The 72,089-nt window shown below is 37.7% G+C and overlaps 1 protein-coding gene across 7 annotated transcripts; it reads left to right on the top strand.

The window, feature by feature from the left end:
* Positions 1-11,435: 11,435 nt before the first annotated feature.
* Positions 11,436-69,787, top strand: NSMCE1 (NSE1 homolog, SMC5-SMC6 complex component). 7 transcript variants are annotated; one of them, XM_012543331.3, is made up of 9 exons: positions 11,439-11,545; positions 12,116-12,229; positions 21,191-21,321; positions 54,760-54,881; positions 60,215-60,292; positions 62,792-62,938; positions 67,157-67,270; positions 68,086-68,206; positions 69,516-69,787. In XM_012543331.3, exons 3-9 carry the CDS (start codon positions 21,204-21,206, stop codon positions 69,593-69,595), a joined length of 780 nt encoding a protein of 259 aa, XP_012398785.1. In that variant the 5' UTR covers positions 11,439-11,545; positions 12,116-12,229; positions 21,191-21,203; the 3' UTR covers positions 69,596-69,787. The 7 variants fall into 7 exon arrangements, with proteins under 7 accessions (XP_023353661.1, XP_012398783.1, XP_012398785.1 ...); XM_023497893.2 differs by lacking the exon at positions 12,116-12,229 and having other exon boundaries at positions 11,436-11,545; positions 21,188-21,321; XM_012543329.3 differs by lacking the exon at positions 12,116-12,229 and having other exon boundaries at positions 11,437-11,545.
* Positions 69,788-72,089: the final 2,302 nt, after the last annotated feature.

Here is a 72,089-nt window from a genome sequence, read left to right as displayed (position 1 = left end):
TCTAGGACCTGGTCTGCCAGGTGTTCCATCTAGTTCCTTTTTGATTTCCCCTCTGAGTTCCAGCCTTTACTTCCCTGGTTTCCCTGAGAAACCCCAAAGGCTGTATTTTCCCTATAAAAGATACACTCATGTTGATCCTTGCTAAGTTTTTCCAGACTAAGCCCACTGTGAGGTATTCTCTCTCCCCCTCCTACTCCTTTATTTTAATAGTTTCTTTACTATAGCTAACTCTCATTAGTCTGCTAAACTCCTCTATGGATCCAACACAGTAAATGGCATTATAGATTCTTCCAAATTCCTTCCTCCTGGTTAATATTAAGTTCCCTAAGGGAACTTGTCTTTTCCTTGTTAACTATATGCTCTTCCAACTCTACTTCATATTGGTCACTCCTGAGGTCTATTTTACCTTTTATTCTGTCTGGACTCTCTTCTAAATAAACTGACATTTTGGTGAAAAGAATGGTCATTGTGAATTTGTCACCTTTATTTTGAACTAGAAATTGTTAACGGCCTCAGCAAGGTGACTTTGAGACTTAAGTTGAAGGAAGCCAGGGTGATCAGGAAGTAGATATTGAGACAAAATATTCCAGGATTTATTTACTCTGTGTTCAAAGAACTGTCACAAGCTCTGGGGCAGAAAATAATTTAGAAAAGATAATGTCCCTGTGTTCACAAAACTTAAATTTGATAGAAAAATGTGACATATATATATAACCACAGTACAAAAGGTAAACCTTGTTCAAAAGAAAATTAGTTACAATTTTCTGTCCTTTACTTGTCTAAAATGCATTGTTTAGCACTTTTGGGAAATATTTATTCCATTTTCATATCAGGATTTTACATTGTAAGAACTTATAGAATAATAAAAACTAAAGGTGGAAGGACCGTTGGAGGTCTGATCTAATCTCCATCCAATGCAGAAATCCTTTATTATCACCAATTGTAATGGGCTGAGGTTTGAGTTGATGCACTGAGGTCCGTACGTGAGGCTAAATAGTAATTGTTACTCTTTCGCAAGTTTTTTCCCCAGAAGTCATTAAACTGTGACCTAATCAAAGACACAAATAGGCTGTGATTGAACAATAGATTCCAAAGGTTAATAAGAAAAGATACTGCTGGAAGAAGTCTGTCAAAAAAATTTCTAAACAGAATGTATCATTAGGGGAACTAGATACAGTTCAGTTCAGCTACTAGCTTGAAAAAGGTAGGCATGATTAAGTTACAGAATGAAATTGCTTAAATAAAGCAATGCCATTGAACTAACTTTCAGTATAATGATGTAAAGGAGGGTCCCATGAACAGCATTAAAATCAAAAGATCCATAAGTCAGATGAGAGTTCACAATTTTGAAAAACTCCACAGGATTCAATAGAATTTTGGATTCTGCAATGACCTGCTGGTGAGCAGCCAATCTATTGTGGCGCTGGCAGCTGATCTTGTCCATGATTTCTGACAACACTGAGGTATGTAATTAGTCTGATGATTCCTTAGTCACCCCAAGGACAGTTTGAAAAGAATTCAAGAAAACCATCAAGGGATGATCACTGGTCCTAAAACACTAATGGACTTGGCAACTGATAAAATCACTTTTCTTCTCAAAGCTTGGTTAATCAAAGCTCTGGGTCCGGAGAGAGTTTCAAGGTCAGGCTGTGATCAATGGTTCCTAAGCTTAAGTCACAACTGCGTCTTCAGCCTTTTAAGTCACAACTGCATCTTCAACCTTTTTCGTAAGTTGGCCCCTAGGTTGTGTGCTCTGGCCAAGAGGAACAATACCATAAAAGAGGTTCTCAGAGATCCATCTTTCGAACCCCTAATGCAAAGCACACAGCAGGAATCCAGCCAGGAGAGGAAACAGGTTAGCCAGCAGCAGCCAGAGCATGACAACCAGGCTGGAGATCTGCTCCTGCAGAGATCCAGTGGTAAAGCTCTTGTGAAGTTGGAAATTGGAGGATCTGTTTCTGGAGGGCAATGCTCACAGAAATCCCAACACGCTGGGCAGAGAAGGTCCCCACCATGTATCCAGCCGTTTATCTGAATGCTTACAGGGAGAACCTGACCTGCTCGGCTGCACAAGTATGTGGTGTTCTGTACCCAAACTTTCAAGCCTTGGGGAGAACAAGAAACCTGATAACATCCACTCCCCCAGTCAGGATAACTGAGTTTCTTTTCACATTTTTCCATGACAAATGCAGATTTCTGGATTAGACATACTGAATGAGGTCCATATTTTTCAGCACCAAAGTTTTTGAAAGGTTCTGGTTGATTTTCCAGTATTCTACAATCTGAACTGCGTTGAAATTCACCACTTATATGCCAATTGAATTCTTGATTAAATGGGCAGTAGTCAGCAATTTCCACAGAGCCACCATAATAAGGCAAATCTTCTACAGGTATTCCATTGAGGTCATCAAAGTACTGATATTCCTGGGGTAAGGGCTTGGGGAACTTCTGCAGGTTACACACAGCCAAATGTGAAGATCGTGTATTTTTAAATCAGCAGGAGTCAGGAATTCAGGTTAGGGGAAAATCATCAGTCTTTATTCTCAGTGAAGAAGGATCGGAGGTGGAAGAGAATCGGCAATAGCAACGTGTGCAGCTGAGTCAAGAAGCTAGCTCGACCAGCAGCCACACAACCAGTGGCTCGGAGTCTCGAACCCAGGCCCAATCTCTCCCAGCTTCTCTTCCTGTCTCTCTCTCTGCCTCCACCCACCAAAATCGTCATTTCCTATACTACACATCAGGACTTGCACGGAGAGTGGGCAGGGACCATTCTTTATCCAATCATGTATATTAATAACGTATAGCCCAATTACTATTTAGCCTCATGTACTTGGGACCTCAGTGCATCAACTCAAACCTCAGCCCATTACAACCAATTAGAGTGTTGAGGCAGATGTTGTGTCACAGTTCCCTTTTAATGTCCTGACCCAGTTTCTCCAATTGTCCTATTTAGTTACTCTGCCTCAGATTATAACCTTTCCTTCTTAATGTTTGATGAGATAAAGGTTTTATATCTTTAGGCTATAATCATTCCTTCTTAAAGCTTGACAGGATAAAGGTCTATCCATTTTAGACATCATTAAAATATCAGTAACCTCTCCAGTACCTCCCTCCATTGTGTCATTCTAGGTGCCTCCCCCCTTAGGTTATCCCCATCCAGATACCTCCCCCATTATGTCATTATTCTTGTTATCTTATAAAAAATCTTGCTGTCCTGATACTTAGGGCTGGATTCTTTGAGATGATAGTCTCATTTGGTCCCAGAAAATCTCTCCATTTAATAAACTATTAAATTGTTCTCTAATCTCTGTCTCTGGCATTACAAAGATAACAATGTTAGTGATGAGGTCTAGATTTGGGGTACCCAAATGAAAATGAGATCTAGTGGTTGCGCAAGCAGTTCTCTGTAAAGGAATTTACAGACCCGAAAACCTAGATTGATAAAAGAAGTTTATTATGGGGATTGGAAGTAAGGTTAAGAAAATAGGTGAGGATAAAGAGAGGAGCACACTGGAAACACTCCAGTGGGCAGAGAGTCCTTGGGGTGCCAGGCATGGTGCTGGCATGTTTAGCCCTTCTGCAAAGAGAGGGTTTTAGTTTGGCTCTTTTATAATAGGGGGTAGCTTTGGCTACAAGCTGAAGGGGGTTCATATGTGGAGTCCCAGGTTGGCTCCTGGTTGGGTTGCAGCCAGGGTTAGAATTTGAATTGAATTCAATGGGTTTTGGGACTGAGTCATCCCGACCCAGATAACAAAGATGAAACTGTTTGTGTTTGGGGTGGAGTCTCTTCACTGAGGCAGAGCTGAAGCATTTTTCAGAGTTTTGGGGTTCTCTCTTCATTCCCCCCCTCAAGCAGTCAAAACTTAAATTCATTTAAAGGAAAAAGGCTTGGGGCAGTGTCCCTTATTGAGGCAGAGTTGAAGGAGATTTTCTCCTTCAAGGATTTTCAGAGTTTCAGGGTCCCCTCTTCATTAAGGTCCCCAAGTCAGTATCATGGGTATGGTAAAAAAAAAAAAAATCTGCAAATTTAGTTTGTCTCCAAGTTAAGGGGCAAAGATTTATTATGCTGCTGACAAGGCTAAGTTCTGAGGGAATTTTAGCAAAGAATCAGGAGCAAGAATATAATTTTAGTTATGGTATGTGGATGTTATAAAATATTCTTCTGTAAGAAATGGTCAGCAGAATTTCAGAAAGACTTGGAAAGCCTTGCATGAACTGATGCAAAAAGAGAACATTATATACAGCGATAAGATTATATGTTGTGTCACAATTCTTTTAATGTCCGGACCCAGTTTCCCTAATTGTCCTATTTAGTTACTCTGCCTCAGGTTATAACCATTCCCTCTTAATGTTTGATGGGATAAAGGCCTTTATCCATTTTAAACATCATTAGAATATCAGGAGCCTCTCCAGTACCTCCCATTATTTCATCCTAGGTGCCTCCCCGCATTAGGTCATCCCCATCCAGGTACCTCTCCCATTATGTCATTGTTCTTGTTATCCTATAAAAGAATCTTGTATCTGACATTCGCTGCTGGATTCTTTGAGATAATAGTTACATTCAGCCCTTGGACCAAACCATGGATGCATTTGGTCCCAGTCAATTTCTCCTTTTAAATTATTAAATACTCTCTAATCTCTATCTTGCTCAGTTTCTCTAGCATTACAACATATGATCAATTTTGATGGACATAGCTTTTCAAAAATGAGGTGATTCAGGCCAAGTCCAATAGATTTGTGGAGAAAGCCATTTGCATCCAGGAAGAGGACAGAATGTGGATCACAACAGTTTTTTCACCTTTTTATTGGTTGCTTACTTTTTATATTTTTCATTTTTTTCCTTTTTGATCTGATTTTTCTTGTGCATCATGATAAATGTGGAAATATGTATAGAAAAATTGTATATGTTTAACATATTAAATTACTTGCCGTTTAGGTGAGGGAATGGGAGGGAAGGGAGAAAAAATTTAGAGCACAAGGTTTTGCAAGGGTGAATGCTGAAAACTATCTTTGCATGTATTTTGATCTTTGCATGATTTTATGATCTTATGATATGCTAATTTTATGACATAGAGATAAAATTGAGGAGTGGTAGAGGTGGAGTTGCACCCATTATTGAATTCTATGGATTTAGAGGTAGAATTGCAGAGCAGTCTTTGAGGAGTATTGAATTCTAGGGCTTCACTCACTATTGAATTCTCAGAAACTTTATTATTGATCAATACATTGTTATCTGACAGCCATGTTTGTTGCACTTCCAAGGTCAGGTAGCCTTAGGGTTATTGCTACATTCTCCTAGGAAATACACCACATCCTTGAGATATCCATCTACTAGAGTCCCTGACCCCAGCGGCAAAGGCAAAACTATTAATAACTTTTTTTCTAAGATCATTCCAACATAATTAACTCACTTCCATGCATTTGTCTATGTGGGATCCTTATAACTCAGAATAATGAAATTCTTGGGAATTACAGATTTCATTATCTCATAATGAGTCCCTTATGATTTCTCTTTCATGTTTACCTTTCTATGCTTCCCTTAAATCTTATGTTTGAAAGTCAAATTTTGTATTTTTTCTTTGGTTTTTCCACCAAGAATGCTTAAAATTCCTTTTTCAGTAAATCTATTTTTTTCTAGCTTTATTAGAAAAGTTCTTCTTGGTAATAATCTTAGTTCCTTTGCCTTCTAAAATAACATGTTTGATCAGGCCCTCTGTTCCTTCAATATGGTAGATGCTTGACCATAGCTTTATGGTATTTGAATTTTTTTTTCTGGCTACTTGTAATATTTTTTTCTTTGTGAAAAATGGCCTTCAGTGAAGTTTCCTCATTGCTTTACTCTTAATTCTACAAACTCAGCTTTACAATCCATAATGAAATAATGTTAGAGGAATCGTACTAGCCCTTTTTGATTGGATACTTCCAAATTTGATAAAAGGAAATACATAATGAGGTCTTGTAAAATGCAGTATTCTGATAGGTTATAGATTAGCTATGAATAATTAGGGTAATGAAAGATTGATATTGCTTTGCCTTTATTAGTTAACACTAGTAAGAAGATTGTGAGCTTGATTTACCAGCAAATAATGAGGTGAGATAGAGGGTTAGGGATAGGGTTAGGATTAGGACAAAGCAGTGGCTGTGCTCTTTCTCGTGAGAAAGAATAAAGATGTTTTCTGCTCTCTCACTCAGACTCTGAACTTTTGATTCTAGTGGCCATTGCCCCACACATCTTTGACCTTGAAGCTCTAGAATTTGGCTATAATATTCTTGGATGTTTTCATTTGGGGATCTCTTTCAGGAGGTGATTAGTGGGTTATCTAAATTTCTATTTTACCCTTTAGTTCTAGTATATTGGGACAATTTTATAATTTTTGAACTATGATGTTGAGGCTCTTTCTTTGATCATGGCTTTCAGGTAGTACAATAATTCTTTAAAATTTTTTTTTATTCATTTTAAGCTTAAATACAAAATGAGAAAAGAAAAAAAATATACACAGTAAAATATGAGAATACAATACTAAACAGTTTTGGGGAACTCCTTTCTGGCGATGCAGAGATTCTCTGTGAAGGAATTTACAGACCCAAAAACCTAGATTGATAAAAGAGGTTTATTATGGGGATAGGAAGTAAGGTTAGAAATCCTGACAGAGAGGCATAAAGTCTGGTTAGGGAAATAGGTGAGGATAAAGAGAGGATGGCACTGAAAGAGAATATTATTCCAGTGGGCAGATCTATGGAAAATGGAGTTTTGCACTGAGAATACAGTTCTCAGTGGACAGAAAGTCCTGGCAGCAAAGGGAGCTGCCAAGGTCCATCTGCAAAGGATTTTAGTTGATGGAAGCTATTATATTGAGTATCTTAGTGGGGACTGGGACAGCCCCAGCAGAGCAGGTCAGACCCAGTGGGAGTTGGGACAGCTCAAGTTGGCTCAGCTCAACCTGGCTTTCAGCTTGAGCTGAATTTGAATTCAATAGGACTGGAATTCCTTTTGCTAGGTAACAGAAAGAAACTGTCTTGTTTGCTTTCCTTTAGGCAGGGTCCCTCACTGAGGTAGAGTTGAAGGAGATTTTCTCCTTCAAGGATTTTTAGAGTTTTGGGATCCCCTCTTCGATACATATATACATACATGCATACATACATGGTCTTATATATATATGTAAATGTACCTATAAGTAAGACCATACTATGCATATTTCTATTTGACAGTTCTTTCTCTGGAGGTGAACAGCATGATCCTTTATAGGTCTGCCTTCACATGATTTTCCAAATAACCAGCTCATCATTTTTAATATTACAATAGTATTCCATCACAATCATATACCAGCTTGTTCAGCCATTCTCCAATTGAAAAGTACCAATCATTTTAGTCAATCTGATAGATGTAAGATGATTATCTCAAAGTCATTTTAATGTGCATCTCTCTAATCAATGATTTAAAGCATTTTATGTGGTTATTTATAGTTTTGATTTCTTCATCAAAAAATTTCATGTTTATATCCCTTGAAAATTTATCAACTGGAATTACTTGTATTCTTATAAATTTGACAAAATTCTTTACATGTTTGAGAAATGAGATCTTCATCTGAGACTATAAAAGTTTTTAAACTACTCCACTATCTTCTATGAACCTAGATCTCTATCAGCATACTAGTTATCTATGGTTGGTTCTTTCTCATTTTTTTTTACTCATTTTTATTTTTATTTATATCATTTCCAGCAGCTTATTATTATAACCACCTTGCAGTTCCTAAGGTATGGACAACGATGCCTTAAGCCTCAGATCCTTCTTGCTGTTATTTTCTGACCTCTGTCCTAAGGCCCAACCTTGGACACTCCTTACTACCCCTGAGCCATGGTTAGCCTCCACCCTCAGCCATGCTATTCTGCAAACAGTCTTACTTCCTGCAGTCCTGATGGCCACATACTTCAGCTGTCCCCTTTGCCCTGGAATTGAAAACAGAGACTCTGTTGGCCTGCAAGTGCCCACAGCCAGGAGGGTCCTCTCCGGGGTTACTGCACTTATCAGGTGTGTGCTACCATCTTATTCCCCCCGACTTCCCCTCTCCACTCTCCTCCTCCCCGACACCTCCCAAACAAGTCATGTCAGCACAGCAGTGCTTGGCATCCCTTGAGAGTGGAAGATCCTTCAATCTTCTCTTACTCAACTGACTCCCACACTGTCCTGAGGTTAAGGCTGCCTCCCAACACAGCTGATCCGAGGGTTTGTTGTTTATTGATTTGGTGGAATTGGCTTGGAAGTGTTTGTGCTTTACTCAGGCCAAACCTCAGACTCAACCTCAGGTCCTGGAGTCTTCTCTAGTTGTCTTACGGATAACTGCTTTACCTCAACTTATGTTTCTGTTGTTCTATTTTTGATTTGAGATATTCTTGTCTTTTTTGAGGAGGAAATTTGGAGAGTCTGAAGTTTTTTGACCTATTACACCAACTTCCCAGAATTTTCTCCTTGTCTAATAATTCTTAAATTATCCCTCTTTTATCTATTTTCCAGATCAGTCATTTTTCCAATGAGATATTTTGTATTTTTTCATTTTTTTGATTTTGTTTTATTGTTTCTTTATGTCTCATGAAATCATTAGTTTCCACTTGCCCAATTCTAATTTTAAAAGGAATTATTTTATTCATTGAATTTTTTTTCCTTTTTCCATATGGTCTGTTCTGCTTTTTAAGGAGTTAATTTCATCAGTCAAGTTTTGTATCCTTTTTCCATTTGGTAAATTACGTTTTTTAAAATGTTATTTCTTTAGTCATTTCGCTCATTTCTCTATTGAAAAAGGGATACCACACCAGAATTATATCTTTTTGTTCACAAAAATATTCTTGGTCTAGGGACAAAAGTTTTAAGGTCAAGATACTTCTCTGGCCATTATTTCTAAACGGGGGAAGATATCCAAAGATGGACTTGACTCTTCCACCTAATGTCAGTTACATAGAAAACCATCAAAAATAGTGAATAGCAAGTAAATACATTTATCCAGGCAAATAGTGAACAGAAATAGAAGAAATTCTACAGACTGGGGCACACCAGAAAATATACAAGGGTGAATGAGCTTTTTATACATGTGAGCTGATATATTGCTTAGCCAAAAGAGAAATATCAGTTTCACTAAAAGTACTTTTCTGATATCTCTAAGGAAGCCGGATGGAAATCAAAAGCATGCTGAAGCTTCATATTCCCTTACATGTTTGCTATATCCAACATCTTTTTCTCTTTCCTTCATGGAATTGATGTCAAAGAGACTCCTGACCTACTCATGTTCTTTTCTAAAGGAATGAACAATATTGCTCTTCTCCAAACCCCTCAGCCAACTCTGTTCCTCATACAGAGGATTTAATAATAGCTAACATTTATATGGTGCCTGCTATGTGCCAGGCATAGGAATGTGCTAAGTACATTTACAATCACCTTATTTGATGCTCACAATATCTTTGAGAGGTAGATGCCATTATGATTCCCATTTTACAGATGAGGAAAATGAGGCAAGCAACTGATTAAATAAATGACTTGCCCAGGGTCACGCATCTAGTGTCTGAGACCACTTAATTCTAAACTCAGTGCTCCCTCTGCTATGCCTCTTAGCTGCTCTAATTACATTTTCTACTGTCATGGCATTGTTGATTCACATTGAGCTTGTTGTCCACTACTATCCCCAAGTCTTTTCTGACATGATTTTTTTGTTTGTTTGTTTAGTCATGCTACTTGTGCTTTTGATTTTTTTTTGTCCTAAGTATATTATATTTTTTCCTATATTTCACTTTGCTAGAATTTGGCCCATATTTTAGCCAAATGAAATTTTTTTGGATATTGATTTTACTCTCTAACGTATCAGTTTTGCTCAATATGATACTGTAAATGACAGAGCTTTAGTTAGAATATAGACATTTTTATTTCAAGTCTTTTTACTCCATCTTTTTTTTTTTAAACTCCATCTTGAATATGGTGGAGCAGTGTGAGATAAAGGTAGAAATGCAGATCAGAATATGATTGTGAGGGTCCTTGAATGTCAGTTTATTGAATAGGTAGTAGGGAGAAATTAAACTCCTTCATTATTGGGGATTTATGTCCCTTCCTTTCCCTTTTTGAACTCTCCAATACAGCAATGAGTCTTCCATTACTACAGTGGCCAATCAACCAATGTTGTTGAATGACTGACCCATGATAGATAGAGGTAACAGTAAATGCTGGAATTAGGATATGGGACCTTAATTTGTTATAAATAATTATAAATAATTTTTCCTCTCTGGGTTTCAGTTTTCTCATTTGTAAGATTTAGGAATTGAATTACATTATCTCTAAGACCGAAGTGCTTAACCTTTTTTTTTGTATTACAAACCCTTCTGAAAGTCTGGTGAAGCCTATGGATCCTTTCTCTGAATTTTCTAACATATATCTGGGGGAGGGGGTGGGGGGTAAGAGGTGAAAAATTGGAACAAGAGGTTTGGCAATTGTTAATGCTGTAAAGTTACCCATACATATATCCTGTAAATAAAAGGCTATTAAAAAAAAAATAAAATAAAAAAATAAAACTAGCATCTTCCCTCTAAGATCTCCAATTTGTCATCCACGCATCCATTTATATATGCGTACATATATACGTGCGTGTATGCATCTCTCTATCTTGTTTGTACACAGTTGTTTATTCGTTAGGTTGTGCAATGTTGGAGAGAAGGAATGACTTTTCTAGGGGGAGGGGCTTCCCTTGAAATCCCCAGCGCTTTTCTGTCAATAAAGTTATTATAATTAAAAAAACAAACAAACAAACAAACAAAAAAAAGAGATGAGCAAACAACTTCACTAAAAAAAAAAACGCGGCCTTGGCTTTCCGGGCGCGGTCTCTAAACCAAAGCAAAAAAAAAAAAAAACCAACAACAACAACAAAAGAAACCCCCAGTGCCCCGTCCAGCGCCTGGCACACAGTAACCAATGCTTGCTGACGTAACTAGATGTTTGCGCCCTTTCCCCCGCACTCCCGGACTTCCCACGTTCCAGGGCACCTGGCGAGCAGACTCCTTTTCTCCGAGCCCTCCCTAGCTCCGACACCGTCCTACGCTCCTTCCCCACTCCGACATCCTTTGTTTCAGGGTCCGTCTCGGCTCTGAGAATGCGTTCTAACCCCCCCCCCCTCGGCTCAGTCAGACCGTGCTCTAGGTTTCCGGCACTGACGCCACGTGTCCCGCGCGGGGAAGCGAAAGTTTGTTCCTTGGCCTTCCCACACACCCCAGCATCCGGAGGAGAGCAGGGAGGCAGGTGGCTGCCACCGGAAGCGTGGGTGTCATAGAGACCGCGCCCGGAAAGCCAAGGCCGCGTCGCCACAGCAACAGCCGCAGCCACAGCAACAGCCACGCCCTCCCTCCCCTTCCTCTCTAAATTTTCCTTCAGGCGTCCCGGAAGCCGGAAACGGAAACGCGTAACTGCGTGGTCCCTTGGAAGGGGGGGCGTCTCTGGAACGCTTTCTGGGCATTCACCAATGGGGATGCCGCGTGCCTTCCGGTCCCGCCCCCTCCCCTTGCAGGAGCCCGCCAGGTACGGAGTCGTGTGTTGGGGCGCTGGGGGAGCGCCGCTAGGCTCCGTGCTCCTCGCTGTGGCTGGCGGGGGGAGGGGAGTTGGGATTACGGATGGGAGAGGCCGGAGAGCGGGGCGGGGAGCGCCAGGAGGCTGGGAATCGGGAGTAAGTTTTCCGGAGTTCCGCACTCTGGCGTGCCCGAGTCAGACCTTGCAGCCGAGGCCGGCGGTGGCGAGTCGCGAAGTCTCACCTTTGCCGCCCGGGAAGGGAGGGGGGCACGTAGTAGGCGCTTGGGTCTAGAAGCCCGCGCGGCCATAACTTGAGCGTGATTCTCAGAAGCGGAAGGTACCTGAGCTACCGCTCGCGTTATCCCGCTTCCCATTTCTCAGAGGCCCAGAGATAGCATCTACTTGGATTCAGGGCAGGTTTGGGACTAGAACCTGGTACTTGCCCTTAGGGCAGACTCCTCCTTCTCCCCCTCCCCCCACTTCTCCCCCTCCCCCCACTTCCCCCCCCCCCCCCCCCCCCGTATGGGCTTTTTTATTTTAATGGGATGTCTTTTAACTTGGCATTCCTCCCTTACGTTTCAGGGGACAACTCATCGTAGTAGTTCCCGCCAAGTGTTTGCATTTCCCTTCTTGGATCCATCCTGCACAGCTTCAGAGGCTGGAGGATGTCCATGGAAAGTGATGGAGAGACCCACGGTCCAGTACAAGCCTGTGGTGAAAGGGGACAAAAAGGGACATTGTCCCGGTAGAAGGGAAATAGGGATCAAACTGGTTGTAGGGGGCAGGACAGGCCCCCCTCCAACCCCATTTATTTATGAGTTATTCAGCAAGTATTTATTAAAAACCTGTTGTGTTCAAGGTGTGGCTCTGACCTGTGGGAACTATAAAGATAACATTCCATCTAGATTCTGCCATTGAAAAGCCTACTGTCTAATAAGAGAAAGATGCACGTGTTTGTGAAACAGTAGGAAATACTGGTTAAATGAGGATCCTGATTAGAGTCTTAACCTACATTTTCTTTCTTTTTTTTTTTTAAGTTTTTTATTTTCAAAACATAATTTTCCAACATTACCTCTTTTGTTTGTTTGTTTGTTTTTTCCAACATTAACTCTTGCAAAACCTTATGTTCCAAAATTTATCTCCCCTTTCCTCCACCCCTTCCCCTAAATGGTAATTTCTGTCTCACTTTTTGTCTGGTGTGGAACCCTACAAGTAAATAATAGAGTGGTAAATGTTGATCCAACTGAGTAAACATGAAGGATCATTTCTAAATCTGAGCTCAGGGAAGGTGTCCTGGATGAAATGGCCCTTAGAGTAATGTCTGTAGACAGATATGTGAAATGGAGGCAGAGAGCCGGCATGATGAAAAATGTGATGGACCACTTATTTAACTAAGCCCAACAGTTTTGGAGGTGCTTGTATTTTATTACATGTGAGCCGTTGAAAGTTTTTGATTGTGGAAATGGTAATGTTTTCATATATGGATCAGGAAGATTGTTGCGGTAGCCTTAAGGTATAGTATTCTTAGGGAAGAAGAGAAACCAGTCCAGAAGACAAAGAAAGTTCTGTTCAGAGGTAGGAAGGAAATGATCTTGTGAAAGAAGAAAAACAAAGAAATTATAAAGAAAGAGTGAGTGAATAACAGTGTCCTATGCTGCCAAGATAGCTAGGAGGGCCCAGAAATAAATGATGGATTGGAAAAGGGAAGCACTTTTGAGGTATGTTAGAAACAAGACCCCAGACTCAATTTCAAAGTTTGATATTTTATTGGAAGAGTAAGAGAGATTGATTTTATTTTTTTAATTTTTTTTTGTTTTTTTTTTAATTTTTATTTTTTTTCACCTCTTTTTAAAATTTTATTTTATTTAATTAATTTTTTAATTATAGTAACTTTTTATTGACAGAACCCATGCTAGGGTAATTTTTTTACAACATTATCCTTTGCACTTACTTTTGTTCCAATTTTTCCCTCCCACCCTCCACCCCCTCCCCTAGATGGCAAGCAGTCCTATATATGTTGAATATGTCCTAGTGTATCCTAGATATAATGTATGTGTGCAGATCCAAACAGTTTTCTTGTTGCACAGGGAGAATTGGATTCAGAAGGTAAAAATAACCCGGGAAGAAAAACAAAAATGCAAACAGTTTTACATTCATTTCCCAGTGTTTTTTCCTTTGGGTGTAGCTGCTTCTGTCCATCATTGATCAATTGAAACTGAATTAGGTCTCTTTGTCAAAGAAATCCACTTCCATCAGATTACCTCTTCATACAGTATCGTTGTTGACATATATAATGATCTCTTGGTTCTGCTCATTTCACTCAGCATCAGTTCATGTAAGTCTCTCCAAGCCTCTCTGTATTCATCTTGCTGGTCATTTCTTACAGAACAATAATATTCCATAACATTCATATACCACAATTTACCCAACCATTCTCCAATTGATGGGCATCCATTCATTTTCCGGTTTCTAGCCACTACAAACAGGGTTGCCACAAACAAACATTTTGGCACATAGAGGTCCCTTTCCCTTCTTTAGTATCTCCTTGGGGTATAAGCCCAGTAGTAACACTGCTGGATCAAAGGGTATACACAGTTTGATAACTTTTTGGGCATAATTCCAGATTGCTCTCCAGAATGGTTGGATGTATTCACAATTCCACCAACAATGTATCAGTGTCCCAGTTTTCCCGCATCCCCTCCAACAATCATCATTATCTTTTCTTGTCATCTTAGCCAATCTGACAGGTGTGTAGTGGTATCTCAGAGTTGTCTTAATTTGCATTCATCTGATTAATAATGATTTGGAACACTTTCATATGAGTGGTAATAATTTCAATTTCATCATCTGAAAATTGTCTGTTCATATCCTTTGACCATTTGTCAATTGGAGAATGGCTTGGTTTCTTATAAATTAGAATCAGTTCTCTATATATTTTGGAAATGAGGCCTTTATCAGATGCTGTGAAGATGCTTTCCCAGTTTGTTGCTTCCCTTCTAATCTTGTTTGCATTAGTTTTGTTCAGAAGCCTTTTAATTTGATGTAATCAAAATTTTCTATTTTGTGATCAATAATGGCCTCTAGTTCGTCTTTAGTCACAAATTTCTTCCTTCTCCACAAGTCTGAGAGATAAACTATCCTATGTTCTTCCAATTTGTTTATAATCTCGTTCTTTATGTCTAAATCATGGACCTATTTTGATTTTATTTTGGTATACGGTGTTAAGTGTGGGTCCATGCCTAATTTCTGCCATACTAATTTCCAGTTATCCCAGAAGTTTTTGTCAAATAATAAATTCTTATCCCAAAAGTTAGGATCTTTGGGTTTGTCAAACACTAGATTGCTATAGTTGACTATTCTGTCTTGTGAACCTAACCTGTTCCACTGATCAGCTAATCTATTTCTTAGCCAATACCAAATGATTTTGGTGACTGCTGCTTTATAATATAGTTTTAGATCAGGTACAGCTAGGCCACCTTCATTTGATTTTTTTTTTCATTAATTCTTTTGAGATTCTTGACCTTTTATTATTCCATATGAATTTTGTTATTTTTTTCTAGATCATTAAAATATTTTCTTGGAAGTCTGATTGGTATAGCACTAAATAAATAGATTAGTCTAAATAAATAGAGTATTGTCATCTTTTTTATATTCACTCGACCTATCCAGGAGCACTTAATATTTTTCCAATTGTTTTAGTCTGACTTTATTTGTGTGGAAAGTTTTTTGTAATTTTGCTCATATAATTCCTGACTTTCCTTTGGTAGATAGATTCCCAAATATTTTGTGCTGTCGACAGTTATTCTGAATGGAATTTCTCTTTGTATCTCTTGCTGTTGGATTTTGTTGGTGATGTATAAAAATGCTGAGGATTTATGGATTTTATTTTATAACCTGCAACTTTGCTAAAGTTATGGATTATTTCTAATAGCTTTTTAGTAGAATCTCTGGGGTTCTCTAAGTATACCATCATGTCATCTACAAAGAGTGATAGTTTGGTTTCCTCACTGCCTATTCTGATTCCTTTAATCTCTTTCTCGACTCTTATTGCTGAGGCTAGTGTTTCTAATACAATATTGAATAATAATGGTGACAGTGGGCAACCTTGCTTCACTCCAGATCTTACTGGGAAAGGTTCCAGTTTTTTCCCATTGCATATGATGCTAACTGATGGTTTTAAATATATGCTCCTGACTATTTTAAGAAAAAGTCCATTTATTCCTATACTCTCAAGTGTTTTTATTAGGAATGGATGTTGGATTTTATCAAATGCTTTTTCTGCAAGTAAGAGAGATTGAAGGAGATAGCCTTTACTTATGAGAATCAGGCACACCCTCCTGAGAGGAAGTTTTTATTCTTGTTTCTAACAGGTGTGATGAGAGGTAATCAGGTCATAAGTAGCCTTTAAATTTCTGAGGGTAGGAAAAGTCCCGATCACACCATCTTCATTTCAGCTCTGGAGAATTTGTCCTTTGATATAGTGGTTTCTCAAGATTTGTTAAGCTTTTACTCAGTACTTTATAATGGGAGAGCGTACATATTACACAAAAAGAGAGGATAGAATTTTAGGGCATGCCATTTTTGGGAGGAAGAAAAATCAGCCAAGGAAATTGAGAAGAATCAATCAAAGATAGGAAGAGAAGGGGGAGGGAGGAAGCAGTCTTGTGAAAGAGAAGGGAAGAAAGTAAGAAAGAGGGGTAGTGGTTAACCATATCCAATGCTACAGAAATGTCTAGGAAGAGCTTAAGAAAAGGTAGCTAGTAGTAATTTAGAATTATTATAGAATAGATAAAAGACTGGATTGGAGAGCTAATGGATGAGTAAGAAGTGCTGGGGTGCTGAGGTTGAACCCCTAAAATATATTGGGGTTTTGGGCCCATGTCATGAGATGTCTCAAAAAGAATTTATAGGCTTAGACCAGTGGTTCTCAAAGTATGGTCTAGGCAGGGGTCCTCAAAATTTTTAAATAGGGGGCCAGTTCACTGTCCCTTGGAGGGTTGGATTATAGTAAAAACAAAAACTTTGTTTGGTGGGCCTTTAAATAAAGAAACTTCATAGCCTTGGGTGAGGGGGATAATCGTCCTCAGCTGCCACATCTGGCCCGTGGGCCGTAGTTTGAGGACCCCTGGTCTAGAGAATCCTGGGGATCTCTGAAACCCTTTTAGAGGGTCTACAAATTCAAAAGTAGTTTTTATTTCCAATATGGTAAATGTCTATAAATATAATCCAGATAAACAAAAAATCTTTGGAGAGATCCTCAATAATTTTTAATAGGATAAAGATACTGAAAACAAAAGTTTGGCTTAGACCATCACCAAATCAAGAGGTAAAGATTTTATTATGTCATTAATTCAAAGGCTAAGTTCCAAAAGGTGGAAGATTCAGCCTAAGATCCCTAGTGAAACTTGAAATTAAGAACGGGAGGCAGGCATAAACATAAGGCAGCTAAAGTTCCTAATGAACCCCCCATTGTGATGTGGGCAAAGCTAAAGAACTGGCCACTAACTAGGGGAAAGATGGGAATGATGATTTATTGCCAAAAGGCAAGTTAAGTTCCAAATGAACCAACTTAAAATTAAGGAGGGGGAAAGGGTAGGGCCCTATGTAGTAGAGAAATAACCTTGGAGTAATTCCCCCATACATAAGTAGCTTGGCCTTCTGATTGGGGGTCAAGCTAATTCTGTCAATGAAAAAAATTCAATCTGGATCCACAGCCACAGAGGCCCATTTAAAGACAAGATAATCCTGTCAATGCCCTTCTTTGTCTCTTGAGTGTACCTTGGCATCCTAATTTTTTACAATAACTGAGAATTCAACTAGGGCCAGGCTCTCTCGGTTACTAAGGACAAGGATCCTATCAAAAGCAGTGAGGGTAGACTAGACCCTAGTTTCTTAAACTATGGGTCATAAGTCTCATAATTAAATATGGGGATCATGAAATTATGATTTATCAATAAGTGTTTGATTTGTATACCTATTTTGTATACATATAGACTCCATGAAAAAATTTCACAGATGAAAAGGGGTTGTTAAGTGGGAAAAGTTTAAGAAGCCTTAGACTAGACTGCTCTCTACAAATTTAGCAATGATAGGAAGGGAAGAAATTGGATGATCACTTGAAAGATTAGCAGGATCAAGGGAAAGATTTTTTTTTTTTCTTTTTCTTTTTAACGATAAGGGAAAGCTGAACTTGGTAGATATAGGGGGAAAAAAGGAAGGGAGAGATTGAAGGTGAACTGGAGCAAGGCTCTTGAAATTCTTGATGTGAACCTATTAAAATTTTTTTTCCCCAATAATTCTATTTCAATATAGTTGATTTTCATTTGTAATCTTATCTTTTAAAAAAATGCATTTAAACACATTATAAGTAATTAATAAGTTTCAACAGCCTGCTAAAGGAGACCATGTTGCAAAAAAAAGGTTATATAAGAACCTCAGTTCTAGAAAAAATGGGAGGACATGGTTCTGAAGGAAATAATAGTCATAGAACGTAAGAGCCAGGGAGGATCTTAAAGGGCATCTGGTCTGTTTCTTTCATTTGACAAAACAAGGTCAAAAAAATAAAATGACTTGCCCATTATCACACAGTATCTTGATAGCGTTAGAATTAGAATGAGAATGAGGAAGCATGGTTTAATGATGAGTCCTCCCAACTCAACAATTCAGGACTCATCATTAAACCATGCTTCCTGGTACTAGTAGATATACCAGATATTCAGATTTACTCCTTGGGCTTCCCTAGTTTCCATAATGCAATATGCAAATGGTCAGGAGTTATGCCATTATATCTCTTTACATTAAGCAGTTTGTTCACTTAATGTCAGGATAATATCCTGTGTAATACTTGTATTAAAATTATTTGCCTTTCTTTTCCCTATACCCAATATATATAGCTTAGGATCATGAATAAACAATGAAAAAAAGGGGACCTTTTGTATCGGCTAATACAGAGAAGTGAAAAAAATGAATCTCTTATAGGGTGTCCTAAGTAGAAAATATGTTACCTATTCAAAAATAATTCAATTAAATAGAAAACTATTCCCTTATAACAAAAGACTCCTCTTCTGAGAGAATGAAACACTGTTTATTCCTCATTTGGAATCAAGCCAGTCATTTTATGATAGGAGCCAAAGAACAAAGGTTTTGTGGAAGGTGAATGGAGAATGATCATGATGATGATGAGGTCCTACATTGTGGGTGTGGTGGGCAGAGAGAATCTGAAGCCTTGATAAAAGTTACCAAGAAGGCTCTGATAGAATCAAGATCAGTTTGATTCCCTCCATGGAGGTAATCCAGTCAGAGATTCAAATTATATCAAGACTTTATAAAGTTAAATTTTCCCTATAAAACAGCTTAAAGCCCATGGCTTCACTACTGCCTTCCTTTGGCTCAGTCAGCCACAGCACTTTGCCTCATGTCTTTCCTCTTCTCCTTCCCCAATGCCATATGGTATCTCTCCAGACCCCATTTCTCCTCCTTACAGCTAATTCTTTTAGGGTGCTAAGTCCCCATTTCTCCTCCTTACAGCTAATTCTTTTAGGGTGCTAAGTCCCTTTGAGCATTTAGACTGCCAGCTAAAGACATGCCCTAACCTCCTGAGGTATTTCCTTTCTTCTGGTAAATGATGAATTCCACTAGGGAATTTGCCCTTTCCATAAAACCCCTTTGTGTGCTCTCCAAATTTTTTCCATATTTACCATTCCTGGTGTGTATTGTATCTTTTATTTTGTCTCTAACCTTTTCTCCTAAATAAACTTACTTTTTGCCAAAGAGGATGGACATTATGAATTCTATACATGACTGGACCCCAACATTTGATGCCTACCATCATCTGGTGCCTAAATAACATTTGATATTGCATTAGCCACAAGATTTATTCCCGTTGTTTTATTCCTATGTATCTGCTATTGAATAGTAAATAGCACTTTTTTTTGATGAGTTATTTCACATTCTCTGATATATTTTTTGTTCTTTTGATTTTCTTCTCTTCTTCCCTCCCTCTCTCCTTTCCTCCCTCCCTTCCTTCCTTTGAGGCAGTTGGGGTTAAATGATTTGCCCAGGGTCACACATCTAGGAAGTAGTAAGTGTCAGGCTAGATTTGAACTCGGGTCATCCTGATTTCAGGACCAGCATTCTAGCCACTGTGCCATTTAGTTGCCTCTTGTTTTATTATTTCTTTGGGTCTTAGAACATCTTTCATTTCCCTGTGCCCAGTTCTAGTTTTGGGGAAATTATTTTCATCCTCAAGGTTTCCAGTTGACTGACTTTAGTTTCCAGTTATTTCCAGTTAACTGACTTTATTTTCATAACTTTCTTGGATTGCTCTTATTCTTTCTCTAACCTCCATTTTTTCCTCAATCTCACTTATTTGATTTTAAAGTCCTTTTTAAATTCTAAGAAATTTTTTTTTTGTGCTTGGGACCCTTTGATGTTGAAAAAGGAGTTTTTTTTTTAAACTCCGTTATCTTCCTCTGAATATGAACCCTCATCTTTAAGAACTATCTATAGTTGGATTTTTCTTTGTGCTCATTATTATCATTATCATTTATTATTATTTTATCTTATTTTATTTTTAGCAGCTATTAGTGTGATCAGGTTCTAGTCCTGAGGTATGGGGAATTATGTCCCAAGCCCCAGGTCCTTCTTACTGTTATTTTCTGAGGTCTATCCTGGACTTAACTTTGATCTCTCCTTGCCATTCCTGAGCCTGAACTAGAGCCCTCAGTCATGCTGCCCCACAAATGATCTTAATCTCTTCTATCGCCCTGATGGCTACAGTGGTCTTCTCTTCTCAGATCCTAGAACCAGGGACCCTACTTCCTTGCAAACAGGATCTCTGCACTCTACACTTGGCCTTCCCTGCCCCCCCTCAGCGCAACCATTGCCCTCATTATACTACTTCCTTCTTTCTGGTGGCAGCAGTCCAGCCCAGGATGTGTCTGGTCACTACAGCTGTTCTTGCTGTTTCTCAACACTGGAAAGTCCTTAAAACTTCAAACCTTTCAGTCCCCACACTTTCCATGAAATGAAAGTTTCTAAGGTTAAGGCTGCTTTCTAACCCCGACTGCCTCCAGGGCTTGTTGTTTCTTGATTCCCAAGGTCAAGGAGGCCTCTGACTTTCACTGCCCCCAGAGGTTAGGTCTTTCTTAAGGTCTTAAGTTGCCTTAGAAGAGCAGCTACTTTACCTTGACTTTTGTTTATTATTGCTGCTCTACATTCCCTCTGAGGCAATATTTTGTCTTTTTCTATGGAGGAAATTTGGAGACCTGAAAGTTTTCTGACCTACTCTGCCATCTTCTCAGACTCCTGGGGGGAGTATGGAAGATTTTTATGTAGGAGTTGGTAATTGAGCTGACAATTCTGGGGAGTTAAAAGGGTTGAGTTAGGGCTTATTGGGAGTGAAACAAATTTCAAGTAACTGATAATTTACCCTCCCTTTCTTCAGTGTTAGAACTATGCCATCCTGAAAGATAATTGTAGAAATATCTGGGGAGATAAGTATAAAATAGGAAAATGCTGAAGTCCTTTAACATGAAAAAATTAATTAAAACATCATATTTTGTCTTCTAAACTTTTAGAACAACCTTGTAACAGTGTTTTGTATTTGCCCAAGATAGCTAATTCTCACCCATCTCTTTTGCATTCATTCCCAAGCAGAGGCAGTATCACCATGGCCAGCAGCATGACTGACAGTCATCGTCGATTCCTTCAGGTACTGATGTCTAATGGAATAATAGATGCAGCTGAGGCAAGGAGGCTACACAGATTTTTCTGTGAGCAGCATAAAGGTGAGTATGATTTATTGGAAATCTCAGAAGTAGCACCAGGGTGGTAATTAGTGATTAGTTAAATTTTGGGCAATGGGAAGCCAATAACATTTGTTGAGCAAGGAAAGGGTATGATAAATATACACTGTAAGAAGGATTGGACAGGTAGAGATATAACAGGCCATTGAAGAAATTAGCCATGTTTTATCACAAGGATACTGGAAGCTGGAAAGGAAAGGAGGGAATAAGTGAAAGAAATATTTTATGGAGGGAGGACTTATAGGATTTATGAGATGAAGAAGAAGGAAAAGATGAAGTTGATTCCAAGGTTCTGAGCTTGAGATCCTTGGGAGATTGGTTATGCCATAGATAGAGATAAGGAAGTCTGGATGAAGAACAGATTTAAGGATAAAAGATTGACAAAGAACTATTGGCTTAACTTTTCAAGTAAATATGTATTGATCAATAGTATGCGTAGACCCTGTGGCTGGACAGAAGGTAATGTAAAGAAAACATACCCTTGGCCTTCAAGATTTCATTTTTTTCTTAATTCTTAGTCTGACTTCTGACTTCAACATTCCACCATAACTACTCCCTCTAAAGTTACCTGTGATCATCATATTGTCTAATCTAATGGCCTTTTCTTTGTCCTTATTCTTCTTGACCTCTCTGCAGCCTCTGATACTGATGTTCACCCTCCTCTTTTTAATATTCTTTCCTTTCTGGGTTTACAATTTCCTGGTGGTTCTCCCATTTACTTCTCAGTATTCTTTGCTGGATTTTCATACAAATTATACCTACTAATCATGAGTGTTCCACAGGGTTCTTTCCTGGACTCTATTCTCTTTTTCCCTCTATACTATTTCACTTGAATATTTCATGAACTCCTTTGGATTCAAGGATCTCTATAAAAATGGTTCTCAGATCTGCTTTTCTAACCCCAACATCTCAGGTGACTTGCAGTCTTATGTCTCCAACTGTCCATTGAGCATCTTAAACTGAACATGTTCAAGAACAAACTCAGTCTCTTTCCCCTCACCCCCCACCCAATCCATTTCTCTTTGTAATCATGTCTACCATTCTTCTATTCACCCAGACTCACATCATGGACTCCTACTCTTTCACTGCCATCCCTCTCTCCTCACCATTCCAGTCTGTTGCCGAGGCCTATCAACCAATCTTTGTGATGTCTTCCACACACTTCCTTTTCCCCACTCTCGCCATCCTAGTACAGATCCTCATCATCTCATTCCTGGAAGATTACAATAGCCTGTTGGTTGATCTTCCTGTCACAAGTCTTTTCTTCTTCTAGCAGATGGTTCCATTCAGCTGTCAAAGTGATCTTTCTGAAGTGCAGGTCTGATCATGGTTATGTTACTGACTTTGTAGTATTCTGTTCAAAAAACTCCAATGATTCCCTGTCTTCTCTAGGATCAAATATAAAATCATCTGTTTGGCATTCAAAACCCTTCATAACTTCCCTTCTCTTCCCCTCCCCCCCCCCCCTTACTTGCCTTGAACCTTGTACTCCCACCTCCTTCCCCCAGTCCATATTCTGTGATCTAGTGACAGTTTTCCTTCATGTTCCTTGAATAAGTCACTTCATTTCCTGACTCTGGGCATTTTCACTAACTGACCTTCTCCCTCCCCCCACCTCTCCATACCCAGAATGGTCCTTTTCCTTATTTCTACCTTCTAGCTTTCCTAACTTCTTTTAAGTCCTAATTATAATATTATCTTCCACTGGAATCCTCCTTAATTCTAGTGCCTTCCCTCAGTTGATTATTTTCAATTTTTTCAAATTTATCTTGGATATATCTTATTTATACATAGTTGTTTACATGTTGGTCTACCTCATTAGACTGCTTCTCAAGAGCAGGGATGGTACTTTGCCTTTCTTTATATCCTATACACTTAGCACAATGCCTGATACATAATAGATAGTTAATACATATTTAGTGACTGACTGATAGACTCTGGGAATCTAAAGTGTAATAGATTTTTTTTCTTTAAAGAACATTTTAATTCTGATCTTCTATTCCAATCCTAGGCCCTTTTGGTAATGTTTCCTGTTGAGCTCCAAAATAAAAGTCCAGGATGTAAGCATTAGTGTTGGGGGGGGGGGGGGGGGGGGGGGCAGTTTAACAGCAGCCAAGAGGAAACCATTCGATGATATTGCTAAGTCTAAAAGTACTTTTGCTTGCGTTTGGCCTTTGAAGTTATGATCTACTTTAGGAAAGTGCTTTAGAACTTTTCCTTAGATTAATTTATTAATATTTTTTCTTAGCTTTCTGGAGCACTAGAAAGACGTTAGAATGGTTAGAGAGCAGACTTTTGCAAATATGTTTTTTCTTCCTTATTTGAACAAAAAGCTTGTGTGCTGTGCTCAGCTCTAAGTGCAAAGGATTTAAGAAACTGGAGAAATTCTATTTAAAGTGAAGCTAACACTGAGCAAAGCTAATTTTGTCAATTTTTCTTCTGTTTGAACATATGCCCAGGAAAATCCCTTCTTTTAATCTGGAAACACTATTCAGTTTCTGAGAGAAATTGGAAATAAAGGAGAAATTGAAACTGTAAATTATTTTTACAGAAATGACAGCCTATCCTAGAGTATTTGGACAGCTTTATAAAATGCCACCTGCTATGTGATGTTAATTTTGGATCTCCTTTCTCTTTTGTCTTGTCTTTCACTTTGGAAATATACCCCCAGTCTTTCTGACAAGTCCGAATTATTTTTGGTTTGGCCATTACAATAGCCCACCGAATGGTATTTCTATTTCTCTGCTTATTCTCCATTTTTCATAGTGATATAGAAATTATTAAATTTTTTTTGTGTTCCAAGAACCATAATAAACACTAAGGATATAATTCATGGAATTGAGGAAGCTAGATCGCACAGTGAATAAAGCACTGGCTCTGATTAGGAAGACCTAGGTTCAAATCCATATTCACTTAATACTAATACTTCCACCTGAATTACCTCACACATATGCAAAAAAGCTAACAATAAATAAATACACACAATTAAACTTTTCCTGCTTTTGAATAGCTTATATTCTCATGAAGGAAGTCAGCCCATGAAGACACCTGAAAGATGGTATTGGAGAGAAATATATACACGGTTACATAGTATAGAGATGGCAGAAAAGAGGCATTTAGAACACTACATGAAGACAAGATGAGTCTAAAAGTGACTTCTCAGAGCCAGACTTTCCAAAGTCAGAGTTAAGATTATAATGGGAGGAGATTGAGATGATAGCAGTCATGTAAGCAGCATGGTACAGAGATGGGAAGTTAATGTAATGCCAGATAATTCTCATGGCACTGACCTTATCTTTTCCCTTATGCCTACCCTTCTGTGGTTTCCATTAACTTACCAAATGTAATTTATATCCTTAGTTTGACATTTAAGGGCTTACACAATATAACACAATCCTGACTTTCTCTTCCTATCTCTTAATACTCCCCTTCATCTTCTCAATGTGTTAGAAAAAATGAACTACTAATTTTTTTTTTACCCATTTATGGACTCTCAGAGTTGGAAAGAACCCTAGACAATATCTATTCCAATTTGTACATAAATTAAAATTCCCTAGGTAGCATATTCAGTAAATTTTACTTAGCTTTTGCTTAGAGACATTCAGTGAATGGGGATTCACAACCACCTCAGGCAGACCATTCTACTTTTGGATAGTACCAACTGTTAGGAGTTTTTTTTCTTTTAAATATCATTGCCTATTTCTTGTTGTAAATATTGCTTATTTACAACTTCCACTGATCGTTCATTTGGTTTTATGGAGCCAAGAAAAACAGATCTAATCTTCTCTTCAGATGCTTGAAGACAGCAACCCATTGTTTGTCTTTAAAATTTTTTTGGTTTTGAACTAATAAACATAAAAAGAAACATTTCAAAAGACAATGAGCAAAAAAGGAGCACTATATGCGAAATAATAAGTTTCTATTAGTTTTTTAAAGTATATCTTAAATTTGATGTTGCAATAATAAATTTCTGTTTATTTGTGTCCCCTTCTAAACTTTCTTTTGTTTTCTTTTGTGTTTTAAAAATATTTTACTGATGCTCTTTTCTTTTTTTTTTTTTTTTGCATCTTTGTCAATATCTACAAACACTCCATGTTCTACCTATTCCCAGTGGAACAAATAGAAACCACTTTTTTTTTTTGACAGTTTAAGTCACAAATTAATACAAACAAACCATACTGACCATATTTTAAAATATGTCTTGAAGGCAAATGCTGAGATGGTAGAATAAAGGCAGCAATTTGCCTGAATTCTTCCAAATTCTCTTCCAAACAACTTGAAAAATGTTTCCCCAAATGAATTCTTTTTTCTTTTTTTTTTTTTTTTTTAACTGAGGCAATTGGAGTTAAATGACTTGCCCAGGGTCACACAGCTAGGAAGTATTAAATATCTGAGGCCGGATTTGAACTCAGGTCTTCCTGACTTCACCCCAAATGAATTCTAAAGCCATAGAACCAATAAAAGATTGGGGCAAAGCAGTTTTCCAGCCCAAGACAACTTAAAAGGTAGTCAGAAAAAAATCTGCTACACTGAGATGAAAGTGACACACTCCAGCACAGGTCCTGCGCTGGCAAGCCAGCAGCTGCCTTTGGGGGTGACTGAATCTTCAGTGGTAGCCTTTGGAGCTCTCAGTGCAGCAATAGTAATATTGGATAACTGGTCAAAAGGAGATTACAGGGGACCCTTTGTGGCCCTGGGTACAGGACTATGTTCCATTGCCCATTTATGGTTCTGGGTGAGGAGGAGCATAAACAGGAACAGAAGCTCTGATTGCAGTTCCAGGTGGAGAAGAATGCTTCTGGTCACTCACATGAGAGAACAGGCTAGGAGAGTAGTGACCATACCTTTCCTTAGATCATACCACTGTGGAAGAACTGAAAATGTGTAAATACCTAGAACAAACTCTGAAAACAGCAACCAAAAAAATTGGTGTTCTGCCATCCCAGGAGCAGAGCCCAACTTTGAGGAAAAATTAGTCAAGAAATAGTTTGGAAAAATGAGTAAACAACAACAAAAAGAAACTGGCCAGAGAAAATCATTATAGTGACAGAGATGATCAAAACAGAAACTCATAGCAGAATCAAAATTGGTACATTCAAAGCCTCAAAGAAAAATATGAATTGGCCTCAAGCCATGGAAGAACTCAAAAAAGATTTTTAAAATCAAGTAAAAGGGATAATTGAAAAATTGGAAAAAGAAATTACAGCATTGCAAGAAAACTATATAAAAAAGTATCTGCAACTTGGTAAAGGAGGCATAAAAAATTGCTGAGAAAAAACACCTTAAAAACTAGAATAAGCCAAACAGTATAAAGAAGCACAAAAATTCACAGAGAGAAGAATTTCTTAAAAAGCAGAATTAGACAAATGGAAAAGGAAGTCTAAAAGCTCACTAAAGAGAATACTTCCCTAAAATTAGAATTGGACAAGTAGAAACTAATAACTCTATGAGATACAAAACAATAAAACAATCAAAAGAATGAAAAAAATAGAAGAAAATGTGAAATATCTCATTGGGAAAAACAGCTGGCCTGAATAACAGATCAAGGATAGAGAATTTAAAAAATATTAGACCTAAAAGTCATAATCCAAACACAGATTCTAGACTTTATATTTTTAAAAATTGCCAAGAAAAAATGCTCCAAATATCCTCAAACAAGAAGGTAAAATAGAAATTGAAAGAACTTAGTATCACCTACTGAAAGTAATCCCAAAATGAAAACTCTCAGGAATATTTTAGATAATTTCCAGAACTCTGAGGTTAAGGAGAAAATATTGCAACCATCTAGAAAAAAACAATTCAAATATTGTGATGCCACAGTTAGGATAACACAAGATTAAAAGATTGGAGGGAAGGCTTGGAATGTGATTCTAGAAGGCAAAGAAGCTAGGATTATATCCAAGAGCCAGGTATCTAGCAAACCTGAGCATAATCTTTCAGGGAGAAAATGATATTTAATAAAAGAGAAGACTTTCAAGCATTCCTGATGTAAAAATCAGAGCTAAATAGAAAAATTAACTTTCAAATATGGGATTCAAAAGAAGCATAAAAAAGTAAACAGGAAAGAAAAATCATAAGGGATTCAATAAGATTTAAACTTTATATTTTTACATGGGGAGGTAATACTTGTAACTCCTAAGAACTTTATTATTATTAGGATAGTTAGGAATATACATAGACAAGGGCATAGGTGTGAGTTGACTATAATAGTGATATATGAAAAAATTAAAGAGGTAAGAAAGAAGGATGATTATGATATCTTAAATGAAATTAAAGGATAAGAAAGAGGGATGCACCAGAAGGGGAAAGGAAGAGGTCCAGTGAGGTAAATTTTCTAACATAAAAGATATGAGAAAGAGCATTTACAGTGGAGAGGATGTTTGGTGGGGGTGGCAGACAATGCTTGAATGTTCTTTTCAGAATTGCCTCAAAGAGGGAAAAATATACATACTCAGTTGGATATAGAAATACATCTTACCCTACAGGGAAGAAGGAGGAGAAGAAGATAGGAGAAAATTATGGGCTGGTATAAGGGAGGGTAAATTGAGGAAGGTTGTGATCAGAAACAAAACACTTTTGAGGAGAATCAGGGTGAAAGGAGAAAGAGACAGAGATACACACACAGATAGTATGGAAGGAAATATCCAGTTAAGTGTAAAAAAAAAAAATTATATCAAATTTCTCTGATAAAGACCTCAGATATATAAAGAATTGCCTCAGATTTTTAAGAATTTAAGTCATTCTCTAATTGATAAATGATCAAAGAATATGAATAGGTAATTTTCAGAAGAAGTCAAAGCTATCTATGACTATATAAAAATGCTCTGAATCTTTATTGACTAGAGAAATGCAAATTAAAACGACTGAGTTTCTATCTCATACTTTAGATTGAGTAATGTGACTGAAATGAAAATGTCAAATGTGGAAGGCATTTGGGAAAATTGGGATACTAAAGTCACAGTCTTGCCATTCTGAGGACAATATGGAATTATGGCCAAAGGGCTATCAAATCATGCATGCTTTTTCACTCAGCAATACCACTGCTAGGTCTATATCCCAAAGAAAAAAAATTTTTAAGGACCTACATAAACAAAAATATTTATAACAACTTTTTTTTTTTTTTTGTGGTAGCAAAGAATTAGAAATTGCAGGGATGCCTATCAATTGAAGAATGGCTAAACAAGTTATGATTTTGGAGTACTATTATACTATAAGAAATGATGGCCAATAAAGGAAAATCAGGAACTATATGAGCAAAATTACAAAACAATTTCCACAAAAAATCAGATCTAAGCAATTGGAAAAATAAGTGCCCTTGGATAGGCTGAGCAGATATAATAAAGATGATAATATTTCCTAAACTAATCTATTTATTTACTTCTATACCAATCAGACTCCCCAGAAACTATTTTAATAACCTAGAAAAAATAACAAAATTCATCTGGAAGAACAAAAGGTCAAGAATTTTAAGAGAACTAATGAAAAAAAAAATCAAATGAAGGTGGCCTGATCTAAAACTATATTATAAAGCAGCAGTCACCAAAACCATTTGGCATTGGCTAAGAAATAGACTAGTTGATAAGTGGAATAGGTTAGGTTCACAGGACAAAATAGTCCATAACTATAGCAATCTAGTGTTTGACAAACCCAAAGACCCCAATTTTTGGGATAAGAATTCACTGTTTGACAAAAACTGCTGGGAAAATTGGAAATCAGTATGGCAGAAACTAGGCATTTCCCCACACTTAATACTACACCAAGATAAGGTCAAAATGGATTCATGATCTAGGCATAAAGAATGAGATTATAAACAAATTAGAAGAACAGGATAGTAGTTATACCTCTCAGACCTGTGGAGGAGGAAGGAATTTGTGACCAAAGAAAAATTAGAGATCATTATTGATCACAAAATAGAAAATTTTGATTATATCAAGTTAAAAAGCTTTTGTATAAACAAAACGAATGCAAAGAAGATTAGAAGGGAAGCAGTAAACTGGGAAAACATTTTTACAGTCAAAGGTTCTGATAAAGGTCTCATTTCCAAAATGTATAGAGAATTGACTATAAAAAAATCAAGCTATTTTCCAATTGACAAGTGTATGTAAACAGATAATTTTCAGATGAAGGAATTGAAACTATTTCTAGTTATATGAAAAGATGCTCCAAATGGTTATTGATCAAAGAAATGCAAATTAAGACAACTCTGAAGTACTACCACATACCTGTCAGATTGGCTAGGATGACAGGAAAAGATAATGATGAATGTTGGAGAGGTTGTGGGAAAACTGGGACACTGATGCATTGTTGGAACTGTGAATGGATCCATACATTCTGGAGAGCAAATTGAAACTATGCTCAAAAAGTTATAAAACTGTGTATACCTTTTGATCTAGCAGTGTTTTTATTGGGTTTATATCCCAAAGAAATCTTAAAGAAGGGAAAGGGACTCAACATGTGCCAAAATGTTTGTGACAGCCCTTTTTGTAGTGGCTACGAACTGGAAATTGAATGGATATCCATCAATTGGAGAATGGCTGAATAAGTTGTGGTATATGGTGATGGAATATTATTGTTTGGTAAGAAATGACCAGCAGAATGATTTCAGAGAGGCTTGGAGAGACTTACATGAACTGATGTTAAGTGAAATGAGCAGAACCAGGAGATCATTATACACTTCAACAACAATATTATGTGAGGATCAATTCTGATGGACGTGGCTCTTCAACAATGAGATGATCCAAATCAGTTCCAATTGCTCAGTAATGAAGAGAATCGGCTACACCCAACAAAAGAACACTGGGAAATGAGTGTGGACCACAACATAGCATTTCCACTCTTTCTGTTATTGCTTGCTTGCATTTTTTGTTTTCCTTCTCAAGTTACTTCTACCTTCTTTCTAAATCCATTTTTCTTGTACAGTAAGATAACTATATAAACATATTATATTTAATATATACTTTAACATATTTAACATGTATTGGACTACCTGCCATCTAGGGGAGGGAGTGGGGGGAAGGAGGGAAAAAGTTGGAGTAGAAAGTTTTACAAGGGTAATTTGTTGAAAAATTACCCATACATACTTTTGTAAATAAAAAGGTATAATAAAAGAAAAAATGATGGCCAGATTGCTTTAAGAAAAAAATGGAAAGATTTAGATGAACTGATGGAAAGTGAAGTGAACAGAACTAAAACAGTGTATACAATAACAGCAATATTGTATAATGAACAATTGTGAATGAATTAACTCTCTTTTTAAAAAAAATTAATTTTAATAACTTTAGAATAATTATATGATCTAGTTAATGAAAATTTCAGAATAATTTTTTTTATTAAAGCTTTTTATTTACAAAACATGCATGGGTCATTTTTTCAACATTGACCTTTGCTGCAAAACCTTTTGTACCAAATTTTCCCCTCTTTCCTCCCACCCCCTCTCCTAGCTGCAATACATGTTAAATATGTGAATTAACTCTTCTTAGCAATACACTGATCTAAGATAATTCTAAAGACTTAGGATGAAAAATACTGTCCACCTTTAGAGACAGAACTGATTGAATCTGAATGCAGATCAAAGCATACTTAAAAAAAAATTATTAAAGCTTTTTATTTTCAAAATGTATGCATAGATAATTTTCAGCATTTACTCTTGCAAAACTTTGTTTTCCAGATGTTTTCTAATTTGCAATCTTGTGATCCATACAAATACAGGTCATTACGAGTCATGGTTCCCTGAATGGGAACAGAGAAGCTAAGAGAAATGAAGTATTTAGGGGAGAAGATTACATGTTTGGTTTTGGGCATAGTCAACTTAGATGCCTTTAGAACTCGTCTGGATCGAGATGCCCATGGGGTATTTGACGATATCAGACCGGAGTTGAAGAAAAATAATTGTGTTAGGTTCACAAACTTGGGATTCATTTGCTTAGAGATTCAGTTATCTGTAGGAGCAGATGCATGACTAAAGGAGAGAAAGAGAAGAGAATCACGCTCACTTGGTCCAGTGCTGAGGGACATCCAGCCTGAAGGGACATGAGATGGATGATAAACCAGCAAAGCTGACTGAGAAAGAGAATAAGCCCAGGAAACAGTGTTATTTCAGTTGTCCAATTCTTTGTTATCCCCTTGGGGTTTTTCTTGGTATCAAGATACAAAGTGGTTTGCCATTTTCTTCTCTAGCTCATTTTCTAGATGAGAAACTGAGGCCAGCAATTTTTAGTGACTTGGCCAGTGTCACATAGTTGGCAAGTGCCTGAGACAGAGATGAATCTTCCTGACTTCGGGCTAGGAGCTCTATCTACTTATGTGTCATTACTAGAAACTTACTAATTGTAGCTGGGATGCATGAAACTATCACAAATATTGTAAAAGAAAACTCCAAACTTTTTATCCTGATTGCCATCTGAAATAAGGCCAAAGTACAGTTTTTTCAAATGAAATAATCTTTTAAAATTTTTATTAAGCATATTTATGGTTTTCTTTTTATTCTGTGAAATTAGATCTGGTTGTAAAACTCTTTCTTCTCCAACCCTCTGGTCACTCTCAAAATCCATTAGCTTATATACGCTGACAAAAGGTAATTGAATAATTTATTGGAACACATTCTTTTGATTCAGGCATCCCAAGGTAAAGGAACCAAGTTATGTGACTTAATAGGTTAAGCTGAGTCCTTGAAATACATTTTCACAAATGACCAGGTTCTTTTACCTAAAGCCATCATTAAGATTCCATTCTCATGGTGGAGAACTGCTTATGCTTAGCAGTGATTTTCCCCACTGCAGCCATTCTCATCACAATGAACTCTATTAAACGATTTCCCCAGGATTACTGAGGTTTGGGTAAAAATTATTCTTTCCAAATGATAGGCAAGAAGAAAAATTTCTGAGGAGTTATATAAAGCAAAGTGGCCAGTTACACATATGAGATAAGATACACCCACAGTAGTTTTTGAACAAGGTTGGAGGATTATATTTACGTGCCTTTTATGACTAAGTACAAATCTTGAGTCATCAAGAACAGTATTGAGCCCTTTCTATATGTGATCCTTTATCTGCACTCCCCTTCTCATATTTTACTGATCCCATTTCCCTAAGTCCCTAAAACATGGTCCTGCTCTTCTCATTTCTTTGTTGATGTGGCATAGTAGGGAAACGGACTCAGTCTTGGTATTTCTGCCTTTTTTTTGGGAGGAAAAAGGAAAACATAAAATCATTGAAAAGAAATGCAGAAAATGAAGTGTTGATGTGGAAAAAGAGTTTTAAAAGGTTTAGCTCCTGTATTTGGAAGGGAAGACTCCAGAGGTGACTTGAGAGAAACTTGCCAGTCTTTAGGTCATAGGATTTAGAGCTAGGAAGTGCATCAGTGATGACCTGTGCTAGTCCCTTCCTTGTACAAAGGGTGCCAAGATAGGATAGGTGACAATCCAAGTCACACAGGCAAGTTAAGTGATCAGGAATTGGAAACCAGTTCTTTCCATTCCAAATATGGGACTTTGCTCGTTTTGACTTATTGCCATCATTGCACCAAATCAGAGGCTCTTCGCCTCTTATTGTTAAGGTTTACATTGAGCATAAATGAGCAGTCTAAGGCCTAAAGGGGATCTACTCTAGGTAGTAACAGTTTAAAAAAACAAACAATGAAATTCAAGTACAACAATGGCTATCAGAACTAATTTGCTCCCTCGATCCAATCTCTTGGCTCTTTCTATGTAAAGGATGTTGTTCTAGGCATTAAGGGAAATACAAAGAGAAATAAGGTCTCAGAGAGGTGTAAACAATATTGATTGTCAATGTTGGTCAAAGGTCAAAGGACCTGAGCTCAAGTCTTGCTTGGTTCTGCCACTTAGCACTTGTGTCAGCCAAGCAAATCACTCCCTGGGCTTCTGTTTCTTCATTTTTAGAACAAAAGGATCAGAATAGAAGACCTCTTCTGTCGCTTCTGACTCTGAATCTATGATCAGAAGATGGCAAGCACACAAATAATGATAATAAAGGGCAGAATGTGATAATTTCTCAAGAAAGAGCCCTTCTGGTTGGTGGGAATAAAAGAATAGCCAGCATTTTTGTAGTGTTCGAAGGTTTGGGGAGCACTGTGCATATCTCAGTGGATCCTCATGGAATTTTGCAGATTTTGCAATTTTTTTTTTTTTTTTTTGCAAAAAAAAATTGCAAAAATCCTCTACGATTTTGCAGAGGAAACTGAGGTTGAGATAGGTTAGGTGACTTAAACACAGCTGGTGTTTGAGTTGAGATTTGAATTCAGGTCTTCCTGACCTATTTCAGTGCTTTTGTCTGATGTCATACTTTGCTCCCTTGGGATTCATTCGTGTATTTATGGAGGATACCATTTAAGCTAGGCACTGTAGGATTTCGACAAGTAGAAATGAAGAAAAGGGAAAAAAGCATTGAGAAGACTATGAACTGAAAGGCACAAGGAAAGCAACTTCATTTCCCAACCCTTTTACTCCTGTGGAGCCAAAGCAAGGAAATGAGGATATTGCTTGCAGTAATTCCCCATGTGGTATCAATAACTGGTGGGTCATTGATTCAGTGCATTTCTTAAAGGGATTGGAAAGTAAGATATAGGTCATATCTGTTCCTCGACAGGCTATATCTCATGACTTTACTCCTTGTACAACAACCTTTTTTAAGTTCAATTCAGTCGCAGATGCTAGCTATGTGACTCTAGGCAAGTCACTTCACCTTGTTTGTTTCAATTTCCTCATTTGTAAAATGAGTTGGAGAAGTAAATGACAAACTACTGCAGTATTCTGTGCCAAGAAAACCCCAAATGGGGTCATGAAGAGTCATGTTTGACTGAAATGACTGAACAACAAAATTGACAGCCTTTGCTTTACTGTCTAATCAGATTTTTGTTTATTAGTTATTTGGTATTGTCATCTATTATTTTTATTAACAATAATAAGCTTGCAAAGGCACCAAGAAATTATCTAGTCTAATTCCATTGTTATACTGTTGAGTTTTTGAATGTTGTGATTCTTACCCCATTTCTGACTTTAAATCCTCCTGCCTGCCTTCAATTTGTAGTTCACATTAAAAGCAGTTATAACCAGCATACAAGAGTAGGGAGAAAGGTTAGGGATTTTCCAAGTTAGGAAGGGGATGACCAAAGGTGTGGACTTTCCTGGATGTGAAACAGGATATTATTCACTATTAGCAAGCAGTTGGAATATAACAGAAAATGAAATTGAAGTCTCAAAATAGAATCTATTTTACAAGATGGAGTCAGTTTGCTTTTCACAGTTCCTTCAGAGATGAGGTAATTTTTTTTCAACATAGCACTGTAAGCTGTAGATCCAGGATTTGAACCCAGGATTCTTTTTTTTTTTTTTTTTTAATAGCTTTTTATTTACAAGATATATGCATGGGCAATTTTTCAGCATTGATAATTGCAAAATCTTTTGTTCCCATTTTTCCCCTCCTCCCCACCCCCTCCCCCAGATGGCAGAACCCAGAATTCTTCAGATTCAGTGTTCTTACCCTGCTCTGCTGGCTTTTTTTTTTTTTTTTCCCCTCTCTTTCAGTGATCAGCAGGAGTATAGCAAATTGCAGCCTGAAGCAGATTGCAATCCTTCTACAACTTTGAAGTTGGTGTAGACAAAAACTTTGAAGTTGGTGTAGACAAAAACTTATTACCTTATTACCTTATCCTTATTATCAACTTTATGGTGAAATTGGCAAGTGGGAAGTGGGGTTGGGTCATTGCACTATATGTATACAATTGGTGGTAGTTTCTATACTCAAAGCCTTTCAGATTTGGGAGAACCTACCATAGGTATGGTCTTTGAGAAGCTCAGTTCATCACTTTACTAATAAGGAAATGTTGGTGAGCTTTAACGGGGCAGAATCTTTTTTGAAGTTGACACTTAGTTTAAATTTGTTTGATATACTGAATTCTCTTAAGTCTTCCTTCTCAGATACAAACATGGTCAGATTTCCCCCTAATCTAAAGAACCATTCTCAACTCTGCTTCTTTTCCAAGCTATTATGATACCTTGCTCTTCTCCTTCATTGACAAACTTCTTGAAAGGGAAGTTCTGTATTCTATATTCGCCTCCATATCTTACCTCCTACTCCTTCCTTCCAGAAGCTTGTCTTCTGCCCTCTTCCTCCACAACACTTTACATTCTACCATCTCTCCCACCATTCAACTGAAATGGTTGTCTTCAAGGCCACTTGGGAAGTTCTTAGTGTTAAATGTGTAGATCTCTTTTCTTTCTTTATTCCCCTTGTCCTCTCTGCAAAATTTGACATTTCTCTTCCTGGATTCTGTCCTTTCCCTTTTACTTTAATGAGATTGCATTAATGACTCCCCATTTTTCTGATCACTTCTTTCTCCCTCTCCCTCTTCCTCTCCTTCTTCCTCTCCCTCTCTCTCTCCTTTTCTCTCTCCTTCTCCCTCTCCTTCTCCTTCTCTCTCCCTCTCTCCCTCCTTCTCCCTCCCCTGGCTCTATAGCCTCTTCCTATCCATAAAACATGGATGCCTCCCAGATTCTGTTCTCAGTTTTTATTGATGATTTCATTTATTCCTGTGGATTCAGTTATCATTTCTCTGCAATGGCTGTCAATTACCTCTCTCCCTCACCCTGGCCCAGAACTCTAGATATATATCTAAACTCTCTCTTCAATAATTCCACTTGGATGACCTCCCAACACCTAAAACTTATTATGTCTGAACCAAACAGATTATCTTTAATCCAGAGACACGTTTGATGTGGTAGTTGGGGCTTTGGGTTTGTAGCCAGGAGGAACTGAATTAGAATCTTACTAAAGATATTTACTAGCGTGTGACTCTGGTCAAGCCCCTTATTGTTTCTAAGCTTTAGTTTTTTTGTAAGTAGTGAGGATAATCAGAGCCCCTACCACACAGAATTGTTGTGAGCATTAAATGACATAGCATATGTAAAATGCTTTGTGAATTATTATTAATTGCCAAAAGACCCAGATCACCTGCTGCACCATGAGGCATCACAAAGTCTCTAGACTTTTGTCTTGCTGTTGGACTCTGATACCTGGAAGGGAGACTAAAGCTGGTGATCCTGCACAGCCCCTGCAGTCTTTCTTAAATGCAAATCTTGTGATGTCATTGGTCCTTTCTGAGAAAGAAGAATGAACAACAATATATTAGCCACTATAATTATGCTTGTTTTCACCCACAACTGCCCCTTTGTTAATGTTTTTTGGGTCATGGACTGACTCCTTTAGCATTTTGGAGAAATCTGTGAATCCCTTCTCAGAGTAGTGTTTCAAAATGCATGGCATAACATATACAAAGAAAAACAGTTATGTTGAAATATACTAGAATACTTTACTATTAATGTATTTTATAATTAGTTACTTCAAAAATTTCATGGAAAAAAAAGTTTTATGGACCCCAGTTAAAAATCCCTGTTTATGTTTTTCTATTTCTTTCTTCATCTGGCACCATCTTTATCAAGATCTGGGTTTGTAATTTTTACTTCTTCCATCTTCCCCTTCTGTCTCTGGCAAAACCCTGCAATTCTATGCCTTGCATCTATCTCTAATCCCAATTTTCACCGCAGCCATCCTTATTTAGACCCTTATCTTCTCTTGCTCACCTGTTATAACAACCTCTTGACCAGTTGTTGGCTCTTGGGTGGGCCTCTACAGTCCTTCTTTTACGCCATCATTGGAGTACTCCTCTTATTGCACCTTTGACTGTGGCTCCTTTCAGTAGTGTAAGCACTTTGTCCTGGCATTCCCACCTCCTTGCCGTCTGGCTTCAGTCTGTCATTGCAGCTTTATTTCGTGCTAGTTCCCTTCACCTACTTCCCAGCCAACCCAGAGCAGTCCTCTTTCTTGTACTCCTTTCTGCTGAATCTAAGCCTTTGCTTGTACACAGCATCACTTATCTGGGGACTCTCTTCCATCTCTGTGTGTTCCTTTAATACAAATTTGGGTACAACTTCCCCAAAAGACTTGTTTGAATCGCTTCTTCTCCCCACATATCACTCTCCTATTATACATATCACTTTCCCTGGACCCATCCTTTTCACTTCTCTTTGTTTCCCCTGAAAGTTTATAAGACCCTACATTTCAGAGGTAGAAGAGAGCTTTGGGATCCTCAATGTGAGCTTTTTTGCAAATCACAGAAGTAAAATTTTCAAGCAGTAGGAAAAGATAGTAAATGGAATATTTGTAATTAGCACACAGGCCTTCTGACTCTAGATCCAGGGTTCTTAATACTTAGACCTGTTTTTATCCTTTTCTCCCTACCTCTCCCCATTAGATTTTAAAGTCCTTGAATCAGAATGTGTATTTTATGTTTCTTTACTCATCCATCACAGTGCCTTGCACATATTAGATGCTTAACAAATGCATAGATATTAAGTAAAGATAGTGGCAAAAATGGGAATACATTCAAATCTCCCAACCCCCAGTTCAGGATTTTTCCCACTTCATTATTTACTCTGCCTTCTTTGGCATTTGATATGGCTTGTAGTTTCCTTTGCCATAACTGGACACACACTCTTGTGGGGTTTGGCTTCTTGCTGTTTCTTCTGACTAAAGTTAGAATCTCATGGTTGTCCTGCCTAATTTGGAAATGTCTCAGCAGCTAGAAGTTGGAATCTCCTTGATCTATAGCCCCTCAACTCAAAACCAAGTTCATTTCCCTAGGAAGAGAGGGAGAATGGTAAAAACCCACAACCAAGAGTCTCTCCAAGGAGAATTGATTCCTTTCCCTCAAAAAGCAGAAAAGTCCCTGTTTTACATACTCTGGTGCCCCTCTGTTCCCCTACCTTGGAGACCCATTTTGTTAATACCAGCGGCTGACTGAAAAGTATTTCTTGCCAAGTAAACCACTGTCTGTACTCTTTACAGGCAATAGTCTCTTCTCCTTGTACACGGACATTCTCCCATGCTCCCTTCCTCCCCTCATTCTAAGTGTTTGGGGCTGGATATAGTATCATTGTCAAGGAGACAAATGATGTGACAAAAGGACTTTTTTTTGGCTAGACTGAACTACTTGTAATCCCAGAAATGACTTTGGATATTACATTTCATCTTGGGTTTCGTTCTTGACACAATCAGTAAATATTTATGAATCCCCTGTTAGCTATAAGTCCCTTTGCAGGATAAAGGGGGTGAGTGGGGTGGGGGAGAAGTATGTACTATTTAATGTTGTTTTTTATAGATATCTTCAGTCTTCAAGCTTTTATTAATTATCTGCTATGTACTTGGAATTGTGCTAAGCACAGAGAAACACACCCAAAAAACAGCGGTCCCTGCCCTCACAGTGTCATGGAGGGAAGCAACAGCATGCAAACAGCTCTGTACAAATAGGCTGTATAATCTCAGGGAGAACACATTAAGATCAGTGAGGAGACTAGAAAATGGCTTCTTATAGAACCTGAGATTTTAAGATTTGAAGGAAGCTAGGGAAGCTAAAAAGTAAAGTTGAAGAGAGGGAAGAGTTTCAAGCAAGGATGACAGCTGGTGAAAATGCCTGCTATTAGGAGCTGGAGTGCCATGGGTGAGCAATAGCAAAGACACCAGTGTCCCTGGATTGCAGTGTACCCAACTTGGGGCAGAGGAGGAAGAGTATGGTAGAGGGATGGGAAAGGTAGCAAAGAGCCGAGTTATAGAGGTTTTAAAATCTAAACAGAAGAATTTATATTTGATCTCAGAGGCCCCAGGGAGCCACTGGGGTTGCCATGGTCATCCTTGCATTGTAGAGAGATCCCTGATAGTCCAGAGGAGAATGGATTGGGCTGAGCAGAGACTTGAAGTGGGGAGACCACCAGAAGGCTGAAAAAGATAAATGGCTGTGTCAGAGAAGAGATGCAAAGATAAAAGCAGCAAGCCTTGGTTGTAGATTGGTAATGGGTGGGGGTGGGGGTGGGGGTGGGGTGAGAGAATGAAGAGACAAGGATGGCATCCAGTTTGCCAGCCTGAATGCCTGGGATGGTGATGAGGAAGTTAGGAAGAGAAAGGGAGTGTGGGGTAAAGATGTTGAGTTCAGTTATGAGACATACAGTGCAATATGTCTAAGAGGAAGGTGGAGCTATGGGACTGGAGGGCAGGAGAGAAGGTAGGACTAAATAAATAAATCTGAGAATCGTTGGTATAGAATCAGTAGTTGAATCCATGAGAGCTGATGGTATCACCAAGGGAGATAGCATAATGGAAGAAGAGAAGAGTCTGCCTTAGGATCGAATCCTTAACTGCTAAAACTTAGTAAGAGATTGAGAGCAAAGGAAGTGTGAGAAGTCTTTTTTAAGGGGTATAGCTACAAAAGGGAGGAGAGTTAATATGATAATCAGGGATGTAAGTTTCTTGAGGAAAAGGACTATGTTATTTAAATGTCATGTCTTCGGCAGGCCCAGAATACTGCTCTGTGTATACTTGTTATGGGCCAGAACTCTGCATTTGAAACAAAGATTCTTACAGGGTACTAAGTCAGTGGAATTGATGAGACAGCGGTTATCTAGTTTAGGCTGGTGATTAATAGTTCTCTAAGTTTATTATGATTGGTTTAATCTTACAATAAATAATTAATGTTACAATAAATAATGGTTTCCTAGTGATATAAAGATTGGATTATACTCAATGTAGAGCATATAAACTGGGACAAACTCAACCAGGGTAAGAGCCAGATTCACTCACTCCATCTTACACCACCATGGTGGTAGGCTCTCCTCATTTATTTCTCCACTGAGACCAAGGCCCATCTAAGCCAGAGAGAGACTTAGAAAAGGGACACAGAGATTCCATCGTCCACCTTTGTGATGACTGGAGGCTAAAGCACAAGCCCAGGGACCCAGAGCCAGATTCATTCACTCCATCTCACACCACCATGGTGGCAAGCCTGTCCTACTTAGCTTCTCCACTGAAACCAAGACTCTGGAAGGCCTCTAACAAAGCTGGCCCGGGCCCCAGGCAAGGAAACTAGATTGTGAAGGAGAGAACAAAGGATTTGGACTTTAACACCTGGCTATTGTGTCATTATTCTGCTGAAAGAAGGTTGCCCCAAGATCTCCAGAAAACTAACAAAGAATACTACATTTTGGGGTCCAAATGTGGGGCTATGGATTTAAATTTAGACTGACAAAATTTCAGTGGAAAAGTTTCTGATCCTGAGTTCAGAGAAAAAGTCTCCGTGACCCAGAAATTAGGATAAGTACAAAAATAGACAAAAAGGAAACTTTGTTAAGAGCTAAAGTAGTGTTTTAGCTGAAATGGGGCAAATGCTTAGAAAACAGCTTTCTTTTCCACTTCAAGGAAAATGTGTAATGTGTCGAAAGCATAATTAAACTCATAAAAAACCAAGGTTTGATTGTAACTTGGATACAGATCATTGAACTCTTCAAAATATTAAAATATCCATCTTCTTGGTTCTCTAAGGAAAAAGAATTAGATTCACATGAGTGGAAATTAGTAGGAGAAGGTTAATATTACAATGATATGAATATTATGTGAATGTGAATATTACAATGATAATGGTCCTGCTTCAATTCCTAAAGAAACACTCTATACATATAACTTAATACAATTGGCTTTAGGAAATTATATAAGTTATAGAATAAGGAAAAAGAAGAAAGTGCAGGAGGGGGAGGATACTGATCAACTAGGTGAAAAGGATGAAGAATTAGACAAGAATTGAGTTAAGTACAATTCTGATGAAATTAAGGAGTGTGGAACTTCACAGCAGGAGCCATTAGGGCATTCCCCAACCTCTGACCTATTCCCCTCAAATAACCCTTCATGGGTAGAGGGAGGAGGAGGGGGAGGGGCAGTGACACAATCAGTACTACCATTGAAGCAGCCTGTGACAAGATTACAAAAAGGTACTGGTTAAGGCTAAAAAAGTACAGGATATATCTGATTTAATAGAAGCATAGCCTGTGATTGAAGAATTTGATTCTTCAGGTCAAGCCAGAAGATACGTTCCTTTTGAGCTGAAAATAATTAAGGATTTGAAAAAGGGTTGCATTCTTTATGGGGCTACATCATCTTATGTTAAGACGGTATTAGAGAATTTGACTTATGACATTTTAACCCCTAGTGATTGGAAATCCATAGCAAGGACATGTTTAGAACCTGGACAAAACTTGTTGTGGCTTTCGGAGTATAGTGAATTATGCAGGATACAAGCCTAATGAAATAGGCAAACTGGAGTTAATATACAAATCACCTTTGACCAAGTAGCAGGTATAGGTCAGTATGGAGACACTTCAGTACTGATTAATTATCCTTTGATAGCATATGAGCAAATTGCTGCTGCTGTTATCAAAGCATAGGGCTCCCTCCCAGGAAAAGATAGAGGAGAAGCCTTCATGAAAATAGAACAAGGTCCAAATGAACCTTTTGCTGATTTTGTGGGACATCTGCAGACAGCTGTCACAAGAACCATTGGAGAAATGCAGCTACAAGACAACTGGCTAAGGAAAATGCTAATAAGGTTTGTAGAAGAATTATATGGGGACTCCACAAAGATGCTCCTTTAGAGGAGATCATAAGACACTGTGTCACAGTGAGTACAAATGCCTTTTATACCCAGACTGTGATAGAACATGGGAAGACGGGGTCCTCTTGGCAAGGGACTTCTAGAAAGACTTGTCCATGCTTTCAGTGTGGAAAAATAGGGCATCTGAGAGCCCAATATAGGTATAGAGATAGAGTGAGAAGACAGCGTGAGAGAAGACCCCAAACCCTACAAAATACAACAAGGGCTTCCACGGGGCCTCAGAATATAGATTGACCCAAGGAAATGAGAGGTGGAGCCCAGCTCTAAGATCTTAAACAAAAACAGGTGGGGTATGATGGCAGCAGAGGTTATACCCAGAGAGTCTTTAGAAGGCCAGTTCCCTGATATGATCAACTGGCAGAGAAGCAATCTGATAGAAGAAAGGGATTATATGATCAGTCAGCCAAAAAAGCAATCAAATGGAAGAAAGGGATTACAATTGGGGAGAATACAGGCTTTTTAACCCAATAGAAGAACAGTGTCCAGTGTGAGCAGCTCCAATATAATCGCCAGGTAATAAGGAGAGATGCAGAAAGTGGTGAATGGAAGGGACCATATAGGTTAACTGCTTGGGGGAGAGGGTTTTGCTTGTATCTCTACAGATGGAAAAGGAATCAGGTGGATGCCAACGAGCACCTTGAGAAAGACAGAAAAAGAAAAAAGAAAAAAACTCAAAACAAAGAAGACCTAAGAAACATCTGACATTGAAAGAGCATGGCTGATAATGAGACTGTTGCAAAACTTAAAAACCCTCAGGAATCATTGGATTCCCTGGGACATGATAACACTGTTGCAGAACTTCAAAACTTGCAAGAATTGTTGGATTCTCTGACACATTAAGTAATGGAGACAATAGATTGGTTTTGGATTATTTCTAGAATTTATGCATATATATATATATATAATTCCTCATGTTGATTCGTGCTTTTTGTTTGTAATATCTCCCATGTTAATGGATTTCTGTATACCTGTTCAAGTGAGACCCTTCAGAAACTCACTAATCTGGTTTGATTCCCCATTTCCTTTGGTGTTTTCATCTCCCTTCCTGATAAGTCAGGGAGGGCATGATCATCTCCTTTTTGGGTGTTTTCACCCCTTTTTTGAGGAGTCAGGGAAGGCATGATACCTCCTTTTTGGGGTTCTTACCCTCCAGAGAAGTCAGGGAAGGCATGACCACCTATGTTCTAAAACAAAAGAAAATGGGAGATGTTATGGGCCAGAACTCTGTACTTGAAACAAAGATTCTTACAAGGTGCTAACTCAGTGGAATTAATGAGACAATGGTTATCTAGTTTAGCATGGTGATTAATAGTGCTCTAAATTCAGCATGACTGATTAATCTTACAACAAATAATGGATTCCTAGTGATATAATGATTGATTTATACTCAGTGCAGAGCATATAAACTGGGACAAACTCAGCCAGGGATTCAGAGACAGATTCATTCCATCATCCACCTTTGTGGTGGCTAGAGGCACAAGCCTTCGGATTCAGAGACAGATTCTTTTCATCTGGGTTATTGTCCTCCTGCACTTCCCCCAATGAGCCCAAGGCCAATCTGAAAGGCTCTCCAGACAGCTGCCCAGCCCCAGGCAAGGAAACTAGATTATAAAGTAGATAATAAAGGATTTGGACTTTAATACCTGCCTATTCTCGGTGATTACTTTACTGAAAAGAAGACTGCCCCAGAGACCTCCAGAAAACCACCAAGAACCTTACATATACTAGTCTTTGATCAGCATTTGTTGAATGAGATTTTTATTTTTTATAGTTCGAGGCAAGCTGTAGTAATAATAACAGATATTTGTTTACCCTTTAAGGCTTGCAAAGTGTTTTTATACCTGTTATTTCACATACAGCCCTCATGTTGACCTTGTAAGGTTGGCGTGTCTAAGTCTAGATTTAACTCTGGTCCTCTAGGCTTCAAGAACAATACTTTATTCACTATATCATCTAACTGTAAGGTTCTGGTTAGCTTTCTAGTAGATCTTGGGATCAGCCTTTGTTTCAGCAGAGTAATCATCATGCAAATAGCCAGGAATAAAGCCCAAATTCTTTATTATCTCCTTCATAGTCTGTCTCCTTCACCTGGGACCTAGCTAGCTTTCTGGAGGGCTTTAGACTGGACTTGGTCTCAGTGGGGGAAGTGCAGGAGGACAGGCCAGCCACCACAGTGATGGGAGATAAGAGTGTCTCTCTCCCAGTTCTTGTTGGCTCTTATATATTCTATTACAAGTACATCATTATAGGTGTCAATCTTGTAGAAGTATATTAAGTACTAAGTACATGTAAAACTAGATAACCATTGTATTTTCAATTCCACTGAGTTAACACTTTGTTGTAGGACGAAATCAATCATATTGAGCCTTAAGGATATTTCTCCATAGTTCCTGTCCTTTACATCTAACTCCCCTAGAAAACTATTGGTCATTTACTATACATTATACTTAGGTGCATTGTGCTGTGCTAGATTCTGGAGTAAATACAAAAGTGAATAAAACAGGATCCTTGCTCTTTAGGAACTTGAAATCTAGTGGAGAGCAGTTAGATGGCACAATGGATACAGCACTGCCAGGCCTAGAGTCAGGAAGACCTGGCTTCTAATGTGGCCTCCAATATTTACTAGCTGTGTGACTGAGCAAATCACTTTACCTTGTTTTCCTGAGTTTCCTCATCTATAAAATGAGCTGGAGAAGGAAATGGCATCTTTGCCAAGAAAACCCCAAATGTTATCTCCTCCCTGAAGCTGCATCTGATCTTTTAGCTGGAATTTTTTCCCCCTGATATGACCTCATTGTACATAATAGTGTTTTATTTTCATTTGTATTACATTTATCTGAATATGTGTCTTTCCTTTTTTTCCTACTTTCCTATTCTGATTAGAATGTGAACTATGTCAAGATAGCTTCTTAATCTCGTGATACCAAGGAGTGAGGCCGATGACTGTGCAGCTCAACATCACTTAAATCCAGTTAATGAGTGAATCAAGACATTACTTGTGATGTTACTGGTACTCTTTGGAAGTGAAGGTCAAAAATCTTCTCTAGCACAATATGGTGCATTCATTACTCTTAGAAGAGAGAGGGAGAGGGAAAGGGAGAGGGAGGGAGGTTTTTGAATGAATGAATGATTAGAATGTCATATATATATATATATATATATATATACACATAAACACACATATATATATACACACACACATTTATATATGTATATACAAAGAGTTAGAATGTATATATAACATAAAAAGAGAGAAAGATAAATCATGGGAGACAGACACAGAGAGAGAGGAGAGGGAAAGGGGGAGGGAAATTGTATAATGAAATGGTAAATTCTTATATTTTAAATTTGGGATTAGGTAAGGATAAGAAGTTATTCCAGAAAAACAAGAATTCTTTTATTTATTAACTAATTATATTTATCATCTATACATGCCAGGTTTTTATATTTTTACTAAAACTATCCAAAGTATATTCTTGTGCCTCTATGTTGTCTTTCTCTTTAGCGATTGGTATTTTACAAATGTTATTAAGTTCATTTGATTGGTAGTTAAGTGATATCAGAAAGAACAGCTATTACAATCTTGAGCAGATTTTCATCTATGAAACTTTGCTAGGGAGGAAGATAGGGTGAGGTGTGGCTGACACAAAACATTACAGGGCTGCACATTCAGATTCTCTAGTCATATTGCAATTCAGTGGTAGAGCTGAGACTAGAGACAAGCACTATGATTTCTTCAGAATTACATTGTCTCTTTGTGATACAATCTTTATCTCACAGCCTTTACCATTGGTTCCAACAAGTGTTAATATATAGTAGTATAGTTTCAGGAAGTCAAGATGTTTTATGAGAGTTTTGAGCAAAGGAGAACTACTATTTTCAAGTAGTTAAATGAAATATTAGCTTCAGAGAAAAGTGGATTGAATACATAAAGAAAATATCTTTCAGTGATAATAATAATAGCTGACCTTATAGTTGCAATTGTTTTTGGTTTTCAAAAAGGATCAGTGACCTCATAAGGGCGATGTCTTGACTTGCTCATAACTTGGATGTAAGTGAGGCAGAATTGTGCAGAATTATCAGCTTCACTCTCTTCCAGAGTCACTGAAATCCAGTAGCAGGATGCCAATGTTTTAAGTGAATTATCTCATATGATAAAAATAACTCACATTTATATACTTTTATAGGGGACAGCTAGTTTTTATAGTGTATAGAGTGCTGGGAGACTGAAGTCAGGAAGACTCATCTTGTGAGTTCAAATGTGGTCTCAGACACTTACTAACTGTGTGAGTCTGGCCAAATCACTTAACCCTGTTTATCTTAGTCTCCACAACTATATAATGAGCTGGAGAAAGAAATGGCTAACCATTTTAGTATTTCTGCCAAGAAAACCCTAAATGGGGTCATGAAGAGTCAGAGAAGACTGAAAAACAATAACATAATCTTTTATGGATGATAAAGCTATTTCCTTACAACAATCCTGCTTGTGTATGTAATGGATTATCTCCATTTTTTGAGACTTAGAGGCAAGGCGATTCTTGACTTGTGAGAGTGGGTTTAAATAAAGACTTGGGGAAAGGAGAGAGTAAGTCTGATAAGTATTGATTGTACCAAAAATTTCATTTTTTTTTTTTAACAAAAGGACAGAAAGCCTACAAGTTTTAGAAATTGGAGTTGGTTTGACATCAAAGAACAGACCAGAGGGAGGAAACTACATATAGTAATTCTCAGTTTGGAACGAGGCATACTAGAGATTTGGAAAGTCCATCACATTAAGAATGTTTTTGATCCACCCACAGAATACTTTTTTTTTTTCTTCTGAATGAATGAATTCTGGCAAGAGTGTTTTCAGTGGAAAATTTAGTTTGTCATTTTCTGTTAATGACGTGACAGCCTAAGATGAGAAGGTAGTACAGGCTTTATGTGGCATGTAGGTAGCTACACTGGCTTATTGATTCATACATCTTAAAATCTCCTTTCAATCAAACATTGATAGAACACCTGTTGTGTACAAGGCAATAATATTTTGAGTACTGTGTGCTAGCAGTCTAAGAAATGTCAGTGTGGCTGAGGAGATAGCTTAGATGCCATGTAAATTGAATATGCAAATATTTTGGGGGCTCTGAGAAAGCAGTGAATGAAGCAAGTGCTGACCAGGGCAGTACTGACTAGACCAGTGAAGATGGTAGGATTTCAATGGGGCTTTGAAGGATAGAAAGCAGTGAGTAAGGATGGAAGGAATATATGTGAGTAAAAAGGGGAGTATAAGTAGACCAGTTTCACAGAGGTTAAAGGTTCATGTAGTGGAATTGTGGGAGACTAAAAAAGTCAGTTGGAGTGAGACTGAGGAGGACCTTGGATGCTGAGATGTTTTAGTTTTGTTTGTTAGGTATTGATGTAGTAAATGAGTCTTATGGGTTGGAACAGGAGAAATAGGAAGCAGGGAGATCCTGAGACACAATTGCAGTTCTCCAGATCCCAAGGTCATAAAGGTTGTGCCAAAGTGTTGGTAGTGGGGGAAGAGTGAGAAGTCAGTAACCAGCCAGTGGAGTTCTGGTATGATCTGGGTCAGAGGTCAAGACTAGCCTACCGACCAAAAGCAATCACAAAAATTAGGCCCCAATCAGATTATTAAAATGTAATTGGGAAATAGTTAACAAAATAAATAAAAATATAATACAACATAGATAATGCTGATTTGTGGTTTTCTAAGTTAACATTTCTATTTGAGTTTGATTTTATTGGTTCTCAAAGTATGGTCAAAAAGGACCCCAGAAGCTGTCCTTCTCTTCTTCCTCCCAATTTCTAGTCACTTTGAGAGGTCTGTGACACCAAAACTATTTTTATAATGTTCTAAGATGTGTTTCTGTTTCTTATACAGTAAACATTAACATTAACATTAATATAGCCCACATCAACAAAAGCTCTCTGGGGGCCCTCGGTAATTTTTAAGATTGTAAAGGAATTCTAAGACCAAAAAAGTTTGAGAACTACTAGTACTCTGGATCTTAAGTCAGCTTTTGTGGGGTTGGGAAGATTTTGAGACAATCTGGAATACAAGGTTGCCTCTTCAATATGCGTCAGTAAACACAGGAATGGGGAATAGGTTATCAGTAGACATCATGTCTGTCTTTTATATATTTAAAATAAATTGGTTAATGGCTTGAGGCCAAAGTCTGCTGCCAATTATGATTATACTCCTGAATTATTCCTTATAATATACTTCAGTGGATCAGGACTGAATTCCACTGGGATTCAAGCACTAGAATCATAAAGAAAATTTGTAGCTTAATCAAAGCTGGAATTTAACAAATGTGGAGCCCAAAGAACATTGTAGACGCAGGAGTCCTCGTGGTCCAGATGCAGCCGCTGAGGACATTTATCCCCCTCACTCAGGGCTATGAAGTTTCTTTATTTAAAGGCCCACAAAACAAAGTTTTTGTTTTTACTATAGTCTGGCCCTCCAACAGTCTGAGGGACAGTGAACTGACCCCCTATTAAAAAAGTTTGAGGACCCCTGTAAGAGTAAAGCCACAGTTTTATCTGCTGATGTTATGGAAAGAATACTGAATTTAGAATCTGAAGACAGAGAGTCCTGCCTCTGCCATTTGCTGGGTAGGACTCCCTCTTGAGGCAAATCCCTTGAACTCTATGGGCTTCTGTTATATCATCTGTAAAATGGACAGCAAGAACACTTGAACAATCTACCTCCCAGGAAAGTTGGGAAGAACAAGTTTTATAGACCTCCAAGCACTATGTACATGGGAATTTTTATTCCCTGGGAACCAGCTTTTGGACATAAGGATTTTTCCTAGATAACTGGTATTTTTGCTCTTTCAAACATCCTAGTTTTTTTTTTTTTTTTTAATTTTTAAAACACTTTTATAAACAGACTCTTCTGAACATAATTTAATCTTTCCTTGATGGCTACAGTTATCACACTATAATATAACAGGGATTGTTATAGTGGATATTAGTTGCATAAGGGATATTTATACCCATATTAAATAGTCCTACATTTCTATTCTTTTGGAATTGTTATGCTTGCTTTTTGTAATTATATTCACAATCCTGCTCATAGTGTGTCCTGAGAGAAAATGTTCTTTAGTGGCTAGAGTGCTGAATTCGCATGCAGGAGGATCTGGATTTGAATCCTATCTCAGACACTTATTAGCTGTATAATCCTGGATAAATCACTTAATGTCTCTGGATTCTGATTTCCTCATCTGTAACATGGGGCAAATAATGGCACCTACCTGCCAGACATGTTGTGTGGATTAAATGATATGTAAAGTACTTGGTAAACCTTGAAACATTTATATGTTATTATATAATAAATATGAGTTATTACTATTATTAGGTCTATTTGCAGACCCTTATTCTTAAATCACCAAGTTTGTTAGAATTTTATACAAGGTAAAAAGTCAATATACTCTTGAGTGAAGGTCACAAAACTCTCCAGTGAAGAATGTACATGAACTTGAATGCATGGAATTCAGGACTCCTTTGATTCATCATTGTGATTGGATATGGGAGTGCAGCCAGATATCCCCTGTCAGGGCTACCAAATGATGGGGAGAGGGGGGTTTAACCCTTAAAATATATTGGGATTTAAGACCAATGTAGGTTATCTTAAAAGAATTTGTAGGCTTGGATCTTTTCCAAATCAAGAAGCAAAGATTTTATTATTATGCCACTGACTACAGTGTTAAATTCCAAAAGGAAGTTTTAAGTGATTAATAAGGGGAAAGAGGAGAACTAATCCTAGTGGAACTCACAAATCACCAAAGGGAAGATGGCCTTAGGCAGACTAAATCTTAATGAACTTGTTGCCATAGGACAGGAGATTTTTTAATGAACTTGTATAGAATTGAGAATTATGTCATTGATTTGCGGGCTAACCCTAAAAAAAAGTTTAGCACCCTAAAAAGATTAGTGGGGGATTGAGGTACAGGTAGGTAGGTTCTTTTAAGGGGAAATATAACCTCAGGGGTTGACATCATAACTTGGCCTGATTTGATACAGTAAATTGTAGGGTTTGTCAATTCAAGGAATTGAACAAAGAATTCAACCAGGGCCTATGGCAGTAAGGGCCTCCTTTGGATAATCCAAATCAAAAGGTCCACTTAAAAGAAATAATTGTATCAGAGCTTCTCGTTGGCTTCCAGATTGCTTATAGTAATTTATGTCCTATGATCTACCTAGCTACCAAAGACCTAGTCTTTCTTTGTTGGCTCCTTTTTCACCCTCATCATTTATAGCCACTCCCTCCACGAGGCCAGATGGTCAGTCCACTGTGCCTTGCTAAGATCATCTACAAAATTGACATAGCTGAAGGATTTATCATACTGCTGCTCTTTTATTGATGGATCTTTCTGAACTTATCCAGACTCTGAACAGAGCCTTTACTTGAAGCTTTCCCAGCAGAGCCTTCCACAGCTTTGCTAGAAGAGCCCTGACTCTGGAGTCAGAGAACCTGGTCTCTGACCCTTACTACTTATTGGGCAAATTACTTAAAATCTCCTTGGCATCTGTTTGCTTGTCAATAAATGGGTGGGGAGTTGGTCTACATGGCTTCTAAGGGACCTTCCAGCCCCCTATCTTTGAACCCTTCCATTTCATGATGAGACACTAGAACATGGATGGTATTATGTTTAATTGGCAGCAGGCAATACTAGTTTTTTTTATTTCTGGGTTCTTGGCTTTGATGAAAGATAGCTGATCTGTTGATAAGTAACTTTGGGCTTCTGCAGCTACTGCTAGAGGCTGTTGGGACTTCTGCTTTTCCCACTGTAATCCTGTTAAGTCAATAAGGTCTTGCTTTAACTCACACTTAAAATTGCATTTCAGATGAAGTACTGTTATTGTTAAAATCACTTCGTTGTGAAGGCTGTGGCAGAGCTATTTGCTTCACACTAGGTGTCATGGAGGTAGGCTAGGAACTCTGCTGCTATAGTCACAAGAATGTAGGGCTTGGGGCCCCACAGGGAAGCTATGAATACATTCTCTGATTTATCTTCACTCTACCTCGTTTACTCTAGACAGGAAATATATATATGGGTCTATACTATTTATTAGCAAAGCAAACACATCTCTAGAACAGGTTCATGGTCCGGCTTTGGTTAGTGTTGAAGAGTATGTTTGCTGATTTTCTTCCATTGAAAAGCCTCTCTTTTCTAGCTCAAGTTAAATCAGAAGCCTCAGGTTTGGGAGACAATCAGTGTTTTAGTGGAAAAATCAATGATCTTTGTGCCATGAGAGCTGGGTTTAGATCTCAGTTCCTATTATCTCTGTAAAATTAGAAAGATCATTTCTCTTGATGATCTCATCACTCCCATTATTTCAATTATCTTCTCAATGCAGATGATTATCAGCTCTATTTTTTTCAACCCTGATCTCTGCTGACCTCCAGTCTCATGTCTCCAAGGCCTCCTTGGACATAATGAACTGGATGACTATAGAAATCATACACTCACCCTGAACAGAGCTGATCTTGTGTTCTTTTCCTCCAACCCTTCTCTTCTTCCCAAGTTCCTTAGTATTGTGCAGGGTCCCACAGTCCCCTCACAATCATCCAGACATTTGCAAACTAGGTGCTATCCATGACTTCTTTCTCATCCCCTAGATCCATTCTGTCACCAAGGCCTGCCAATGTCACCTTTGAGATACTGCCAGCTGTGCCCCCTTCTCTCCTCTGACCCTGCCATCATCTTCACTTCACAGCCAGATTTTCAGTAACCTGATGATTGGTCTTTCCTCAGTCAATTTTTTTTCTCAGTCCAGTCTGTTCTCCATTCATTCAGCTATCAGATTGATAAAGTGTAAGTCTGACCACATCATTCCTTCCCAACACACCCTCCCCCTCCCCATTCAGTCAGTGGCCATGGTTCCTTGATCCCTCCAGGGATAAATATCAGAGCCTCTTTTTGACGTTAGGCCTTGTGCCCTCTGGATACTTTCTGGTCTTCTGACGCTTGGCTTCTCTTCCCTTCCTTCTCTTCTCTCCTCCCCATTTGACATTCTAATCCTTGCTTCTTTCCCATCTCCCAACTCTGAGTGTTTTCACTGACTACCCCCCCATGCCTGGAATGCTTTTGCTCCTCATTTGCAACTCACAGCTCCCCTGGCTTCTTCAAAGTCTCAGCTAAAATTCTACATTCTGCAGAAAGCCTTTGCAGATCCATCTTAATTCTAGTGCTTTCTCTTTGAAATTATCTGTATTTTATCTTATTTGTATCTTGTTTATTCCCAGATGTTCCTAGGATTGTCTCCTCCATAAGACTGTGAGCTCCTAGAGAGCAGGGACAGTTTTGGAGTTTCTTTGTATCACAGTGCCAGGGACATAGGAAATGGTTTTTCTTTGTTTGTTTTGGGTTAGGCAATTGGGGTTAAGTGACTTGTCCAGAATCACATAGCTAGTGAGTGTTAAGTGTCTGAGGCCATATTTGAACTCAGATATGACTCCAGAGTTGGTGTTCTATCCATTTGCTATCTTGCTGTGCTGTAATTATTTTATTACAGTCTTGTTGACTTGTCCTCACTTTTTTAGTTGTCAGTATTTTCATCTATAGATTGGGATAATGAGGTCTACTTATCCCACAGGATTGTTGTGAGGATGTACATTTGATCCAGTGCTGTCTAAATATGAGTCTAATTGTGAGTTTTTGTTGCTATTCCTCCAAGAAGCCTTCCCTGATTCTGCATAAGAATAATAATGATGGCTGTCAATTTGACACTGCTTTAAGGTTACAAAACATTTTATATATGTTATCTCATTTTATCCTTATAACAGTTCATGACGATTGATGTCTTCATTTTATAGATGGGGAAAATAAGGCATAGAGCTCTTAAACAACTTATTATTGTCCAGAACTGATCTTGTGTTCATTACCTCCAGGCCTTCTCTTCTTCCCAAGTTCCCTATTATTGTTTAAGGTCCCACAATCCTTCACAATCATCCAGACATTTGCAAACTAGGTGCTGTCCATGACTTCTTTTTCATCCCCTATATCCAATCTGTTATGAAGGCCTGTTTTTAAGAGATGGGATTAGACCCTCATGTTTCTAAACCCAGTATTGTCTCTATCATACCATGTTCCTTTTTCCTAGACTGTTCATCAGCAGAGAGTTAGACTTGTCAACTTTGGAGAGATTCATCACTTGACAGTTGATACCCAGATGATGAATATCTCAAATCACAGAAAGGGGCAAAGACCGTCACTTTAGTATGGAATAGGCTGTGATCGGCATTAGGGGAAGCAGCCAATGCCCATCCCAACAACATCTTAGAGACCCTTGATGTAAGGTTTTCAGTATCTGCCTTGGCAGCATGCTACACAGAGTAAACCTTATAAGCCTGGTCTGTTTAATACTGTCATTTTCTAGTGGGCTTTTGAGAACTGGAAGCCATTTCCCTTGCTTTTCCTTGATTATCCACCAACTTCTTATGCTCACACAATCTCAAATACATCCGGAAACTTAGTCTAGCTCTATTCGAAAGTGAGTTTTCCACTCTCAGATTTTCCAGTTGGATCTCTCCATTGATCCTGTCATACTTTGCCTTATTTTGTGTTCATGTTATATCTCTTCTATTAGATTGAAAGCTCTTTGAGTGTAGAAATTATGGTTTTCATTTGTTTTCTCTCTGTGTACCTTCCTTTAGCACTTTGTACATAGACCTTTAACATATGGTGAATCAAATTGAATTGATTAATATGGCAGATATTTTTCCTAATTACATCTGTATTAGCAACTTAATGGCTCAGTGGACAGGCTGTTGGACCTGGAGTTAGGGAGACTTGAGTTCAAATCCAGCCTCAGACATCAGCTGTATGATCTTGGGCAAGTCATTTAACTCTGTTTGCACCAGTTTCTCCATCTATAAAATGGGTATGATAATGGCACCTATATTCCAGGGTGGTTTTAAGGATCAAATGAGAGAATATTTATAAAATGCTTAGCATAGTGCTTGGCACATAGTAGGTGCTATATGAATGTTTACATCCCTATTCAGTTTGGTCAGTAGTAAAATCCAGGGGAGAATATGATAGCTCATTATTACCTGTGTCTTTGTTCCTAGACAACTTTTGTCAGATCTCAAGGTTCCGCTGCTTCTCTTCACTCAGTTTTCCAAGTTTGGAAACAATCTGGTAGCATAGTAGATAGAGAATTATAATTGGATATGAATTCAGATCCTTACTCATACATTTACTAGTGACACTGACCAAGTCACTTAATCTCTGCTGTGTATGGGGGAAGGAAAAGCATTTATTTGTTGCTTACTGTATTCCAAGTACTGTGCTAAGTACTGGGAATGCAAATACAGGCAAGCAAGATAGCTTCTTCCCTTCAGGAACTTGCTTTCTAATGAGAGATGGTAATATATAAAGAATACAAGAAGGAGGGAAAAAAAGTTGACATGCATGAAAAATAGCACTTAACTTACAGGGTTGTTGGGAGGATCAAATGATAGAACATTCAGTGCTAAGCACTATAGGAACATTATGATTGTTGTTATTTGGGGAGTAGGAGATGATAGGAGAACATGAATCCTATGGCTACAATCATATTGTCATTCCCTAATATATACAAAGCACAAGCAATTAAATCTTCAGTTCTATTCAGTGGTGGTGGGAATAATTGGAGGGGGGTGTTGTTGGTGGTGGGAAGTCTGTAGTTCTGGATAGTGGCTTAGGTCACAATAGAAAAGAATATATTTCTAGGAAAATCCCATTTGGTTTGTCCAGAAACCTGTTCTTCTAGCTTTCCCATTCATACACATTTTTGAGAATTGGCAGGTGCTTTCTAGTTAGAGAAATTGTGGTTAGAGGTACAGGGAAAGATTGTGAGGAGAAAGATGTTTTGATTCATGCTTTTTTTTTTTTTTTTTTTTTTTTTTTGGTTATGAATTTTCAGTGTACTATGCGCATGACAAGTTGGATGACTTCATTGGCATTATTAACACATATCTACGTCCATTGTTTATGGAAATCAGGAAAGGACGCTCGGAAGATAACGGGAAGATATTTTATGCTTTGGTAAGTGTGTGGCTGAGCACCCCCTTGTGGAGTAGGCCTGCATACAGAACTGAGGCCAGATGCTGTTTTCTCCCTGGTCAGAGCGCACATGGCCTGGCTCACCCAGCCTGGAGCTTTGGGTGTGGATGAGGAGAGGGGAAGGGAATGGGGTTATAGAATCATGATGGGTAGAGCTGAAGTGGGTCTTCCAGATCATCTGTCCCAGCAGCCTCCACTGCTAGTGTTCAGTGCTTTCAGTCCAGTCCGACTCTGATCCCACTTGGGGCTTCCTTCCGCGGTTTGCCATTTCCTGCTCCAGCTCATTTTTCAGGTGAGAAAACTGAGGCAAATGGGGACAAACTAGAACCATTCCCAGTAAGACTGGGGGTGAAACAAGGTGGCTCACTATTACCATTACTATTCAACATTGTATTAGAAATGCTAGTGTTGGCACTAAGAGAAGGAAAAGAGATTAAAGGAATTAGAGTAGGTCATGAGGAAACCAAATTATCACTCTTTGCAGATGAGTTGATGGTATACTTTGAGAAAACTGAGGCAAACAGGGTTAAGTGGCTTGTTGGATTTGGACTCTTGTAGAGTTTTCCTGTCTCCAGGCCTGGCACTATATACATTGTGCCACCTAGTTGCCCCTCCTACCTCTTTACAGATATGAAACTGAAGCTTCAAAAGATGACTTTTGAAGATCACAGAGCTGATTAATGAAAGGAGCAGGACACAAATCAGGTCCACTGACTTTCTGAATATTTTTCATACTACCCTATTGTCAAACTTCCTATAGATCTGTTGATCTTCTGAATATTTTCTCTATTATATCATGCTCTCTTCCCATTAACACCATCAGATCTGGACCACAGGATTATAGGGTTTACATTTGTAAGGGATTTAACAATCACCTGGACTAAATGCCTTATTTTACAAATGAGGAAACTTAAGGCCCAGAGCCATTAAGTGACCTGCCTAAAGTCACATAGGTAGTAAGAAAAATAACAGTAACCCCTACAGTGATTATTGGCATTTCCATAATATTTCAAAGTTTACTCAACATATTCTTCACAACTACCTTTAAGTATTATTATCCAAGTATGATTATCTACTTTCTGCTATTCCTCAGGATATTATTTATTTTGTTTTTTCCCTCACCTCATATTCCTTTGCATGGCTATGAAAGTTTATTTTTTTAGTAGTTTAAGAGATCTCCCCAAATATATGGAGTTTTGGGACCAGAGGAGGATATTCTTGCCTAAAGCCAGTATGCCAAACTTGTGGAAAGAACCACTCTGTGTTGTATTTTTATTGTTTCTATTTGCCCTTCAATTTAGGAAGGGAACAAAAATGTGAGCCCTGAGATGAGCTGGCAGTTTGGCCCTAAAGGGAGTGGGGCATGGGAGAGGGAGGAAAGAAAAGAGAGAGACAGAGAGAGAGAGAGAGAGAGACAGTAGAGAAACAGAGAGAAACAGACACATACAGAAACAGGCAGACCCCTAAGGCTGTTTTATCTCTTGTTGCCCCTTGGGAGGTTTTACCAGGACTTCTGAATTAGATTATTGTAGGTGAAGGACCAAGTGACTTAAATCTGCTAGATTTAAAGCTGTTCTTAAGAGTTGTGACCTTAGCCAGTTCTTAGAGAGTCACTGAGGTAGTGGGATGATCTCAACACTAATATTTTGTAGAAACCCTGTTTTTCTCTGTCCAAAGGTCCCCAAATCACCCTCTTATTGAGATCTCTTCTAATTCTAGAATCAGCTCTAGAGGAGACTCTTTAAAATGGATTATAACCAGAATAGATTTGGTGAGGTCCTTTTTTCTAGGTCACTCTAGAATCACTCTATATTTAGGGCTGTTGGAACAAAAAGGGATAGGGGATTTGCCCTGATTTAGGAGAAACGTTTGCTTTCATTTATGTCTAAGGAAGACCAGTGGCCCTATTCTACCTGAGGTACATTGCAAACTTAAAATATATAGGAAATATAACGTGTTATTTTTTCTGATGTGTACAGAATGACTAAACTATAGTGTTATTGTCCTGGGCTGCTGTTTATTTGGGGTGAAAGCCATTAACAGTAATTCTCTAGGGGAAAGCCTTCTTAATTTCAATTCTTGTTAGTAAGAAATAAAGTATAAGTTGCAAACTTGTTTTTACTGAGTCATTATGATAACTATCTCCAGCAACAGACATCATATAACCTCATCTGGGAAGGGCTGGACTTAAGATATTGTATCAATACTAAAATGGTCATGAAAACCAGAAATAGCAATTAAGATTTGTCTGACCAGAAACATTTGTGACCAGAGTGAAGAGAAATCAACAGTCCTCTGGCTGAGGTACATTTCACAAATGGGAACTGAGTAAAACATACTTTAAATTAATATTTTTGGGAAACTCTCAATCATTGTTTTGTACCAGGCAAAAATATGTGAAAAAACTTTTCAGTAATGCCTTCTTCCTAGTTTTCTTTTTACTTCCAGAGCTGGCTATTCTGTTATATAATATTTAGGAGCTGAGTTTCAGTATTCTTCTGAAATGTCAGTTCATCTTATAGTATTAAAAATACATTCCAATCACCTATACCAGTCTTGAGTCTTTCCCTATAGGTTATAAGGCAAAGAGAGAGAGAGAGAGAGAGAGAGAGAGAGAGAGAGAGAGAGAGAGAGAGAGAGAGAGAGAGAGGAGGGAGGGAGGGAGGGAGGGAGGGAGGGAGGAGGGAGGGAGGGAGGAGGAGGGAGGAGGAGGGAGGGAGGGGAGGGAGGGAGGGAGGAGGGAGAGGGAGGGAGGGAGGGAGGGAGGGAGGGGGGGGGAAGGGAAAGGGAGGGAGAGTAGAAGAGAAAGAAAGGGTAAGAACAGGCTGTTGGAAGGAGCCATTTCATATTCTTTCTATTTCCTATTGTTTCTAGCAGTCAAAACTTTTAGAAAACCTCAGATCTCTGTAGTTGCTTCAGGGTCAGAAGTAGAGGAGAAGCTGTAAGAAAGGCAGGAGGGCTAGTGATGTCTGACCTTTGGCAAATTCTTCTGAGTTTCAGTCTTCATTTTTAATGCGAAGGGGCTGGGAGATCCTTTCCACTTCCAGATTCTGTATTCCTTCACCTAGACTAGGTTCCAATTTTGATAGTGTTTATGGGAAACACCTTGATAAAACAGAAAAAACTCTGAAGTAGGAGGTTGTAGATCTCTGTTTGAATTTTACCTCTTCCCATGACTAGCTGAGGGATTGTTTGCCCTCTGAACCTCAGCATTCACTTCTAGAAAATGAGGGGATTGGATCAGATCATTTCTAATGACTCTTCCATTTCCAACACTGTGTATTATACTGCTTGCAATACAATATTGCAGGAGCAATTAAACTGGCATTCAGGGGCTGGCTAGGACGCTGATCATGTTTTTAGGGGAAAATGGATTTCAAGTTGCAGAATACTAACTTCCATGAGTTACAAATGAATTCTTTGAACAAGGCTAATTTCAAAGTGCTTTTAGAACTGACTCTAAATATAGGAGTTTCTGTCATAAGAGAGTTTAACAACAGAAATGGCCTTGTCTGTCATCTAAAGAATTGACTGGATATTCAAAATGTTTAAGTATAAAATCTTTCCCACTAAATTTACTTAAATTAAGTGTAATTCAGTGAAATTGAGGTATAGTTTTCTATGTAATTGTGATTATTCATTAAGAAAACAAGGTATAAATGAGAATTCAGTTGTTAGACGGATAATTGGATAGGAATTAAAACTGAGACCAGTATAAACACCTTTCATCTTCTAGAAGTTGAATCCTGGGCTGAAAGAATACAGGGCATTTGCTGAAGGCCACATAAGGATTAAATATTAGAGATTGCCTTTAACTCCAGGTTTTCTATTTCAAAATTAGTGCAAATTCTACTATGTGTTAACAGCTAAAAGCCTTTGATGTTTTAATTTATAATATCTATGCATTGGCCTGGAGTAAGGAACTGCAACTGGGGCACTGAATAACTTTGGACAAACCACTATGGTTTGGGATATTGTAATAGGCCTAATGCTTTCTGAATTGAAGGTTAGTTTGGATGATCTCTGAAGTTCCCTACAAACTCTGACCCAGTTTAAAAATAATTATATTGACTTTCTCATTCAGGAAAACTACTTCTTTCCTACATACCCCCTCCTCTCCTTCGTCAATTGAAACAAGAGAAAAACAAATTCTTTGTTGGAAATTTGTATAATCAAGCAAAATATGTTTCCTCATTATCTATGTCCAAACAATGTGTTTCATTCTCTGTTCTTATCCCTTTATCTCATTAGGAAGTACGTGGCATATTTTATTATTAGTCCTCTGAAATCCTAGTTGGTTATTACCTGATCAGAGTTCCTAATTCTTTTAAAGTTGTTTGTATTTTTCATATTGCCATTGCATACATAGTTTTCCTGATTCTATTTGTTTTACTCTGTATCAGTTCATATAAGCCTTCTCATCTTTCTCTGAAATCATTTCCATTTTTTTTCAGCATAATAATATTGCATCACATTTATATACTTTAACTGTTTAGCCATCTCCCAATTTGTGGGCTCTCTTTCAAATTCCCATTATTTGCCTCTTCATTCATTTTGTTTAGTCCCCCCCTCAATCTACTCTCCTAATTCCCCCTTCTTTTTCCCTCCTCTTTCTATATTGAGTGAAATCTATTTCTATACCCAGACTCTGTATGGATGTATACATTCTCTCCTTTGTTTAAATGAGAGTGAAGTTCAAGTTTCAACTCCTTCCTTTACTGCATCTTCCTTGTTTTTATAGTTGTCTACTTAAACATGTGAGATAATTTCCTTTCCCCCCACTACTCTCCCCTCCACCTGCAGTGTATTTCTTTCCCCCTTCTTTTCATTCTTCTCTTAAGGTCATTAAGAATAATGTTTTTAAATGCATAAAATAAAATACATGGTATTACAAAGGAAACCAATTATATTGAAACATAGTTATAATGTTAGATTTCATAACCCTCTGCTTCTTTCAGTTTCATAGGAGATATAACAGTGCCTTGGAGTCAGGAATCCTGGCTCTGCCACTTATGACCTGGGGGCAAATGACTTCCCATTCTCTGATTTCATTTTTCTTTTTGTAAAATGAAGAATTTATGCTAGATTTTCTCTAAGGTCTTTTCTAAGTTAAAAATAAGTTATTCAATAACATAGAAATGTAACTAATTATGATAATAATTCACATTTTTATATTATTGGAAGATTGACAAAGTGATGTATGTAGAGCAAATATTATTGTAGACAAGAGCACCAAGGCTCAAAGAAGTTGTACTACCATACTAGTCATTAATGAAGGGACAAAAATTAACATTCAATGTGACTATTCTTTTTAGGTGAATCTTGCAATAACAGAAGCTACCAAAGTGGCATCTGACTATGCAGAAAATGAATTGGAGTTATTTAAAAAAACTGTAAGTATCATTAGATAGAATGGATTGGGGAAAATTTTTCTCTCTAATTTTAAAAATTAATAAATAGTCTTTGGAGAATGATTAAAGGGATGCATGTCATTTTATTTTGACCTATGATAATTAATTGAAGTAGGCATATACCATACATCATATGAATGAAGAACTTTATTGAGGAAACTAGTTTTTCTCTTGTGAGATAAATTAGTATTAAATTAAAATCATTGGAGCTTTCTCAAAGAAGGGTTTAGTTTTTCCTTTAAGGTAGTCATCTTTGTTTAGCCATTTTATCTGGAATTCCCAGCGATGATTGTTGTATGGTCTCTGGGGAGATTACTGACCAGCTGTCTTTGGAACACCTTATTGTAATATAGAGGTGACCCTAGATTCTCAATCAATCAGTCAATCAACAATATCCCAGGACTCTGTTAGGCACTGTGAATATAAAAGCAAAAGTCCAACAGTCCTTGTGAATAGCTTAAAATCTAGACTGGGGAAAAAACATGGCCTCATACGTATATACAAAAGAAATGAATGGATGAATTACAAAAGTGTTTATTAAGCACTTAATGTGCAAAGCAACAGGAGTACAAATAGAAGGCTAAGACAATCCTTACTCTTAAGGTGTTCACATTCTACTGGAGGAAACCACACAAATAGGAGGTTTAGTTAAGCTGGAAGTTAGATGGAACATCCATAGTCCTTTGTGGAGGGACAAAGAAGGTAATGGATACTCTTTAATATCATTTCCAGTGTCTGATGTTCAGCCATTTGATGGTACGAAAATCTTGGATGGCAAGAACTTTCTTTTCTAGTTCTTCAATGGCTATGGCTCTAGCACTTGCAGGAGCTGCTAGACTGCATTTACACAGGGGTTGCTTCCCGCAATGATGGTTGTAGACCATTGAGCTTTTGGGCTCAGCTTCTTGAGCTGTCTTTATCAGGTCCTGAAAAGGTCTTCGAGGTGGTCTCACCTGCCTGGTACACACTGCCTCCCATCCCTCCTTCCGGGTGACATGCTGTTTCAGTTAGAATGGCTTGCCTGCCTTTTGGAGGGCAATTGATTGGCAGTTGGTAAGAAGGAGTAGCCCCTTCTCCAAAGGAGGTGCTAGATAAAAGATAATTTTGGGGGATGTATGCCAGCAGTTGAGAGGAGCAGAAAAAGATTTAGGAAGAAAGTAGTGCTTGAATTGAACGTTGAATGAAACATGGAATTCTTCAAGGCAGAGGTGAGGATTGAGTGCATTCTAAGTAGGTGGGGGCATTGCAATGGCAAGGAGATGGGAGGAGCACCTGTGTGAAGCACAGAGTAAAGACCAGTTTGGCTGGACCATAGAGTGCAAGAAGGAGCTTTAATGTATAATAAGGCTGGAAAGACGGTGTGGCCAGCTGAGGGAGAGCCTTAGAAGCTGGAGGAGTTATGTTTGATTGTAGAGATAGGAGAAAACCCTGGAGTTTGTTGAGTAGAGGAATTTCGTGATCATATGCTTAAGGAAAATCCTTTGATAGTTTTGTGGAGGATGAGTTGGAGCAGAGTGAAACATGAGGCAGAGAAGACAGGCTTTTTTTTTTTCAGGGTTCTAGCAAGAGGTGATAAGAGATTGCAGTGAGGTGGTGATGATGTGAACATAGAGAAGGGGACAGATAGGGGAGATTTTGTGGAGATGGAAAGGACACAATTTGGCAACTGATTAGTTACTTGTAGTTAATGAGGAGTTGAGTATGTTGCTGTATTTGCAAACCTGGACGACAAGAAGGAACAACAGGTGCCCTTGACCAAAAGAGGGATGAGTTTCAGAGAGAAGACGCTGAATTCTGTTTTGAGAGGCTTATGAAACATTCAGTTCCAAATGTATGCAGTAGGAAACTCATGCTACTCCATCTCAGGAGAGTCATTAAGACTGGATGTATCAGTTGGGAGTTAGCAGCCTGGAGATGATAATGAAATATATATGAGCATGGATAGGTCATAAGCTGTGTCATTGGAGGGGATACCCACATTGATGAATTACACTTGAGTGTTTCATTTGATTATCTTACCATAATTTTTCCATGAGACAGATTATGATGTGAATTTTGGAGTGAACAAGGCAGGGCAAATTAATTCTGTGCTGTTCTCTGATTTCTAAAATAAGATTTAACAGTTAACAACTATTTTAAAGCATTTTTCCCTTTCATCTCTTTTTAAGAAATGCAGTAACTAACAATGTAAACAATATTATCTATTATGTAAATACTGCATAGTGCTTATAAAGTACATTACATTCAGTATTTATTTGATCTTCACAAACATCCAGGGAGGAAAGTAGACAAGTATTATGTATGTCTACTTCAGTTGGGTTGCACAGACATTGCTAACATGTAAAATTAAGCCAGTTTTCCAATGCGACAGAAACGAAATAGGCTTCTTTGCTTGTCTGCCAGTTTGGGATTTGATATCATGTTAAAAGTGGGTCAGAAATATTGACTTGCAATTTATTTACTGTAAAACATTTCTTGCAGATGGACTTGATTGTTGAATCAGAAAGTGGCTATGCATCATCCACCAATATTTTAAACCTGTCAGACAAACTTCAGAGCAAAAAAATGAGGAAGAAAGAAGTGGAACACGTACTCCAGAAGTTTGTTCAGGACAAGTGGCTTTCAGAAGTAAATTACCCTCCGGGATGTATTGTGGCCATTTTTAAAGCTTTGATTGATTTTTAGGGCAAATAAGAGTTTATTCTAAAGTGCTGATTTAAGAATTCTACTACTTTAGGAAAGAAAGCAAAACTAGACAAAGATTTTTCTACAGATTGTGCTTGAACTTAAAGATACTTGCTCCTTTGGGACTTTCAGTGCTGACACAAAACTTCTGGTTCTGCATTTTGTAACAGTATGATAGCATTTTCAAGAAACCCCAGACAGGAGCACAGAAAAGCAAGGTTCTGCCACAGATACCTCATTTATCAGCAGCTTCCTTCCAGTGAGTGTCTGGCGATTTTGTTCTATGTGGCCAACATGACATGTTCTGTGTGGTGAGCATGCTGTACTTCCTCATGTGGTTTCTGGCCGACACACTGGACCTGCTGATACCATTGTCAGTCTCTTTTTCAAGGAAAGCTTACTTCTTAGTAGCCCTGCCCACATAATTCATTGATGTCATGGAAGTTGGCTGATAATTTTCAGGGGATGTGATTAAAACAAGACAATACGATGGTTTTTTTTTTTTTTTTTTTTTTAAAGCACTGAGCAGTTTGTTTGCATTTTGAGGAGCTAACTATGAAGACAGTACTTAATATTTATGAGTAAACAGGCAAATCCCCAAAATTTTGAGCCGGCAGAATGTTTAACCTAGGAATTAAATTTAACCTAGTGTGCTTTCTAGTATCAGAATTGTTTAGTTTTAGAAGGGTCCTCAGAGATGGGTGATTCAGATCTCCTTATTTTATAGAGAAGTATACTAAGACCCAGAGAAATATGGAATTGAAAGAACCCTGGATTTGGAATTGGGTTCAGACCCAGATTGCTGCTCAGGGCAGGGAAAGGTATCTGCTTTGGTTCAGGTGCTGTGCTAAGTGGATTACACCTATTATCTCATTTGAGCCTTTTCACAACCCTGTAAAATAGAGTGCTGTTCTTATCAACATTTAATAATTGAGGAAACTGAGGAAGACTGTTTAAGTGAGCAAGATCACACAGTTAGTTGCAGGATAGATTGGAACTTGTCTTCCAGACTATAGATCCAGCATTCTAACCATTGAAACCCTTAGCTGATTAATGCTTACTTATTTGTGTGAGCCTGCACAGATCTCTTTATCCTTCCAGACCCTGGTTTCCTTTATCTAAAAAAATGATCAGCCAGATTAGATTATTTAGGACCTTCCATCCTCATTCCTAGGATTCTGTATGATGTTGTGAATTATTCAGGGATGTGGCCAGTGGTAGAACCAGGATTTGAATTTGAGTCTCTTGAGTCCAGGACTTTATTGTCCAGTACTGTTTTGAATGTCTAGTAAGAATTAGGAACTAGGATATAAATTTAGGAACTGAAGATTCCATCCACCCCCACTGCCACCCCCACCCCCATCTCTTTCCTCTATTTTTCCAGTCTATGGATTAAGAATTATTATCCATCCCTTTTCTTCTGTTTCCTGTACTTCAGGGTAATAATAAGATCTTTCCAGAATGATGAGAAGCCCCAGGGGCAAATTCAGAGAGCTTGTGAGATGTAGGTCAGGTCAGGGCAGTACAACTTAGGCCACTGTGTTCTACTGTCCACATAAACACACACCCTGTTATATTAGCTATGTAGCTCCAGTATTACTGATAATCATATCCCTATCATATTTTAGAACAGTTAGTGCAAGCAGGTTAACAGAGGTGGATAAGTCATTTGGAGTCAGGAAGCCCTGAATTTGAATTTTATCTCAAACATTTATTAGCTGTGTGAACCTGAGCAAGCCACTTCTTTTGACTGTCAATTGAGATATCTTCTGTGAAGTACTTTGCAAACATCAAAATGCTCTATAGTTGTAAACTATTATTGTTTTCCTACTCTGTAGTGTAATATATCCAAGACATGAACATTTCTGCTATTTGACACATTGACCAAGATCAATTTCATAAGAAACCTGAAATGGGAAGAAATTTAATATCAGATGGTCAGTACATTTTGGGGATAGAAGGAAAAATGTTTGACTTCAGATTCTTTGATTCCAAGACCAGGGCTCTTTCCATTTCCAACTGCTTCCCCTGGGTTTCAAGGTCTCTTCCTATATAATCCAAATTTCAGAACAGTTGTGCAGAAAGTACTTTGTAAGGTGCTACTTAAATGGGAGCTTTTACTAATTGTTTAAAAAGAAGTAATCATTAAAATCCTTACTTTATGGTCAGAACCCCTCTCTAATCTTTTTAAGGCCCTCATCCTGTTTATTTGTATTTCAGGAAGCCTACCAAAGGATATTGCAGAAGTATCCTTAGTTTGATTGGCCAGTTGTGTGATCTTAGACAAGTCACAGCCCCTCCCTTTACTGTTTTTTCCTTTACAAAATCAATAATGTGATTTAGATCAAAGCTTCTTACACTGTGGGTCTTGTATCTGAATGTGGGAGTTGTGAAATTGTGATTTATTAAAAGCAAATGTTTGATTTGTATATTTATTTCATATACCTATATACCTGAGGTCGAATAAAAATTTCTTGGGCAAAAAGGAGTTGTGAGTGGAAAAAGTGTAAGAAACTCTGATCTAGATGAGCTTCAAGGACCCCTTACTTAAATTCCTGAGATTTCTCTTGGTTCTCTGCCATTTTATTTCCTGTGTTATAAAAGGCTTTGTGTACCTCCTCTTCCCATGCAAAGTTTTTTTTTGTTTTTTTTTTTTTTTTTTTGAAAATACACTAATCCTCATTTCAACAGCCTATTCTTATTTAGTCAAAGCAACTATGATATTTGGGAAGCAGTGAACACTTAGCTCAGGGAATTCTGAAGTATGATTTCCATTGTAGGACCGACCATAGGATTTAGCACTAGAGGGTTTAAGAAATCATCCCTTTGAAGAACTGTAGAAAGTGAGGCTGGAAGATGGAAGATGTATCTCATGGTTAAGTTCACACAAATAGTATGTAACAGGGCTTCCCAAATTCAGATGCTCCTTTGCAGATGTAGAGCTTTTTTCCACTGGGCTACATTGGTTAGTGTCTAAATATGTGTGCAACATGAGTCTTCTGGGCAGTGATGTGGCTTTTCCCTGTCTCTTCAGAGAAAAGGTCAATGCTAATTTTTTTGTTTTCACCGACAAATCCTATAATTCTGTGTGCTCAGGAGATCTCAAAAGTCAAAGTGGCTCTAGTGGTTTCAATTTTTTGGCCTTAGTTGGACATGATTTTACTTAAGTGAAGAGATTTATAGGATTCGTGAATAAAATATTCTTGAATAAATGATCATTTTGAAGTGTTAATCCACACATCATTATGGGGAACCTATGTGGTCAAAACTGTGTGTAAATTATATATACATACACACACAATATATGTCACTTTACAATTTACAAAATGCTTTCTGCTCATAATAATACTGTGAAATTGAATTTCCATTTGAATATCCCCCTTTTATAGATGAAGAAAACAGGCTGAGGTAGGGAAAGCACTTGACCTTCCTTTGTATAGCTTAGACAAAGATAGGTCTCACATCCAGATAAATCCACTCTAAATTCAGTCTTGTTTCTGTTATACTACCTTGCTTTTCTTCCTGAAATTCAATTTCCTTTGAGAAGGCAGAAAAAAGTAAAATTCATTACAAATGTATATAATCATGCAAAATCAATTAGCAGAGTAAGTATGTTCAAAAAATAAAAACAGCAAGAAAAAGAAATCGAAGGAAAAATGCTTGAATTTGAGTCCTTCACTTCTCTCTCTGGAAGTAGTAGATAGCATGTTTTCATTATGAGTTTTTTGGAAGTGGTGTGTGATGATCAGTTACTAAGTTTTTCAAAGTTGATTATCTTTACAATATTGCCATTACTGTATAGATAGTTTTGATTCTGTACACTCACTCTATATCAGTTCACATGAACCTTGCCTACATTGATTTTTTATAAATAAAATGAAAGAAGGAATATGAGTAATATGTTATGGCACTGTGTGGTATGCTGCTGCATTGCCTTTTAATGACAGGATATTATTTAATGTTTTTGATATTTAATTTCTGTGTGTATCATCTCTACAACTATATCTCAGTCTCAAGGACAAGGGCTTATTTATTGACATTTCTTTATTGCCCTCCTCTTCCCCCCCCCCCCCCCCCCCCCCCCCCCCCCCCCCCCCCCGCCCCAAATCTTTCTACCATGAATCTTCAATAAATGCTTGTTGGCTTTCACTATCTTTTTAGAGACATGGTGAATATACTTTACATACTCGCTGCATCATGGAATTGGATCAGTATATATGTGAGACATACCAAGATGTCAAAAAGTGCAACATCTGCCACAGCCTTGCCATTCAGGTAAATAAATATAAAGTTTTTAAACTGATCTTTGAGAATATTTCCCCCTTCATGATTACCATCCTATTCTACTGGGTGCTTTGAATTTCACAGACCTTTGATATCATAAGATAACCCATCAGCTTTTCTCTGGCCAAATTCCATCCAATAAAGATTAAGTCCCTATTTTGTGCCAGGTGCAGGGGGGGGGGGAACCCATTCTTCTACTAATAAAACTTTCTTTATACTAGCACTAATTTCCTGCATATAATACCTTGTTCACAGTTTAAAATGTTGTAGATATTTTTGTTAGAACATTGCTTTCTCATGCTATTCCCCCTTCCCCCCCCCAAATAAATAGAACATTATTGGGCCATGTTTGTCCCTCAGAGTTATTAGTCATTTTGGAAAGTACATGAAACTGTGTCATAAGAGGGTGAATCTATCTAGTGGACTGATAGAACTCTAGATATGTGGTACATTTCTGAAAGTGCTTAAAGAACATTTGTGGTAGTATGGTCAGCAAGAAAGGACATCATAGATTATCTAGTTCAGTTAGTTTTAGTGAAGTGAAAATGGAGAACTTTCCCAAGACAACACAGACAATTTGTGGGACTTACTCATAGGTCCATTTCCAGACATACATCCTGTGGCTTAGAAAATAGAATCCTGATGAAATGAGCCCAAGTGGTTCTAAAACTCTCAGAAGAAAATATTTGATCATTAGAATGAATAACAATAATTATGAACTCCTAAGGAGGAAGATACATAGTGCACTTAAAAATTTTAAGCAAAATGAGAAATCGACTTTTCATGATCAGTCTTTCTCATTTCAGGGCCAGTTCTGTGAAACCTGTGGAATTAAAATGCATTTACCTTGCACTGCAAAGTATTTCAAATCTCAGCCTGAACCACGTTGCCCTCATTGTAATGATATTTGGCCTCATGACACAAGAGGTACGTTATTTCACTTGATTTGAACTTTGCCCTGGGCTTATTGGACTAGATCACATAATACTAGTAGATTGATTGTGGATATCTTTATTTTCTTTATTTTTCTTACTATATTTTGTTTTCATATCATGTGCTTTTCCTGAAATCCTTATATTCCCGTCTAGAAAGCTTTTTATTATAATTAAAAAAAATAAAAATAAAAGTTTAGCATAGCTAAGTAACATGTCATATAAATGATATGCAATGTTTCAGACCCATTGCTCCTCACCTCCATAACAGTCCACTAGAAAGGAAGGAGGTATATTATTATTTTTCTTCTTTGGGACCAAGCTGTCATTATACTTCGGCAGCTATGTTTCAGTTGTTTTGTTCTATTTACATTGTGGTAGTAATTGTATATAATTCTCTTGGTTCTGTTTACTTTATTTATATCATGTTATCTAAGTCTTCCCTATCCTTCTGTGCATTGATTGCACTGTTTTTAATAATACAATAATTTCCTATTACATTTGCCACAATTAATTTTTGTTATTCTAATAATTTAGTATTTAGCATTTGTATACTTTGTTTAGTTTTTTTTCCTTCTGTTATAGTTTTGCTGTAAATATTGTATTTATTTAGCCTTTCTTTTTGTCACTAGCTTCTTTGGGATATGGGGAAATTAGTGACAAAAAGAAAGGCTATGTAGATATCAAATACTATTCAGGTCATAAATCCACTTTGATTTTTTTGTGATATATGATATAGGATATTGGTCTAAACTGAATTTTTACCCAACTCCTTTCCAGGTTTACCAGCAATTATTGTTAAATAGGTAGCTCTCCTTAGGTAATATTACTCAATTACTTTTTATTTTTTCTAGTCTGATCTGCTCTTCCTTTTTTTACCCAATGCCAAAATATTTTGATGATTCCTGCCCTATGTTATAATTTGGGATCACTGTATACATTTTCCATATTAAAGAATTTAAGTGAGATGTAAATTTCTTTGCTTCAGTATTATTAAAATTATTATTTATTATTATTAAGTAATACTTTGCCTCAATATTATTAAAATTATTATTAAAGTATAATTGCCTGAAATTTCTTTAAAGAAGGAGTTTGGGAAGATTTGCACCAACCTCACCAATGTTTTCTTGAAAATCTGTTGAAAATCTGCAGTTTCTCTGAAATTTTTAAACTTGAGCTAAAAACCAGTTTAATGTTACATATTAATGTGGTTCCTAGGAATATTCAGCACTAGAAAGTATCAGAAGCAGCTTCTGTACGTGAAAACAGCTTTTTAATCCAACCTGTATTCTCTCTTAATGCAGATTTAGTTCAGCCAGATTCCCATTTGTCACCCAGGATCCCAAGAACACCCAGAAGAATCTCATCTTCAGAACCAAAGTGATGTTAAGAATTCAGTATTGAATCAGGATTTTCTACACTGGAGTTAATGTTCAGATATGTTCAAAAAGATAAAATGTGTTAAATGGTTCTATTTTGAGCTAATTAATCCATTTTAATAGTTTTATATCAATTAAGCCCTGCTTATTTGTATTGACTTGCTGATAATCTAAGTAAAATAATTTTAATGAGTTGATGATTTTGGTATTTTTCTTGGTCGGTGCTCTGATACTGTTGATACTAGATTGGTGTTTTGAAATAGGAATTAGTTTTGTTTTTCATAATTCACATTTCAGCTTAAGGAGTGTCTTGTACATCAGGGTTTAAATATATTTAAATTTAATTGAACTAAAATTGAATTATGTTACATTTGAAATCCTTTGTTTTTATTGAGTCAGTGTTCCTTTTCAGTACTTAATAAGCTGTTCCTTCTTTTCCATCCCTGTTTTTCCTGATGCTGTATCAGACCATAGGTGGCATCTGTACAAGACTGCTTTTTGAGTGGCTGAGATTGAGATTTTGGCCAGGAATGAGTTACTAAAGGCAAGGTGGAACAGAGAGGTACTGCAGACCAGACATCTTAACCTTAGTCTGTCCTTTGATCCCTTTTACTCTATTTTCCTAATCCATTTTTCTCACTTTGTACCAAGCCTTGAATCCATGGCACGCAATGTTTATAATTTATCAGCCACCACCTTCTTGTCCTTCACCATTTGACTGAAGTAAAAAAGAAAAAAAGTTGAGTTATTCCTCTATAATTTTATGGTAATAACCTCAGTAAGGTCTTCATTGCTGCTTGTCAGTCCTGCTCTGCTCTTGCTGCCTTAATCTTATTCCATGGTGCAACTATGTTTGCTCATACTCAAGCTTTTATTCACATTGCTATGGCCCATACCTAATGGCAGAGAACATTGCTTCATATTTCAGTGAAACTATACTAATGAGAATCCTTCATTTTCCTTCTCTGCAATTCAAAATTTCTCAACATCACCCTTTTTTTTTTTTTTTTTTTTTTTTTTTTTTGGCCACCTCTTTCCGAGAAATAGGTAGCTTCAGTCCTTATTGAGACAACTTCTCCATCTGTGGCACCATCCCCTTCTCTTTTTGTCTTCTCTGAGAACTTGCTCCAAAAAACCTCCCCCAACTTCATTGGCTTCCCTTGACTCTTCTCTGTAGTTAAGCTATCCTAAGATCTCTCTTCTTCCTTTCGTTATCATAATTCTTTAAAAAAGCTATTTTTCCCTCCTTGCCTCTATTTCTTTTTTTTTTCCCCAAATATCTTTAATATGTTTCACTCATCTGCCATACACAATCACTTTCTTTCTTTTTTTTTATTATAATAACTTTTTATTGACAGAATCCATGCCAGGATAATTTTTTTACATTATCCCTTGCACTCACTTCTGTTCCGGTTTTTCCCCTCTCTCCCTCCACCCCCTCCCCTAGATGGCAAGCAGTCCTATATATATTGAATATGTCGCTGTATATCCTAGATACAATATATGTGTGCAGAACCAAACAGTTCTCTTGTTCATGCCTCTATTTCTTTACCCCATTCATTCTTCCCCTGCTTCCCTCAGTTTCTATCACATGATAGAAAGGCCTATTTCAAAAGTTGACAGTGTTGACTTCTGGTGTCAGATCCAGTGGCCTTTCATTTATTTATTTATTTAAAGCTTATTATTTTCATTTTGAAGCACTTGACATTATTTGCAACTTCTACTTTCTGGACACATTTTCCTTGGCTTCTGAGACATGAGTACTAATGCTTCTATCTCTTGTATCAATTCTCATTTACTTACTCTTTTCTTATACTTTTAAGATAAGAGGTTCCCCAGTGCTCTGTCTTTGCCTTTCCCTGTCAATAATTCCCTCTGTGGTTGATACATTCTTACCATGCCAGGTATTGCTTTAAAACACACACACACACACACACACACACACACACACACACACACATATTTATTCATTCATTTTCTGTTTCTGGTACCACTAGAGTTATCTCACATATCCAATCCCCCTTCCTCTCCTCTCCCAAATAGTGATCCCATATGACAAATGGTATTTTTTTTTTAAAGAGTGGAAAAAAAAAGTCAACATAACTTATCAGTACACTAAAGAAAATATGTGCAATTTGTAACACCTGTGGACCTCCCATTTCCATGAAAGGGAGGTTGGGAATGTCCTCTCATTTTTCTCCATTCAAGTCCTGTTTGATCTTTATTTTTTTACAGTTACCTTAGATTTTTTGGTTTGTGGTTGTTCTTTCCATTGACATTGTTGTAATTACTGTTCATGTTGTTTTCTTGGCTTTGCTTATTACACTTTGCATCAGTTTATATAGATATCTTCTTGCTTCTCAATATTCTTCACATACATCATTTCTTAAAGCAGAGTAACACTCCCCTTACATTCACATGCCAGCATTGTTTAATCATTCCCCAAGTTACAGGTATCTACTTTGTTTCCAAGTGTTTACCCACTTGATTACTAAGTTG

The sequence above is a fragment of the Sarcophilus harrisii genome, chromosome 1 (assembly GCF_902635505.1).
Source record: "Sarcophilus harrisii chromosome 1, mSarHar1.11, whole genome shotgun sequence".
Classification (NCBI taxonomy): domain Eukaryota; kingdom Metazoa; phylum Chordata; class Mammalia; order Dasyuromorphia; family Dasyuridae; genus Sarcophilus; species Sarcophilus harrisii.
This window is presented reverse-complemented; position numbering and strand designations above follow the sequence as displayed.

What these genes read in the sequence shown, in the direction of transcription:
- NSMCE1 (XM_023497893.2), top strand. Translation starts at nt 11,490, where the DNA reads ATGGGGATGCCGCGTGCCTTCCGGTCCCGCCCCCTCCCCTTGCAGGAG. An exon ending in CCCTTGCAGGAGCCCGCCAG is followed by an intron (nt 11,546 to 21,187) that starts GTACGGAGTCGT and finishes TTCATTCCCAAG; the next exon opens with CAGAGGCAGTATCACCATGG. An exon ending in TTGGCCTCATGACACAAGAG is followed by an intron (nt 68,207 to 69,515) that starts GTACGTTATTTC and finishes CTCTTAATGCAG; the next exon opens with ATTTAGTTCAGCCAGATTCC.